General features: G+C 37.5%; 2 protein-coding genes across 2 annotated transcripts in view; both read left to right on the forward strand.

Annotated features, from left to right (window-relative positions):
- Positions 1-7,210, forward strand: part of LOC306864052 (short transient receptor potential channel 4-like) — a 17,350-nt gene extending 10,140 nt beyond the window's left edge. Inside the window, exons 4-11 of the mRNA XM_079407752.1 lie at positions 1,378-1,723; positions 1,824-1,963; positions 2,661-2,989; positions 3,785-3,980; positions 4,168-4,362; positions 4,762-4,803; positions 5,043-5,132; positions 5,910-7,210. Of these exons, the coding sequence (XP_079263878.1) occupies positions 1,378-1,723; positions 1,824-1,963; positions 2,661-2,989; positions 3,785-3,980; positions 4,168-4,362; positions 4,762-4,803; positions 5,043-5,132; positions 5,910-6,272 (1,701 nt within the window). The 3' untranslated portion in view covers positions 6,273-7,210. The remainder of the gene's footprint in view (positions 1-1,377; positions 1,724-1,823; positions 1,964-2,660; positions 2,990-3,784; positions 3,981-4,167; positions 4,363-4,761; positions 4,804-5,042; positions 5,133-5,909) is intronic.
- An 18,652-nt stretch (positions 7,211-25,862) lies between these two features.
- On the forward strand, positions 25,863-52,009 carry LOC306864325 (periostin-like). The gene is made up of 26 exons (XM_079408282.1): positions 25,863-26,079; positions 26,939-27,037; positions 30,897-30,961; positions 31,471-31,628; positions 31,828-31,992; positions 32,548-32,694; positions 32,848-32,989; positions 36,824-37,036; positions 37,193-37,327; positions 38,303-38,451; positions 38,743-38,879; positions 39,017-39,147; positions 39,240-39,370; positions 40,523-40,625; positions 40,834-40,901; positions 41,042-41,087; positions 41,212-41,241; positions 44,607-45,692; positions 46,490-46,555; positions 46,844-46,936; positions 47,967-48,026; positions 48,110-48,169; positions 48,253-48,315; positions 50,947-51,033; positions 51,114-51,155; positions 51,375-52,009. The coding sequence occupies exons 1-26, from the start codon at positions 25,961-25,963 to the stop codon at positions 51,425-51,427; spliced, it is 3,648 nt and encodes a 1,215-aa protein (XP_079264408.1). The 5' UTR covers positions 25,863-25,960; the 3' UTR covers positions 51,428-52,009.
- The last annotated feature ends 20,080 nt before the right edge of the window (positions 52,010-72,089 follow it).

Below are 72,089 nucleotides of genomic sequence, written 5' to 3' on the forward strand. Positions count from 1 at the left end.
ATCTCATGTTAATCTAAGAATCTAAGAACTTATAGTGTAGTATTGCATCACATCTCCGAAGAGACTTCAGTTTAATCAGGTTTATAAAAGAAAAATACAGCTTACAATTCTCTCCGAAAACAGCCGAGCTCCTGGAGGCGAGCCATGGGTGTAGCTGAAGAGTCGCGAGCACTTACGGGCCGATTGGGAACAATCACAAATATTTGGGGCATGATGGGATCTTTATCGCTGGGACTGCTCCGTCTTTTAGTATCAAACAATGTGCAAATCCAGTGTCAGAATGTACCTTGTTATAAAACATTTGTCACCGAAATGACGGGAAAAAACAAACAAACAAACAAACAAACATGTTGGTGAAACTCCGTTGCTGCCCCGGAAAACAAATTGCATCCACTGTTCACATAACACTGAATAAAGTTATATTTTCCTCACATCCAAAAACACATCTTTAGAGACATTACTGCTGACATAACTGACATAACGAGCAAGTACTGCTGCGCTGCCGATGACTTCCGTACCATGAATGAAACGCATTGAGCGGCGCACTCTTGCTCTCACTCGGGTCGCTGAGTGCGCGTGCGCACATAACAAACCATCTCTTAACAGAGTAAACAACTCCGAATGCATGAAATAGCATTGTATCCCAACTTTAAGCGCAGCATATTGCAACGACAAGCGTATGCCAGTAACACAGTACCACACATACTAAACCAACTAAACAACTAAATGAGCTTAAGCAACGTGGATAGCCACAGCAACACACGTTGCCAATAACCTGAGAGCATTAAAAGGATTTTAACTTGTGAAAACGTTCGAGAGAGTGAAACATAGCAGCTGTGGCGAGGATGCTTCTGTTGATATCTTAGGGATGAAGTTCCCATCTGAACTTGTTCTTGAGTCAGTCACATAACTCATGGAGTACATTTCAATAATGTAGCAATGCATGAAGTAATGCTAACTCAGTCACTTCCGAATCAGGCAGCTTATGATCAATGCGGTGAATTCACGTGTTCAATTTAGCGAACTTGAATGAATCGGAGGTGAGTCCACTGGGGAAACGAAGTCCACTCGCTAAATTCCAGATTCCTAGTGATGATGGTGTTTTGCCTGCCGAATTCGCCATTTAATTAGCTATTGAGCAATGTGAAACCTGCTGATAATACTGAGGGACCTTATGCTTAGATAGGTGTCGTATTCCTATAGGTATGGGGATCAGCTAAGAGTCAGCTGATGTGAGCTTGACTAACGTGACCTGCCAGAACGAACACTACGCTTGATGTTTGTCTTAATTTATTTAGTCAGTGAATTTACTCCTGTAACAGACTCTTTTAGTTCATTCAGTGTCAATTTAATCTCTTTTCATTATTCTGTGGTTAGTTTGTAGCACAGCCAAACTGTCAGCAGCTGCTCGCATCTCGCTGGTACGATGAGTTCTCAGGCTGGAGACGCCGCCATTGGGCCAGCAAGTTCATCACCTGTATGTTCATCGGATTCCTCTTCCCTTTCTTTTCGCTGTTCTACCTGATCGCTCCCAAGAGCCAATATGGCCTCTTCATCCGGAAACCCTTCATCAAGTTTATATGCCACACTGCTTCTTATCTGACCTTCCTCTTTCTCCTGCTGTTGGCCTCCCAACACGTGGACCGCAACGACAATCAAGAGTCCACCAAGCAGGGTCCAGAGCCCACCACTGTGGAATGGATGATCCTACCCTGGGTTTTAGGTAATTTGTGTTTAGGGCTGAAAAAGCTTTTCTTTTTTTTTAATTTCTTTTTAATAAGATACGTTGTAGATAAATTTTCTTGAATTTCTTTGTTTTACAGGATTTGTATGGGCTGAAATCAAACAAATGTGGGACGGTGGCTTTCAGGATTACATTCATGATTGGTGGAACCTCATGGACTTTGTCATGAATTCTCTGTATCTGGCCACAATCTCATTGAAGTTCGTCACTTACTTTAAGGTAACAAATAAAAAATTAAGTACTCTTTTATACTTTTTTTATATAGAATTTGGTTTGTCAAAAAAAAAAAAACAAATCAGAAAAACATTACCAAGAGTTTTTTGATAGGCCAAATGGTTCTCAAATAATGCAATCAAACTGTTGGCATAATTTAGATGTGAATATTGTAATACAGTAACATGAAATCCCAAATATTAAAGAAAAAAAAACATTGAAAAGAAATATAGTACATTAATTTTAGAAAAATAAAATTATTATACGATTATGGTCCGTGTTGACTGCAAATAATACAAGTGTACCTACTAAAAGGAACAATACCAAAGGGTTAATAAAAAAAAATAATTATTTACTGAAAAAAGTAATTTCAGCAAAAATGTTTGCATGGCAGGTAGATCTCTCACCTCCTACTGACCAGTTGGAAGTGCTGCTAACTAGTGCTGGGTAGCCCCACCCAGTGTGGAATCTCACTGGATCAAAATTGTATAACTGTATAATACACCATAAATTTTTTTGATTGGCTATGATTTGCATTCAAAATATTTGGAATTTCATTGTGGACAAACAAATTACTTGTCAATGGAAAATGTATTGGTTGTGCCTGGTTAGGAGAAGATATTAGTCTAGTCTTAATTGGAAAGAGGTTGACCAGAGGTTTGAAACGATGATACTGTAATTCTCAACACTTGTCTTTCTGCAGTACTCTGACAACTATGGGCAGCGGGAGACATGGGGGATGTGGCACCCTGCCTTGGTGGGCGAGGCCTTGTTCGCCATTGCTAACATATTTAGCTCCCTACGACTGATTTCACTCTTCACAGCCAACTCGCACCTGGGCCCTCTTCAGATCTCTCTCGGCCGAATGCTGCTGGACATCCTCAAATTCCTCTTTATTTACTGCCTGGTGCTGCTCGCATTTGCAAATGGACTTAATCAACTGTATTTCTATTATGAAACTAATGGCAAAACGATTAACAACATCACATGCAAGGGTATCCGCTGCTCAGAGCAGAACAATGCATTCACCACGTGAGTACATTTACATTTATTCATTTAGCTGACGCTTTTATCCAAAGTGACTTACAATTGCTATACATGTCAGAGGTCGCACGCCTCTGGAGCAACAAGGGGTTAAGCGTCTTGCTCAGGGACACATTGGTGTCTCACAGTGGATTCGAACCCTGGTTTCTCACACCAAAGGCATGTGTCTTATCCACTGCGCCATCGCCACCACCTGAATATGTAATCTCTGATCTATAGATTTGATCTTAAAGGATTACTCCACCCCAAAATGAAAATTGTCATTAATCACAACCCCCATGTCGTTCCAAATCCGTAAAAACTTTGTTAGTCTTCGGAACACAATTTAAGATAATTTAGATGAAAACCGAGAGGCTCGTGACTGTCCCATTGACTGCCAAGTAATTACCACTGTCAAGGAACAGAAAAGTATGAAAAGCATCGTCAGGATAGTCCATCTGCCATCAGTGGTTCAATATGAATTTTATGATGAGACGAGAATACTTTTTGTATGCAAAGAAAATAAAATAACGAGTTTTTTCCAACAACTCTCCTTCTCTCGGTCTCTCCGCGTCAGCATAGCGCCATTTTAGAGATTATCCACTGGACGCAAACTGCGTATGCGCTTCTGTATCAGAAAAAAATGGCGCTACCTCCTTTTATGTTTTTTTCCTCCTTTTACGGGTTTGGAACGACATGGGGGTAAGTGATTGACTAAATGTTCATTTTGGGGTGGAGTAACCCTTTAATTTGACTTGTTTCGCAGTAAAATAGTGATCTGTTGTTTTATTGTTTTTTTTCCAGCATGTTTGAGACATTGCAGTCATTGTTCTGGTCTATATTTGGTCTTGTTGCCCTGTATGTGACCAATGTTGACGCCAAACACGAGTTCACCGAATTTGTTGGAGCCACAATGTTTGGGACCTACAACATCATCTCTCTGGTGGTGCTTCTTAATATGCTCATTGCTATGATGAATAATTCCTACCAACATATTGCTGTAAGTGCTGTAAATTATCAGTTTTTTGGGCACAGTTAAAAAACAATAATAAATGTATCTAGTTTAAGTTTTTTATATCACTTTTTGCCTCATTTGTTCATTTTATGTCCCTTTGGTGTGACAAATGAATTACAATAGTTTACGGTTTCATTGGCATATTCAGCTCTTCTCTTTGGTTGTTCCTCAGGATCATGCTGATATTGAGTGGAAGTTTGCCAGAACAAAACTTTGGATGAGCTACTTTGAGGAGGGCGGCACGTTGCCTCCTCCTTTCAACATCGTTCCAAGTCCAAAATCAGCGTGGTACCTCATCAGATGGATCAAGACCCACTGCTTCAAAGTTACACACAGAAAAAGAACAGAGACGTTTGGATCACTTGGGGTAAAAAGCCATTTGCTCTCCTCTTCTGTTCATAATAAATAAAAAAATTTATTTTAAAAATTAAATGTCATAATTTATTAACCCTCATGTTTCTGAAGTGTTTTTTTTTTTTCAACAATAGAAGATTTTTATAGGAATGTTCACGCTGCTATTTTTCCAGACAGATGGTGATTTATACTGTCAATATACAGAAAGAACCAAACATCAGAGTCCACGTCATGCTAAGTCTTACAATTGCTCTCTATGACGAGTAATCCTCAAAATGTTCAAACGAGGCTAAATGATTCAATGAACAAAATGATCAGAGCTGCTGAGGTTTTCACTACCTTGTAATATAGCCAAGTAGGTATCATAAAAAAAAAAAAAAAATCCAATTGAGCTATTTTCTTTTTTTCTCAGATTCGTGCAGCCGAAAATGTCCGCACAAACCGCCAGTACCAGGTAATGGTGTCTCTTTCAAAGCAACCGATCATTAAATCTGTCTACAAAGTGCATCAGATCATAGATGAAAGGTTGCAGCTCTCCACAATCTCTTATTTACACTGTAAATCAACTCAAGTCTTCCTGAATTTAGACAATCTCCCCTTCAAATACGCTTTAATGCTTCTAAAAGACTCTGTGGGCTGCTTGTTTGGTCTAATCTTTTCCCAGTTCATAATCAAATGAATTACATTTTTTAGGAGGTACTTAGAAACTTGGTTAAACGATATGTGGCAGCAATGATTAGGGATGCCAAAAAAGAAGAGGGATTAACTGAGGAGAACTTTAAGGTAAAGTGTGCTTTTTAATATTATTATAGTACTAATATTTTGAATTAACTTTTTTTTTTTTTACATTCCCGTTTTCACTCGTTTAACATTTAGTAATTTTTGTTATGTGCTTTTGTCAATTTTTTTTTTTTAATTTATAATATTTATTTTTAACTTTAATTTATTTTTATTTCTTTACTATTTTATTACTTTTTTAGTTTTAGTCATTCAACTTAAACTTACTTCACTGGTTGCCAAGCCAAAGCTTATCATTTTCATTTCAACATTTTCTATATAAATGTATATTATTATTTATGTGACCCTGGACTACAAAACTAGTCATAAGTAGCACGGGTATATTCAATAGCCAGTAAAATGGGTCAAAATTATGATTTTTGGCATAAAAGAAAAATCAATAAGGATATTAACTAAAGATCATGTTCCATGAAGATATTTTGTAAATTTCCTACCGTAAATATATCAAAACTAATTTGATTAGAAATATGCATTGCTAAGGACTTCATTTGGACAAATTTAATGGCGATTTTCTCAATATTTAGATTTTTTCATCCTCAGATTCCAGATTTTCAAATAGTTGTATCTCGGCCAAGTATTGTCCTATCCTAACACACCATACATCAACGGAAAGCTTATTTAAAAACCCCCATGACTGTTTTGTGGTCCAGGGTCACATATATAGCTTTATTACAATTAACACACTCTACTTATCAAAGAGAGAGAGGAAAAAAATTAATACATTATAGTTTACTGAGCAATGTGTGATTATTATTATCATAGGAACTTAAACAGGACATCTCAAGCTTCCGTTACGAGGTGATGGGAATGATGAAGGGCACTAAGACTAGTGTGTCAAACTCAAAAGGGAACACAGGAGCTTCAAACCTAGTGTATGCTGATAACCCTCTGAAGAGCAACTCTACTTCAGCTGGAAGTCTACTAAAAGGCAAACTGAGACTGCAGAGCATCGCCACCTCTGTGATCGAGGAGGGCAGACCCAAAGTCAACCCCTGGAATCCTGGCGGCTTAAGCCTAGCGGATGGTTTCATCTCAAAAAAGACTATCAATCAAATGAACTGCAAAGAGCCAAACAACCCAGGAGATATTTACTCTGTGTCAGAAGAAGCTGGTGAATCAGAGTGAAGAACAGGATGTTGACGAACAGGGAGAAAACGAGAACCAAAACAATGAAACAGAAGGACGGAATGAATGAGTCTTTGCAAGAGGATGAAGAAATGTTATATATGTGTTATATGCGTGATGAAGAGATGAAGGAATACGAATATGAAGGAAGCAGATTATAATGGCATTTACACTTTCAGATTCCGCATGCTGCAAAAGAAAGAGAAAGATACTGTTCTCCTGAACTCTCTCGTATCCCATAAGCAGCTGTGGTGAAGGTCCAGTGCAGCGTGCTGCGTCTGTATGATCTGAATATCAAGTGTTGTTCTTGAGGCTCAGGGATGATTGCCACTTTTAGGAGAATATGGGGTCCAACATTGTCATTCACAGTGATTTACACTCAAGTGTGTAAATGCTCCTGTAGTTTATTGCTGCTCTGCTTCTCTTTCTGCTGAATCATATATGAAGGAGCAATAGCCGACCCCTTGTTATTCTAGACTTTTCATTCTGCCTTACTCTTTTAGATCTGTGGTTCCAACGTTAAGAGATGTCATTACTGTCATGCAACCTAATTTCTTTAATAACAGTTACTATGCAAATATTTACAACTTTTTACCTTTTTAGTCACATTTCGCATTGAGCAAGAGGCAAGTTGTATAAAAGGAAGAACTGGTTGAAGGGTGTCTTTTTATAAGCGTGGATTAAAGTCCAAAGTAAACATTACATATCAGAGTCAGTATGGTGCAATGTACTGTGTAGTCATGTCTGTTTCCTCCTCGTTTGTATTCATCCTAAAGAACAAGGAGAACATAGTAGTATACAGTTTGCACAGTACATAGTCCTTTATGCTTCTAAATGTCTTGTTCCATCTATCCTTGTTGTTTCCATAACAGGTTATTGCCTCGTATTACAGATCATGAATAAATACACAAATATAAATAAATATATGCTGTACTATGACTCAGTATTATTGTGAGTGACTCAGTATATATATTTTCATATCCTGAGGGGAAAAAAAGAAAAGAAAATCTTACACTGCATTCAAACAGCACAGTGAGAGAGAGCTTGAGGTTAGAAACATTATATTCAATGTAAATTCTCTAGTAATTAATTTTATTTTGACCCATGGCATGCCATATTTTAACCAGCAACAGGTTATTTATTGATGTAAATGGAGGATCTGTAATGGTTTTACTTATAGGCTCAGACTCCTGCAGTGCTGCACAGTTTGATGCGTTGGGAACGTTAAACTGTGGACAGATTTCACCATCTAATTTGATCCACATTCTCCGTCCTTCACCGGGATACAAAGGCCTCTCTATAATTTATTTGAATTAGCACCCTAGAGAGTCCAGTGTGCAGTCCAAGGGCATTTGAATGAAGTTTAAAAGAGCAGCGAGTCATTTTCACTGCGGCAAGGGGCAATGCACTGACACACTATGCTTTGTGAATGCTAAAATCCAGAACTACTGAGCTGACCTCACAGGGATTTTCAACAGTTAGATCACTGAAAAAGGGATAGAAATATACTGAAAATTTTATTTGTGTGTATTCAAGACTGGCTGCCAGTCAGTGTATTAGTGGGGAGGATGTTTCAGTGGCTGCGTTCGAAATGACATACTTGCTTACTGCCCAGTACACAGTGCATACTGCCTACTATTTTGTTTTTTTTTAAATTAGTGTGTGAAACAGTAAACAATAAGCAACAAATGTTTCAGAGTAGTATGCTTAATCGTCACATGACAAACACGAACATTATTCAGCACAGCTGTCAAGGTTGTTACCTTACAAACAAATGTGCTAACTATTCTTTTTACAAAGGCTTGTTAAAAATGCTTCAAATTAGTAAACAATTCTATATTGCCCAATTTAACTCATTTCATAACTTTACATAGGTTACTGGACAGAACTGAATGAGCTGTCTTTAAATGAACAATAATATTTCTGGTAGTTACACTAAGTGGAAAAAGTGATATAATCTAATTAAGTGCAAATAATGATAAATTCTGTTTACACTAAAATAGCAGCATTTTCTTTAGCAACAGGTGTGTAAATAGTAGTTAGGTGGCAGATATTTATAGTTCAGTACATTATAAAACAGCATGCAATAACAGTGCAAATTATCATAAATTTTATTTGATGAACGCCACTTTATTGGGACAAAAACCTACCTACAGCCAAGCACACTGTATTATTAATGAGGTGTTTGATCTCCACTTTTCAAATATTTACTTAATTTATTGAAAATAAATGAATTTCTGATCTGGTATGTGATGAGAAAAGGAGTTGCACGAGTTTGACAAAAGGCAGGATCGACCTCGGATCGCTCGCATCAGCAGCACACATCTCGTCTTTTACTCACAACACCACTGGTTCTACAGATATACACGTGTCTTTTGCAGTGCTGTTTATCACAGCCAGGCATTGGTGGACGGAGTTTATGTAAATAGCCTCTTGACAACAACTGCTTGACAGTGGAATTTAATTGTTTGCTTAATTGAAATATTAAGTTTATTTATATATATTACTGCAGTATTAATATTATTATGTAATATCTTTGAAACAATGTATAAAGCTCTATAGAGATAAAGGTGACGTCATTTGACTTGATGGGAAACGTGCCATAGAGATTAAAGTACAATTTATGTCCTACTAATGATATTGTTTTTAGATGCAAAGTGATAGTTTGAAGTTTACATGTATATACGTACATATACAAGTTTAACATTTATAATTACTATTCCCTGCCTCCAGTTCACTCACGCGTTTGAAGATGAAAGGTCACATGGAGCGCGTTGCGTTCTGGGAAACATTATCCCACGCAGTGTCTTCAGATGCATACATCAAATTTCAGCAAATGTAGCAGGTAATCCGGGCATTCCATGCATACAGAAAATTCACATACTACTCATAGTATTCACACACCATACTGCAGTATAGTAGGAGTAGTATGATAGTTTGCCATTCGGAACACAGCTTCTGTACTGATTTCAGTGTACTTGAGTTATATTTAGCAGATTCTGGCAAATATAGTAGGTCATCCGGGTATTTCATGCATACAGAAAATTTAGCATGCTGCAGAAATAGTAAGGAGTATGATAGTATGGCATTTCGAACACAGCCAGTGAATCTCAGATTACCAGTAGGTGACAACAAGCGACATATTCAACTGTTTTGTTCAAACACATTGAATCATTCAGGAACAAAACAGCCTTCTGTCTTTATGAATGAGTCACTGAAACAGTCACTCAACCTACACTGTGTATAAAAAAATAAATAAAAGATGAGCCAACTTAAAATTAAGGCAACCAGCTTCAGCAGATTTTTGAGTTCTCTCAACTTATTTTTGTAGGAGATTCTCAACTTTTTGTTGTATAAACTTAAAACAACAACACAGCAAGGGCAACTACGGAGTGGCTCCGTAAGATGCATTACAAGGTCCTGGAGTGGCCTAGCCAGTCTCCAGACCTGAACCCAATAGAAAATCTATGGAGGGAGCTGAAACTCTGTATTGCTCAGCGACAGCCCCAAAACCTGAAAGATCTGGAGAAGACCTGTATGGAGGAGTGGGAAAAAATCCCTGCTGCAGTGTGTGCAAACCTGGTCAAGAACTACAGGAAACATCTGACCTCTGTAGTTGTAAACAAAGGTTTCTATACCAAATATTAAGTTTTTCTATTGTATCAAATACTTATTTCATGCAATAAAATGGAAATTATTCAAAAATCATACAACGTGATTGTCTGGATTTTCTTTTAATATTCTCTCACAGTTGAGGTGTACCTACGATGAAAATTACAGATCTCTCCATTCTTTGTAAGTGGGAAAACTTGAAAAATCGGCAGTGTATCAAATACTTATTTGCCCCACTGTATAAAGTAGTCTTTTGTGGTAGAAGTGATGGTTCTACCATATTTGTAACAAGGAATATACACTATAGATCATGATCTGAGATATCATTGCTCTGCTGCAATATTTGAATGACATCAATTCCATATGACAATATTACATCTAGAGTATGATTTCGACAATGAGTAGGTCCTGACACGTGTTGTTTAACACCAATAGAGTTTAGAATGTCTATAAATGCTGATCCCAACGAATCTTTATCAACATGGACATTAAAATTAAGTGCCAGCACTTTTAAATTTGCCAAGATGTCAGGCGCTCTGGCTTCGCGGCAAACAATGGACTATGGTGGCTGGTGTCTCTATTTTCACATTCCGTACAATAGAATCGCCAATTACTAGAGCACTTTCATCAGGTTTCTCAGTGGGTGTGTCACTGAGTGGGGTCAAGAGTCAAACTAATTATTTTGTAGGTTAGTGTATAGGTGACGAGGATGATTTGTCTATGCATGCCCCCCCCCCCCCCCCCCCTTCTTTAAAAGACTAAAGAAAACAAAATTGAGAATTTCCTTAATTCAGAGGTAGTGGTTGCATCTGACTGGGGTAGGTTGCTTTCCTTCAGGAATGAAGCATATAAATAAATACTACTTTGTGAATATTAAATACAAAGGATTACATTAAATATGTAACTTTTTTCGTAGTAATGCACTGCAAATTTCCTACCGATGGACCCAAGTATAGGAATCAGATTCTACAATGTATGTCACTCCACATACCCTCAAACATGTATACATGACTTTCCACTGACTTCTGTTTTAATAGTGAATGTAAAGGAATGAAACAGAAGTTGTGATAGTGTTTTCTTCCTATTGCTATGTACATGAGTGTAAAGCAGCTTCTTGAACAAGAAAAAAAAAAAAAAAAAAATGAAATCCCCTTTTTTTATGTCCATCAGGAATTGATTGGATCATTGTGGTTTGCTATTGCTGCAGTTTCATGTGAATGACAGGTTGTTCCACCCTCACGCCATAAACACGTCATCAGAGAAGAGGAAAGATGTAAGAGAGAGGGGATGTTATTTAAAAACAATTAAGAAAAATAAAAGTTAAAAAAGTAAAGATTTTGAGGGCACATGAATTTTACAAAAATTACGTGCACAGGTAATTTATATATATATATACACCGCAATATTAAAAAAAAAAAAACTTAATTGTCAATTTTGATTTCAAGGTGGCTTTAAATATTGTTTAATATAGTATTGTATCTCCCTTAGATTCACACAAGCTCTCAAATGGATTCGAACACAATGAATGAAACACTCCTACTGTCTGGAGGGAACAGAGTGGCTACAAACACTGGCAAAGTCCAGCTATATCCCGAACATCCAGACAGATTTGATTGTTGGCCTCAGGTCCTGTGTAAAGAGGGTGTGTGTGGATGAGCCTACTGGGAGTTTGAGTGGAGAGGAAGAGCTGGAGTGGGAGTATCTTTGGCCTATAATAGCATTTGCAGGAAGGGAAATCGTGACGAGAGTAAATTTGGATGTAATGATCATTCTATGAATTTGTATTGTTCTCCTTCCAAATACACATTCTGGGACAGTAACAAAAAGACTGAACTATATGTAAACATTTCTAAATGAAAGACTTTTAAAGAATGGTGTGCTTCAGCATCTGACAAATTGAAACTCATCAACATAGTCCAGACCACATTCACTCAGCCCATCTATCCTGGGTTTATTGTGGATCAGTGAAATTGTGTGATCCAGCAATGAACTGTACATGATTTTGACAGAGATGTGAGATTCAAATCAATGTTATGGTATTATTTTTCTGTCAATAAATCTGCACTATAGTTTAGTTACAAAAAGGAAAGAAAAAGATAAAAGAATAACAGACAAAGAGAAAAATGTAGATTACATTTATATACTGCCATTAAAAAGTTTGGGATCAGTAAATATTGTAATGTTTTTTTAAAGATGTTTCTTTCGCTCATCAAGGCTGCATTTATTTAATAAAAAATACAGGGAAAAAAAACAAATTATATATATATTACAAATTAAATAACTTTCTATGTAAATATATATATAACAATTTATTCAAGTGATGCAAAGATTAATTTTCATCAGCCATTACCCCAGTCTTCAGTGTCACATGATGTCAGAGAGTAACCACAGTCTCCACCAACGACACTCACCAGATCCCAATCCCCTGATTTTTGATCACCGCCACCTGTCAGCACTATATCCCTGCAGTCCTCCGTTCACTCACTGTCTGGTCTCAAACATTCCATGTTGACTAACCTGACCCACTTACCTTTTGTCTACCTACCAGTTGCTCCTGTGTTCCTATCCCTGTTCTCCACCGTCTCCACGCTCCGCTGTTCCCTCTGGATCCCCTGGATAAAGAAACAAGGACATTAACACTCAGATAAGCCCCAAGAGACTTTCCCATTCCCCGCCAGCTTACGGCTCATCTCATTCCCCTCTGCTGCTTTTCAATAAACCTGTTGTTTGTATTGCATTTATCTCTGTGTCCCGTGTCTATCTGCTGACACGTGATCCTTCAGAAATCAATTGCTGATTTATTACCAATGATGGAAACAGTTGTGCTACTTAATATTCTTTGAAACATGTCATTTTTTTCAGGATTTTTGGATGAATAAAAAGTTAAAGAACAGCATTTGTTTTGTAAAATAATATCCACTACCATTTAAAAGTTTGGCGTCAGTAATTTTCTTTATTTTTTGAAAGAAATCAATGCTTTTTTTCAGCATTGATTAAAATTATTAAATTGATTCAAACATATTTATAGTAAAGACATATGTAGCGCATGGCTCGGTTTCTAGCTCTTACAATTTCAGATTTTGGACCAGACTCAGAAGATTTTTGGAACGACTCACAGAAGCAATTATTAGCAAAGATGATAGTAAGAATTAATAAAATGAATGAACCACTCAAAGTATTGGTATGCAGCTAGTTTATGAAAAGGTAAGTGTATTTTTTCTTTGTTTGATGTTTTGCATATGTTGTATTTTCTTTTCGAAATTGGCAGAAATGAAATAAAATAAAAACAAATGGATAACAGTAACACACAGTATTTGAAATGGATGATAAACACAGAAACAGTTCCCACACACAATTCCCAATGTCAGTTTCTGAAATTTGACCTCAGTGTCTGAATTTCAAGTTCTCAATCTCAAATGTCCCAAAAAAATATTAATGTTCATCAAAAATGAACTAATGAGCTCAGTCCATGAAGAAGGAAAAAACTTGAATTCTTGACTTCAGGAAAATCCAGGTAAATTGGAAAAAATATGCAATGTGTGTAGTTTTGTCCTACCCACTCAGAACTTTGTTTCTCACAACACTTTTTACAGGTTTCCAGGGACGAAATGATGGGATGGCTCGCCAGTCCAACCAGGGATAGGAAATCCACAGCAGGACAGAAATCTCGGAATCGGAATGGAACGGAACGGAATCTCAGCAGCAATCCAGGAACTCTCAACAGAGAATTAAATCAAAGGAAAGAAAAAATATACCAAAACAAAAAACCCGGCCTTGAAAAACAAAGCCAAACACAATTATTAGCATCTCATTCAAATAAACCTTTTTAAACAATCAATATGACTCTCTTCAATCATTTAAATACATATACATGCTAATCACCATGTGCTCGATTAACACATTAATCTATATACAGAGCTAGCAAGCTAGCACCGCATGGCACACACTTCCCAACAGAGAAAAAAAACACAATCTCAACAAATAATACATCTCTGCATTATTTAACGTAAGTACATACAATCACATAGTATATTATAAAACATTTTCACATTTTTTTCATATTATTACCCACTTTACCAATGCGTTGTTCACATTACTATTACAAAACAATATTCTCATTAGTCAAACACACTTCTCATAAAGAAAATAGTACTCACCAAGGAGAAATATGGATCAAGGAACAAAAGAAAAACTATTTTCCAAAGGAAAGATTTGAAAATTTCTCCTATCTGTTCAGTTCACAGCGCGCTCAGTTTTCACGAGGCACTTCTCACACGCGAGCTCTCTAAGAACTAATAACTCACAAATCTACTGTGCTTGTTAATAATTTATTGATAAATTATCACTGCTCATTCTTTACTCACTCAATTGATTTAATATCACTCGTGTCGTTCACAATCTCTCTCATCTAGTCTCAGCTTGATACCGATCTTTTTCTGGAAGCTTCTCAACTGAGGGCGGAGCTAACCTTTCACCTCACCAATCAAATTAATTCAGAAACGTTTTTATATTCTTTGAATTATTTATAATAAAATAAATACAATTTATGTCTTATTCTTCACTTACTATTAGTTTCATAACGATATGAATAAACTAATACTAATTAATTAATACTAGTGATCCAAACTAATGTACTGGGTTACACTCTCCCCTCCTGAATGTATGCAGGTCCCTCTGCATGCTCAAGGTTAAAGGGTTTCAATAGGGGAGTAATTTCTAAGGGCCTTCCAAATTGGTAGTAATCGCAGTACTCAGACTTGACAGCAGGGATTGGATAACTAAACTAAGGGGGTTACCCAGTTGCGGGTACTGAAGTCTTTTGGGGGGTTCACATTGTCTCCTTGAACGTCTAAGACCTCCACCAGTTTCAGTTAATTCACCCTGGTTATGTAGAGAGTCACAAGGAGTGGCACTTTCTGTTTGAGGGGAAAGGATACTTCCTTCTCGGTGTACATTTCCAGATGAGTGTTCACCATCAGCATCCAATTTCTCACAATTCCTCATCGGTTCATTTTCATTTCCAGATCTATCAACCGAACTTTCATCAAGAATTTCAACTTCAGGCAGATCTGATGGGTTCCCTTCTACCAATTCCTCTGAAGTAGGATGATCAGCCTTCTGAACATTGGAGAATTCCATATCAGGTAAGTTTCCATTTTCAGCAGGTTCTTTCGGGCTAGGACATTCTTTATCCTTTTCCATCACAGGTTCAGCACCAGGTAAGTGGACGGTCCTTCTACTTCCAGTGGAAGAAACAGGTTTTGGGTTTGACAGAACTCGGGTTTCAATCTCGAAGGACCTTTCAGGAGCATAATGGTCAACTGGATCATAGTCTGACTCTGAACACTCGCTCACACTCTCAAACTCCTCAGGTTCCTCAGCACATCTGGCTCTGGTTCTGGGTTTACGAATCACTTTTCTTTCAACAGACTCATCAGATATCCACAGGAATCCACAGGGCAACAGCAGATCCCTGTGCAGAGTCCTCAGAGGTCCATTCTTTCTTTCTGGAGTCACCGTGTAAACAGGTAAATCTCCTGCCTTCTTGATTACAATGTAAACGTCAGGCTCCCACTTGTCTGCTAACTTGTGTTTTCCTCTCAGGCGTATGTTTTTCACCAATACACGATCACCAACTTCAAGGGTGGAGGCAACAACATGTTTGTCATACCTCTTCTTGTTTCGCTCCGCTACCTTTGAAGCATTTCCCGTTGCAACCTTGTAGCTTTCTTCAAGTCGCTTCTTGAGATCTTGTACATACTTGGAATGGGATCCAGACTTATTATTGACAGGTAACCCAAATGCCAGGTCGACCGGTAGTCGTGGTTGTCTCCCAAACATTAGTTCGTATGGAGAGAATCCAGTCACATCACTCTTAGTGCAATTGTATGCGTGCACAAGTGGCGTGACATAATCTTTCCATCTTGATTTTTCCTTGTTGTTCAGGGTTCCCAACATCTGCAGCAGCGTTCGATTGAAGCGTTCAACTGGATTGCCTCTCGGATGGTATGGAGTGGTTCTGGTCTTGGATATTCCAGCACATTTGCACAGTTCTTTAATGGTGCGAGACTCAAAGTCAGTACCTTGGTCACTATGGAGTTTTTCTGGGAATCCGTAGTGCACCAGAAAATTGTCCCATAGACATTTGGCTACTGTCTGAGCTTTCTGATTCCGTGTCGGTACAGCAACAGCGTACTTGGTGAAATGGTCTGTTATTACCAGTATATCCTTGGTGTTACTTTGGTCAGGCTCTAATGACAGGAAATCCATACAAACTAGCTCTAGCGGTCTGCTAGTTCTAATGTTCACCAATGGAGCGGCTTTCTCTGGTAGGGTCTTTCGTCGAACACAACGTTCGCAGGTTTTGACCTTCTTTTCCACTGCTGAGGCCATTTTAGGCCAGAAGAATCTTGATCGAACAAGGTCGAGAGTCCGTTCGATGCCCATGTGACCCATTTCATCATGGAGCTCCCTTAAGACTGCAGAACGAAGATAAACAGGTAATGCCAGCTGGTATGACGAGTTTCCTTCCTTTTGGCTTCTCCTGAATAGCACACCATTTTTCAGTTCCAGCCGATTCCATTCTTTGAACCATAGAATTAATTCAGGTGGAATGGTCTTGAAACAGGGCTTGTCATTTAACTCCAGCTGTCGGATAACTACTCCAATTTCTGGATCCATTCTCTGTCTTTCCCGCAGGTCCTCCTCAGACAACTGGGGAATCTCCGTGAAATTATAAGTATCCTCTTGTTGGAAGGCTTGTGGTAAAGCTTCCACATCAATAGCAAGGGATTCCACCAAGGTCACTGGAAGATGTGAAGAACCAGGGTTACCACACAACTGACCGAGATGGTGACGTTCACAGATAGCTTCAACGGCTTCTGCAGAAACAACCATTGAAGGGTCTTCTGTCAGATGATGGTGAGTGAACTGTTTAATTCTCTCCATCTCTTTTTGTGTCTCCAGGTCATCTAGAACTTCCTCTTGTGGCCTTCTAGATAGTCCATCCGCATCTTGATTTCTACTCCCAGCTCGGTATTGTATCTTGAAAGTGAATGTTGACAAACTTGACAGCCACCTATAGCTGGTGGCGTCTAGTTTTGCGGAGGACAGGATGTAGGTCAACGGATTACTGTCAGTTATCACAGTGAAATCAGTCCCGTACAAATAATCGTTGAATTTGGTGGTCACGGCCCATTTCAATGCCAGAAATTCTAACTTGTGGGCGGGGTAATTTGCTTCACTCCTGGTAAGTCCTCGGCTTGCAAAGGCGATGACTCTCATCTGTCCGTCTTGCTCTTGGTATAATGCTGCACCAAGCCCGGTGGTACTGGCATCTGTGTGCAACACATATGGGAGTTTGGGGTTAGCAAATCCTAATACTGGAGCAGAAGTGAGTTTCACAATGACAGTATCAAATGCCCTTTGACTTTCTGGCGTCCATCTTTCACCAAACTGTTCCTTCGAACTGAAATACTGTTTTGCTTCGTTTGTCTTTTTCTTGCGAACTTTCTGTAATGGAGGATACCCAGCAGTGAGATCATTAAGAGGCTTCACTATTTTCGAATAATCTTGCACAAACCTTCGGTAATAACCAGAGAATCCGAGAAAAGCTCTGAGCTCCTTAAGCGTTTTCGGCCTTGGCCAGGTTTTGAGGGCTTCCACTTTCGCTGGATCAGTTTCAACTCCACTCTGCGAAACTATATGGCCTAAGTACTTGACAGAGGTTTGGCAGAACTTGCACTTCTCAGGTGAAAGCTTTAGCTTGAACTCACGCAACCTTTTGAGCACTTCTTTCAGACGAGCTTCATGTTCTTCCAGAGTTCTTGAGAAGACTATCAGATCGTCAATGAACACAAGCACTTCCTTCCGATTGAGATCTCCCATACAACGTTCCATCAACCGTTGAAACGTGCTAGGTGCGTTCGTGATTCCTTGTGGCATCCTATTAAATTCCCAGAAACCTAATGGGCATACGAAAGCGGTCTTCTGCTTATCAGACTCTTCCATTTCAATTTGATAGTAGCCCGACTTTAGGTCGAGGACTGAAAACCATCTTGATCCGGTCAAGACTGAAAAGGCTTCTTCCAAGTTAGGAAGGGCGTATGCGTCTTTGATTGTCTGGGAGTTTAATTTCCTGAAATCAATGCACAATCGCACAGAATTGTTCTTCTTTCTCACCACAACTATAGGAGATGAGAATGGAGACTCTGACTCTCTGATAACTCCAGCTTCAAGAAGCTCTTGGAGATGCTGCCTGACTGCATCCACGTCGTGAGGGTGAATTGGTCTGGCTCTGTGCTTGAACGGTGTCTCATCACTAAGCTTTATCCGATGCTTCACTTGGTCAGTGTGTCCGTAGTCCAGATCGTGTAATGCAAAGACATCAGGCATCGAATTCAACAGTGATGTTATTCTCGCTTTCCACTCTGGCGTTAATGGAGACTCTCCAAAGTCAATTGGAATCTTTGACAGAGGTGGCTCTGTCTTCTCACTTCCAGTATCCACTTTAGAAGAATCTTTTTCCATCACTCGCTGGACTGCATGGATTTCAGCTATCACAGCCTTTGATGGAATTACTAGATCAGTTTGGGTGTCATTCTTCACTACTACTGGCAACTGAGCAAAGCGATGCCTTGAAGGTAGGCTGTGCAGACAACTTGCCACCATAAGACCACCGGGTAAGGAAACTGTGGTGGGCGGCTCCACTACGACCCATTTTTCAAAAAGAGGACTTCTCACTTGGACTAGTCCATCCAGAACTACAGTGCACCCTGCCGGTACAACTTCTTGTTGATTCCCTTTCAACTTCACACATCCCACAGTTCCACTGGAAGCGTGCAATTTCCTCTTCTGCAGCACATTTATCACAGCTTGATAGCCATAATAAAGTGACTTGATAACACCCGTGCCCCTTTGAGTGCACTCGGCATACAACACATCAAGCGAGTTGGTACCAATTAGAATCTGTGGTATGTTTGCCAGGTCTGGGACTATCAGAGCTAGCGTCGGGACCTCGGCTTGCACCCCCAGGAAACTTTCGGGAAACTTTAAGTTGAGCTCGACATAACCCAAATAGGGTACGGCTTGTCCGTTGGCTCCTTCTACTTCAAGGAGATGCTCCAAGGATTTCATGGGGTGCTTGCACAGGTATTTATCATAGTAGGACTTGGGAATGGTTGTCACCTGCGATCCAGTGTCTAGAAGGCAGTTCACTTCTCTTTCTTCAATTTGGATTCTGGCGGTGCACCTGGTCCCTACTAATCCAGTAGGTAATTCACAATGTGGAGATTCATGAGCATGCTGGTGCAACAGATATTCATTCTTATTAGGGCATTGTTCTCTTCTTCCCGTCTCTGTCCGCCCCGCAACTGAGACGGATTTCAGTTTAAATGGTTAGTGTTGGAGACGTTCTGCAGATCCCATCTGGCCTGTCGCTCTCTTAACTCACGGCGCTTCTCTTCAACCTTGCGAGGGTTTGGTTCATTTTCACAGTTAACAGCAAGATGTCTATCCTCTCCACAATGGAAGCAATAGCCAGGACGGGGTCTGCTGTGCGATTGCCAGGTGGGTCTTGAATTTCTATCCATCTCAGGTCCCATCGGTGTGGGTCGGTACTTTTCAGGAAAAGTGCTCAAAACCGGAGACTCTTGATATTCCCTCTGCGCTCTTGGGACAAGATGAGCTTGAAGTTCAGCTATCTGCTGCCTCAATTCAGAGAATTCCTCAACAGTAGGACTGATCTTTCCTTTACGAACTGGCTCTGGTTTCATCGCGGAGATCTGGGCTTGGAGTTTTGCAACCTCCTTCTTCAGGGTTTCGACTTCAGACTTTTCAGCTTTACTTTTGGACTTGGTTGACTTCGGCTTTTCACTTGACTGGCCTGACACCTCGTAAGTGGAATCTTCAGATGCATCACTGTAGCACACAACCTGTTGATGGGTCGCTGTTCGTAATTTAATTGGAACAGTAGAATGTCTGGTTATTCCGAGATGCTTCCTCATCCTTTCTTCTTTTAAAGTCTGTTTGTCCTCTGCAGTACGAATGAGAACTACCAGCTCAGCGAATGAAGGGGATGTGACTCTCTTTCCTTCCAGCTGCAACTCAGTGATTAGGCTGTTGTCCCAGCAACCTCTGCAAAATTGCTTGAGAAGGCAACGGTTCCGTTCAGCTTCAGCAACACCACCTCGTCTAATTGCCACACTCAGCATTACATGAAGACGGTGAAGGTAGGTGGAGGATTTTTCCCCTTGATTTTGCAAGGTGCTAATGAACTTCGCAAACAATTCATCTCCATCTTCCACTGAGCCATATACTGACTCCAACAGTTCCAAACACTCTAGTGGCAGGGCATACGGACCGATGTGTTTGACAACATCCGAGGCTGGAGGCAGTAGGCTGTCGAGAATCTTCCCAGTCTTGTGTAGATCAGAGAGAGACTTGTCATTCAGTAGGAAATCCACACTCGCACGCCAGGTGTCGAAGTCTGGTTCATGGCTTGGGCGAGGGATTCTTCCTGAAAAGGATTTCAGTCGGAAAGTAGCATGCGAAGAGGACAAGGATTCACTGGTCTTTACTACATGCTCCATCACTACTCGTTGGATTCCTGGTGGACTCAAAGCACTAACAGGTAGGTTCAAGGAAATGGTCTCTGCAACACTGGCGTCAGAACTCTGTATGTTATGAGGGGACTGTGCCAGGGTGCTCCCCTTGGCTGGGTTTTCAGGTCCTTGGGTTGGAACACTCAATAATGGAAAGATCTCTGGTGAGGGTATTGCAGCTGTTTCTGCTTGTCCCTGTTGCGCATTAACAGATAGTCGACATTCCGGATTCAAATTTGTGGGGGTACTCACTCGCACACAACTGTCATCTGCAGGCTGTTCACTTTCTGGAAACATCAACGCAGATATCTTCTGCAGCTCGCACTGGAGCACTTCCTGCACAGTTCTTCCACTGCCTCTGGCGATGGCCTTCAATTCTTCCAGGTACTCTTCAGTGATGTTTCCACCCGTTTCAGAAGTGTATACACTACTCAGGCTGCGTACCTGGAACACAACATTAGCATCTAGTGTGCTTCTGATAGTCAAAGGCAGTGAGGCTTCTAAATTGTGCATGGCAGACTCGTGTGAGAATTCCACAATAGCACTGTGGTGATACTCTGACTTGGGATCGTCAATGATTACGTTGCGTTTGATGGACCCATATTTTAGCAAGCAGTCTTCTATTTCTAAATCTGGGTCAGAAAGTGTTAAGCCACTTACAATGACTGCTTTCTGGACGTTAATATTCTCACGTTTCACTATTTCCATATCTGCCTGTTTAACTGATTTCCTATAGAGCAAGGGAACGTATTTTTCTTACTTTTCACTTAAGCTCTTTGTCTATTTGTGATTATCAAGTTTTAACTTTTACACTTTGCTGCAATTTTGCTCCTGGCTGGCTCTCGCCAAGTTTTACATGTAGCGCATGGCTCGGTTTCTAGCTCTTACAATTTCAGATTTTGGACCAGACTCAGAAGATTTTTGGAACGACTCACAGAAGCAATTATTAGCAAAGATGATAGTAAGAATTAATAAAATGAATGAACCACTCAAAGTATTGGTATGCAGCTAGTTTATGAAAAGGTAAGTGTATTTTTTCTTTGTTTGATGTTTTGCATATGTTGTATTTTCTTTTCGAAATTGGCAGAAATGAAATAAAATAAAAACAAATGGATAACAGTAACACACAGTATTTGAAATGGATGATAAACACAGAAACAGTTCCCACACACAATTCCCAATGTCAGTTTCTGAAATTTGACCTCAGTGTCTGAATTTCAAGTTCTCAATCTCAAATGTCCCAAAAAAATATTAATGTTCATCAAAAATGAACTAATGAGCTCAGTCCATGAAGAAGGAAAAAACTTGAATTCTTGACTTCAGGAAAATCCAGGTAAATTGGAAAAAATATGCAATGTGTGTAGTTTTGTCCTACCCACTCAGAACTTTGTTTCTCACAACACTTTTTACAGGTTTCCAGGGACGAAATGATGGGATGGCTCGCCAGTCCAACCAGGGATAGGAAATCCACAGCAGGACAGAAATCTCGGAATCGGAATGGAACGGAACGGAATCTCAGCAGCAATCCAGGAACTCTCAACAGAGAATTAAATCAAAGGAAAGAAAAAATATACCAAAACAAAAAACCCGGCCTTGAAAAACAAAGCCAAACACAATTATTAGCATCTCATTCAAATAAACCTTTTTAAACAATCAATATGACTCTCTTCAATCATTTGAATACATATACATGCTAATCACCATGTGCTCGATTAACACATTAATCTATATACAGAGCTAGCAAGCTAGCACCGCATGGCACACACTTCCCAACAGAGAAAAAAAACACAATCTCAACAAATAATACATCTCTGCATTATTTAACGTAAGTACATACAATCACATAGTATATTATAAAACATTTTCACATTTTTTTCATATTATTACCCACTTTACCAATGCGTTGTTCACATTACTATTACAAAACAATATTCTCATTAGTCAAACACACTTCTCATAAAGAAAATAGTACTCACCAAGGAGAAATATGGATCAAGGAACAAAAGAAAAACTATTTTCCAAAGGAAAGATTTGAAAATTTCTCCTATCTGTTCAGTTCACAGCGCGCTCAGTTTTCACGAGGCACTTCTCACACGCGAGCTCTCTAAGAACTAATAACTCACAAATCTACTGTGCTTGTTAATAATTTATTGATAAATTATCACTGCTCATTCTTTACTCACTCAATTGATTTAATATCACTCGTGTCGTTCACAATCTCTCTCATCTAGTCTCAGCTTGATACCGATCTTTTTCTGGAAGCTTCTCAACTGAGGGCGGAGCTAACCTTTCACCTCACCAATCAAATTAATTCAGAAACGTTTTTATATTCTTTGAATTATTTATAATAAAATAAATACAATTTATGTCTTATTCTTCACTTACTATTAGTTTCATAACGATATGAATAAACTAATACTAATTAATTAATACTAGTGATCCAAACTAATGTACTGGGTTACACATATCATTAGAAAAGATTTCTATTTTGAATAAATGCTGTTCTTTTAAACTTTTTATTCATCAAAGAATCATGCAAAAGTGATCACAGTATCAGTTTCCAAAAAAAAGAAAATGCATCTCAACCGTTACCAACATTGAAAATAAATCAGCATATCAGAATGATTTCTGAAGTTTCATGTGACACTGAAGACTAGAGTAATAGCTGATGAAAATCCAGCTTTGCATCACAGAAATATTATATTACATTATTATTTGTGTGTGTGCATGTTTATGTGGTTTATGAGGACACAAATTTGTATAATGACATGGGTATGACAGAGGTATTACAATATGAAGGTGGTTTATGAAGACACTGTCTATGTCCCCGTAATTCAAAAGGCCTAAAAAAAAAAACATACTAAATGGTTTTTTTGAAAATCTAAAAATGCACAAAGTCTCCTGTGAGGGCTAAGTTTAGGTGTAGGATTGGTGTAGGGCAATAGCACACACAGTTTGTTCAGTATAAAAACCATTACGCCTATGGAGAGTCCCCATATACCACAAAAACCAACATGTGTGTGTGTGTGTGTGTGTGTGTGTGTGTGTGTAAACGGAAATGCATGTTAACACCCTGAAATCAATTGGAAGTAGAGACTTATATGCACTTTGAATGATGAACACTATTTGTGTGATGCACATCTGTACACACAGACTGGACTGGGGCAACCTAGTGAAATCAAATGTATCAAGAAAAGCAAAATGCATATTGCGTTAAAGAATAATAAAAAGTTCTGGGAAAGTCATACCATTGTTCACTTTGTGTGTCTTACTGTCTTTCTATAACTTTTAAATTTATCCCAGGTCCCTTCTATGTGACCGATAACATCAATAGTGCATGCACATAATAAACAAATACTCACAGCCATGTTATTTTTCGTTCTTTAGTTTACGAAGTGATTATTTTTCTACAGGTTATATTGAAATTGGAGACCGTATGAGTCACTGAATCATACACTGAACATCATTCGTGCTGCATTTAATCCCGCTTTGGCGTCGTTTGGAACTAACTGTCAAATAGAAACAAGCAACATACATTTATTTGTACACATTTACAACATACATTTACAACATCAAACTTCCTGTTCCTGTAATATTGCATAAATTTAGCTCATGACAGTGATTCTTTTAATTCATGTTACAATTCTGATACAATACTCACACTGCTAAATTACCCTGCTAAAAAAACAATAGAAGCCATCACAGAAATTCCAGTGGTTTCCATTAAAATACCATTATGAACCATTAGCTTTTTCCAGTAAAAAAGAAAATCCTTTTTGTAGTGTGTTTTGGGCATTTTCCCAATAGGATTTAACATCCCACCAATAGAATCCATCACATACCAGTAGACACCTAAAACCAATACAATTCCAATTATAACAATTACATTTTCTATTGTGTTTTGGGCAGGGTTCTATTGTTTTTTTTTTGTTTGTTTTTTTCAGCTAGAAGAGGTAGTTTCTGCGCTGCTGTGTCACCTAGCAGAACTACAAAAATACAAACAAACAACGCCCCAAACAAAGCTCTTAAATGTCTATAAAACGTACTTTCAACAAAAGGTCCAAAGGAATACTTCTGACTTAATGTTTAGCTTACCTTTTGAGACAGGCATCCTCAAATCTGACCCACTCCTATAGAGTTTAGCTCTAACCCTAATCAAACACACCTGAGCATGCAAATCAGAGTCTTCAAGATCATTAGAAAATCACAGGTAGGTGAGTTTGATCAGGGTTGGTGCTAAACTCTGCGGCACATTGGACCTCCAGGGAAAGATTTGAGGAACCGTGGTGTAAACACCCTCCGTACCAGCCTGCTGCCGTAGCCACGCCCCCAACTCTCGCTATTGGCTGCGCAGAGGTATGCAAATATATAGGTTCACAGGCAGGTGGGACATCCAATCATTGCATTCGATCCTAAGCCTTCCACAGAAGAAATATATTTATATATTTAGACCACTTGAATTACTGATTTCTGTCACGATGTGAAGAGACTTCAGGGACTATATTTATGATGTTTCTCATTATTAAAACAACAACAACAAAAAACTCTCCTTACTATTACATGACGTTGCTCTGCAGCAAAAGGGAATTCAATTGTTGTCATTTGTGTACTGCTAGGACTCCACCACTAGAGGTAGATGCACACACAGGGTTAAAACAGACATAAATTAATGATCATAGTTCTTAAACCTTTGTTTTCTGACACTTATTCAAATCCCTTCCCACTATTATTCCCATCATCTGTTCACTTTTTCCCCCACTTACATTTTCATGCCAGACAGCATGAGATAAATGCAGATGAGATTCTTGGGAGCTTTTAAAACAGTCCCATCTGGCTTTGACTTGTCCAAAGGACTGCCTGAGGCCTGAACCATCAGGTCCACCTTAAAACTGTCAGAATCCAGATATGGACAGCAGCCCGTTGATAAAGAAACTGGCAGGAGATTGAACAGTTAGGTATCCTTTCATCTGATTCCACAGTAGCTTTCTACAGATGATGAACATCCTGTTTCTGAGGACAAACCAACAGAGCATCAGAGAAAGTGATGGTGTAATAAAGCTTTGTTCTGTCACTTATAAAGATTTATACTGAGGTGTAGTGATAAAAAAAAAACTGTAATGTTTGCAGAATATGTGCATAAATGCATCTAAATCATCTGGCATAAAATGCGGATATTTTATATGTAATACACCTAAACATTTCCAGATGTCATACCATTGTAAGGGCCTCCGATTCTCTTCTTTCTGTCTCTGTAAATGTAAAAGGGCCTTCTTAGGCGTGCAGGGTTCTCACGGAGGGGGCGGATCCATAGGAAGCAGGTTGATTCTGTCTCTGTATTCATCTCCGTCAGTGTGTCATTGTGTGTGTTTGAGACAGAAAGAGAAGGGGAGGGCTGCTATAAAGGCCGGTTCCCTGTTGCTCGCTCCCATTCCTTCTGTTTTTTCAGTGGGTTTGATCTGCAGGGGATACTCCAATATGATACTCCTGTTTACGGCCACCTTTACCCTCCTGGCGCTGTCCTCCCTGGACCAGGTGGAGACTTCTGCGTACGACAAGATAGTCACACACAGTCGCATCAGGGCTAAGAAAGAAGGGTAAGGGTTGATTGTTTTAAGGGTTCACCTTTGCCGGCTGGGAAAAGGTGGTCAGTTTTGTTAATACTGTTAATGGCAAATGTAAAATTATATATTAAAAGTCTGGGATTTTTTTGTTGAATGCTATTTAAAACTTTAACATTAACAAAGAAAAGTTACGATACATTAAATGATTTTGCACCGTTTCTTGGACACTAATTTGTATAAAAATGAGTGAAATCATCCTGATATTTATTTATTTATTTATTTATTTTGCGGCTTTCACTCTGATTATGTAGATATGTAATATTTTTAATGAAAAATTGTATGAAAGTGCAAAATTAGATTAAAATGTATTAAATAAAAAAAGATAAAATACAAAACTGACATTTTCACAAGTCTCAAACTCCCACTGTATTTCATAATAAGTCATAATTATGTTTGTCTTATACGTAGTATAAATCTGTGCTCATTTAAGTAATATCTACATAAATAAAAGTATTTTATTGAATGAAAACTTTGCATGTATTTGAAGCTGAAGCTATATATACATATATATATATATATATATATATATATATATATTAAATATACACATATCTATTTTAAAATGTTAGAAATTATGAAATAAACATAATTTAATAATGCTGAATATTTGAATCTTTTTTATTTAATAACCATACATTTCTAAAACATAAATGGACTAAAAAGCAATTTTCACTTTGTTCAGTTAGCTATTTAAAGCAATTTGTCAGAACTTCTGTATAATCACCTGCCTAATTGAACACCCTGTGGCCTATAAGTCTGTCATCTATGCAGTTATCAAGCATCCCCAGAGGGTTTTTCATAATGCATATACTCCCTCCACTCTCTTTTCCAGGCCCAATGTGTGCGCTTTACAGCAGGTCATAGGGACCAAGAAGAAGTACTTCAGCACATGCAGGAACTGGTATAACAAATCCATCTGTGGCAAAAAGGCGTAAGTTATACATTGCTTTTCACTCTGACCATCTCTGCTTTAGCGGGGTTTCTGCCCACGGTCTTATTAGAGGTCAGGGGTCACCTGGACACAGCACCTGTAGCTCTGAAGGTGACAGTGGGTCATATTAGTGATGGATTACATTGGTTGGGCTTGTTCAGTGCTGTAGGATGTGTTCAGGGAAAGTGAATGAAGTAAAAGCATTTGAAGCTGTTTTGTACTCTTCCTTCAGATCAGTTTTGTTCTTTGTTTTGTTTTAGTAATGATTCAAGACAGTTGGATTTTTGCCAAAACAAGCTGGTCCAGAGCATAAATACTCCCTAGAGCAATATGATTTATGATACAAAAACATATTACACTTTGGAGCTCTTCTCCCAGCTTGCAGCAGGATGAAACAACAGTTGTCAGCCGAGTGCATCTTACTGTACTTGTTTATGGCAGATAGACCGCAGCTCATGTGCGCTGACTATGACATGTTTATTGTCTCTCCACTGGCTTCTCTCTCTGTTTTCTTCACAAATGCCACACTAATTTACTGCATGTTCACTGAGAGGATGATGTAAGTGTGTTTCTGGGCTCTGTGAGACTGTGATGGAGGCCTCAGGGACTGGTGACTAGTAATTGGCAGGCAACACTTTTCAGGCTCAACTCAGCCTTTCCACCGGCAGAGACCTGCTGTGTGTGAAAGAAAAGAGAAAAACCTTCGACCTCAGGAAATGTCTGTGTTGGGTTGTGCAGCTTTGTTCTGTCATTCTCTATTTTGATCTTAGGTATCTCCATATGTTCAGTTTCCATGTTTTATGAGGACATTCCATAGACGTAATAGTTTTTATACTGGACAAATTGTATTTTCTTTTCCCTTTACCCTAACACTAACCCTAAACCTACCCCTCACACAAAACTTTCTGCATTTTTATATTTTCAAAAATAAATAAATAATAATTCTGAATGATTTATAAGCTGTTTTCCTCATGGGACCAAAAACATTTATACTCCTGTGATGGAAAAGCTGAATTTTTTTGTGATTGTTCAGTGAATTCTTCAGTATCGTTCTAACATGCTGATTGAATTGTGATTGGTTATTGGTTCTCAATAATTAATAATGGATCTTATTATCTGTGTTTAAATTAGTTTTTGCTGCTTATTTTCGTGTAATCCGTGATATATTTGTTTCAAAATTTGAAATAGAACAATTTGTGATATAATACATTTCTGTCACTTTTGATGAATTTAATGCTTCCTAGCTGAATAAAAGTATTCATTTATTTTTATTCATTTTATTTTCTTACATTTTTTTCTTACCCCAATCTTTTGAATGGTAGTATGTCACGGTTTCTACATATTAAGCAGCAAAAAGGTTTTCAAATAGAAAAAAATAGATATGAATTTATAATACATTTTATATAAATCATATATGCAAAACATGTTTGATATTTTATCTAACCAATACATTCATATATTTTAGATGTGGTTTAATTGACCAGTTGTACTATTGTACAATTAACTGTCCTTTTTGTGGCCACTGTATGTTTAGGACAATTGTATGGGTGTTGTCTCAGCGTGTTTGGTTGTGTGTGTGTGTGTGTGTGTGTGTGTGTGTGTGTGTGTGTGTGCGTGTGTGTTTAATCGTGCAGCAGCATGTCCAGGAACATAAAGGATCGATTGTTCTTCATAATTGTAGTCTTCAGACATACATTGATTTTTGGGAAGAGAGAAGCCAAATAAAATATTCTCAGCTCCTATGTTTAAGCTTTAAATTATTTAATTTAAAAGCTTTAACTGTTGCCCCTAGTTTAGCCTTCTCATGAGAGACCTAGAGAATTATAAAGAATTAGTGAGTCTCCTGTAAACTTTAATCAATCTCCTGTGATATTTATGATACAGCTCAATTGTCATCCTTTTTCTCACCTGCAGTGTTGTTTTCTCCTGGATTTCTTACAACATATATGGCTGCAGCCATTCTGGTCACTGTAGGAAACATATGAAAGCAATTTTGAATGTGTCTACTGGGAGGTCAATAATAAAAGCACTAAACTCCCCTGCCTGGCGTCTCCTCCCAGTTCCCCTGACTAAACTCTGGGCAGCTGTAGGTCCGGAGCTGCCCAGCTTGCTGTTTCTCCTCTGGTCGCACTGGGGAAATTTGAGTCAGGCTTTTCTCAGGGGTCCCGCTGGCTTCCTTTTTCCTTCCTTCACCAACACTGGGAACATTGTTCAGTGTCAGGGGATGAACTCCTCCACAGCTGCAATGTCTGTGCTTCCAGACGCTATCATGATGATAAAAAAGAGAAATAGAGCAATTGAATCTGTGCAGTGTGAGGTGCGTGCTTCCAACCATATCGCTGTCTGACAAACAGCAGGCCTACATGGCATGATAATTCTCTAAGCCACAGATCTCTCACTAAAACCAGTGAGGAACGACATTAGTCATGGGAGAATTTTATTCACGCCATCTGCAAACAGCTGTTAGAATTTTTTTTTTGCTATTTTTTAGTGCATTAGAACAGCTTTTAGGCTACTAGCCAACATTCAAATTACTACTCTTAATAAATATCTAAAATGATCTTAAACGAGATTTAAATGTAAATAAAATAAAAATAGTTTATACAAATTAAAATATTTAGTATGTGAAGGAGATTTAGTTTTCTTTACCAGCCTTTTCCCACATAATACATTTTGGAAGTGTTACTGTACTTTACTTTTACATGACATTTCACTTCAACATCTCTAGACATCATTGAGATTAAATGAAGCGCAAATTGAGAAATTTTGAAAGTATCTGGCTTCTATTTTTAATGTAACTGATTTTTATTTATTTTTTTCATGAGGAAAAGCATCCAAATCTTTCTCCTCTAAAGTTTCAGGAGAGAGCTCTCCTGGGCTCAGATTTGCCAAAAGTTAAGATATTTCATTTTAAACTTATACTTGAACAAGAATTTTTAATCATTTTAAATGCCTACGACTTTCTCATTTTTATCAGATTTTACTTTCCTTAAGGGATTTAATGAGAAATATCTAAAGCAAAGTTGATACATGCATGAAATGTAACTGAGACCACCTGAGCCTGAACTTTCCTCTGAGATCAACCTGTACACTTTAATAAACTGCTGGAACACTTCAAAATTTTCCCCACTGTATGCCAGATACACTATAGAGATACCAGTTGAAATTACTGCTAAAAATAAACATCACTCATACTGTCAAAACAGCCCAGAGGCAAGTGACTTCACACGTTTCAGACCGTATACTTTCTCTGTCAGGGCTGGCTCAGGTTTGGGTTGTTGCCCTCTTATGTTGTCAAATTTTCGAGGGTTTGCAGATGAGGTAATACTGTGGAACCTTAGGTTTAGATTTACTGTCAACATTTCAAGGCAAAATTATCTGATTGTAATATATTAGGATATTTTTTGGTCATTGAAAGCGTACAGAGAGGATCTTTTGGAATCTTTTCTAATTCATTAAATTGAGTTTTCGAAGTCTTAATATAATGATGGTGAAATATGTAAATGTTTTTTTAAAGTGTACAGAATTCAATTTTTAAAAACTGAAAAAATGTTGGGGGGAAAACACTAAATCAATAACAAACCCAGATAAAAGTCCAGATGGTCGAGCAAACATGTTTTATATGAAAAAGACACATCTGAATACATTTAAAAATGAACAAGACATGCTTAAATAATTTATGACGTGAGTTTTCAGGACTTAATATGAACAAAATGTCAATTCCTTCCATTTTATATCAATGGAACAAATTTTGTAGGAATATTTTACATTCTATAGCTACCAAAGACAGTTATAATCTCAGCAACATTATTTGAATATGATGTACATCAGTTTTAATATTTTGAATCTTTCTATGCAGGATGGTCTTATATGAGTGCTGTCCGGGTTATATGAAGTTAGAAGGGAAGCATGGGTGCCCTGCAGGTCAGTATTCATTCATTTCACCAATAGAAATATATTTTCTTAAGATGTTTCTAGTCTGAGTGGTTGTTAGAGAATTGCTATATGATTATTGCAGTGTTCTGCATAGTAACTATGGATGTTTTCTAGAATATTTTTTTCCAAGCAGCACAATTTTTGAGGTGTAATCATATCTGAAGCGCACATGACAAAGGTTACATATGGTTATTTTTACTGTTAAATTGTTAAGCACCAACAGTTATCACACGTTAGGCTTCAGTTTAAAGTCATGCTTAGATTAAATGTCAAGTTATTCATTGGCTATGAGCTCAGTGAAGGAGAACATTAGCTTTTATTCTCTAAACAAAATCCAGACCCAGCTGGCTGTACTTATACATGAGGTTAATGAGCCACAGCTAGTCTTGAACGAGGATTCGAGGTTCACATCATGTGAAAGAATACTCTATACAGTACTCTATCCTGTGCATGAGACTCTTTTGTTTATTTCCTTTAAATTTTGCTCCACCACCCAGTGGCTCCTATTGACACTGTGTTCGGCACCCTGGATCTGGTGAACGCCAAGATCACCCAACGATACTCCGATCAATCCAAACTGAGGGAAGAACTCGAGGGAGCGGGATCTTACACAATGTTTGCACCCAGTGACGATGCCTGGGAAGAGTTAGATCCTGTGAGTCAAATCCCCTGATTTTACTTCATTTGAGCCGCAGTATTTGAATGCTGTAAATCAGTGGTCAAATGTGCGTGTTATTAATAAGTGAAGCATTGACTGGAACTTATTAAAAAGAAATAAATTGAGGAATATGCCGTCATGCTGTCTTTTTTTTTTTCAAAGTGCTGACATTTTAGTGTTGTTTCTCTATTTCCAGGCATGGAAAGCTGCCTTGGTGAGCAGTGGAAACACTGAGCTTTACAATGCACTCCATTATCACATGGTCAACAAGCGTCTTCTCACCAAGGACCTGAAGAATGATATGACCATAGAGTCCATGTATAACAAACAAGGCCTCTATATCAATCACTACTCAAATGGAGTATGTTTCTTTTCTCTATGCATTCATTGTGTGTATGAAACCGTGTTAGTATTTATATATTGTTGTAGTATTTATAAATGTTTTGATTTAGTTTATTTTAAGATATATTTTCAGTTTTAATTTTAGTTCATGTTTTAGTCGTTTTGTTTCGTAGTTTTTTTATTTATGTTTAGGCAAATTTATTTTTATTTCAGTTTTTGTTGTAGTAATTATATTAGTTCAGCTTTACCTTTTTTATTTTATTTTAGATTTATTAAATTCACAAAAACTATTTTTATATTAACATTTTTATAAATATTTTTAGTTTTAGTTAACAATTACAACATTGTTTGCACCTATAAAATTCTGCCATTTTTTACTCACCCTCATGTCTTTCCAAACCTGTAAGACTTTCTTTCATCTGTGGAGCGCAAAAGATATTTTGAAGAACGTTTTAACTATTTTTATGCAAACAGGTCAATAGAGTCCAAAACAACATTAAAAACTCTAAATTAATTTTTGGATGAACAATCCTCAACTACAAAGTCACTAAACTGTTTTTCAACAATTTTGCAGGTTGTCACTGTGAACTGTGCCAGGATCATTCACGGCAACCAGGTGGCGACTAATGGAGTTGTGCACGTCATTGATCGGGTCATCAGCTTCGTAAGCCAAACGATCAAGGATGTGATCGAATCCAACGATGATCTGGCTTCACTGAACGTATGTGTTATCATACCTGTGTTTTTGTAAAAAAATATGATGAAAACTCTTTGGAATCTCTCTGAACTTTTGAAAAAAAAACATTCCTCAGCAGGGGCATATGATTTCAGAGAGTGATCTTGGCAAACATTTTGTTTGTGATGTCTTTTATAGACAGTTGCTTTTAGATCGGGTCTCCAGGGTCAATTGGCAGAGCCAGGACACTACACACTTTTTGCTCCAACCAACGAGGCCTTTGACAAACTAGACAGTGATGTCCTTGAGAGACTTATGAGTGACACAACTGTACTTCAAGGTAAACAGAGCACAACCACAGAACATCATTTAGACAGTATAAAGGAAAGGATTCATGTTGAGGTGGATGGAGTCTTGATGCACTACAAAGATAGTAACAATACTGTTACTGTGGATTCATGACAGTAAACTTCAGTGCAAAATTTGGGGGTTTAAAAGATAGTTTTATTCAGCAAGGTGCATTAAACTGTTCAAAAGTGATATTAAATGCTTTTATAATGTTTCAGATTTCTATTTCAAATTTATTTTAAATGAAACCGAGAAACCTGAAAAAGTGTTTCCACAAAATATTTATTGATAACAGTCTTAAATGTTTCTTGAGCAGCAAATCAGCATATTAAAAGGATTTCTAAAGGATTATATGACACCGAAGAATGGAGTAATGATTCAGCTTTGCACTCACAGGAATAAAGCAAATTAAAAAATATATTCAAATAGAAAGCAGTAATTTAATATTGTAATAATATTTCACAATATTACTGTTTTACTGTATTTTCGATCTGATAAATGCAGCCTTGGTGTGGTTAGCATAAAAGACTTCATTCAAAAACATTCAACACCAGCCCCAAACTTTTGAACAGCAGTGTATGTGCACACAAAACATGAACATAATGAATAATCACCTTCAAAGTTTTGAAAGACTAGCAGCCTCGTTTTTTAAGTGAACTGCACAAATGCAGTCCAATCCAAGCAGTGGCACATTCTCAGACGGCAGGCAAACAGCGGATCTGGCTGCAACCACACAAACTCTGTTTTCCCCATGAAAACTAAAGAGGGTCTCATTACAAATCTAATCTGTGTGACCTTTTAGATGACTGAGATTATCATGATAGAAAAAGCATTAAAAGAAAATAATGTAGAAACCTTTATTCCAAAGCAAAGACAAGCTTTGAAGTAAACGTACAGTTCTTCTGAGGCCAATTATCTTAAGACCTCACTTATGTAAATGCTGTGTGAAAAAACTCAAATCATTAGAGCAGATCAAGCATCAGGGTTCTGGTTTAAAGGCCTACGGCACACCGACTGATTTTCTTGAGTATTTTGTCTACTTAAATTAGAGTTTTTTTCAGCATTCCTCATTTTAGGCTAGAAGGGAAAGACCACACAGATGTACAAAAGTCAGCATTACATCACTTCTGGCTCTTACAGGATCTTTGCCCCTGTCCAAATGGCTCGCTTGTCCCACTTTGCTCGCATGTGTACATGATGTTCACAGGACCCAATCAGTGGTTCTCAACCTTTTTTTATGCCAAGGCCCAACTGTCCAAGACATTAATCAAAAGCCCTCCATTTAGGCCAAGGTATTTTTGGTACTTCTGCTGTAATGACAAAACGTATTACCAAACTTTTTTGTTTACAGAAACTAGGAATATCTGCAATATCTTGCAATTTATTAAAGTGGACCTATTATGCCCCTTTTTACAAGATGTCAAATAAATCTCTGATGTCCCCAGAGCGTATATGTGAAGTGTTAGCTCAATATACCCCACAGATACATTTTTAAAGCTTGTTAAAATTGCCACTTTTAGGGTGTGAGCCAAAACGTGCTGTTTTGAGTGTGTTGCTTTAAATGCGAGTAAGCTGTTGCTCCTGGAGAAGAGGGCGGAGCTTCAAGAGCTCCAGCTCCGTATTAGCAGTGCTAGCCTTTGCAAATAAACATTCCACTATTAATACAAGCCTGTTATCTTTACAGAAAACTGCTCGGTTTCAAAGTCAGTCATCTGATTATACACTAAATTTGCGTTTATGAGTTACACAGACGGGGAGCACTGCGGGATAAAAATAACAACATAGCTGGTCTCATGATATCACTAACTTTATAAATCCCACTTCTGATTATGAGCTTGACAACTTCAAACGATCGACTCACATTGCTTTCATATGCAACTTTTAACTACCACATTTCTATTCACGATCATTCTGATAGCACTTGAAGGCAGCATCAGTGAAAACACACAGAGACAATGATAGCTTTAGCAATAAGCCTTAGAAGCTCTTTCAGAAAGGCAAACAAAAAAAGGCATTTGGAAAACAAACGCATGATACTTACTTTGTCTGGAGCTGACGTTCGTGCACAAAGCGTTGGTATTAATTCATATAGGGGACGTTACCGATTTTAAGATATTTCCTTCAAAAATTAAATTTAACCACAGTGTCCTCTGCTCAGATGGGGGGATATTATGGCGACTCGTATGTTCATTAGTGCATCCCAAAACACAACACTTGTAAAGCCTCTTTAGTGCTGACATTGTTTATAACTCCAGTAATGGCAGACTGCAGCTTCTCACTCAGGGCTGTTTATGCTAATAGAGCAGAGAGCGTCACAAATGGGCAAGACTTTTTCCCCTCGGTGACATGAACAGAGGGAGCATCTGAAACAGTTAGTTTGGAGAGACTGTTCATGATTTACTGGTTTTATAAAAACATGAGTGGGTGGATTTTTAACATTATAGGCTGGTTGTTTTCACACACTGCGGCCACACAACTGTGCTCAAACACCTAATAAAAGGGATTTTTGCATAATAGATCCCCTTTAATAATGAAATTAATTCCAGAAGTTATAAGAACTGTTTCAAGAAGGGTTCGTGCTCTTCATGTTTGAGATTGCATAAGTTTAAATTTTTTTATAATTGTTTTACTCACAAACAGCACTTCCAATAAAATATTTTACAGCTTGACAAATTTATATAGTCAGTATAGAATTTTTATTGGAAATGTATTCATTTCCATCACTTTTTCAACCTGGGGCCTCATAATATGCACAATTAAGCAACATTTCAACTGCTTTTTAATTATTATGTCAATTAAATGAATTCATTTGTATTAATTATTTACTGAAAATAATAATTATAATAATAATATTATATACGCTTGAATTTAAGATGAAGTGGAAATTTAAAAAGAGAGATGCATTTAAGAACTTTTTTGTCTCTACAGACGTTTAGGAATATTTCAGAAACTGTTGTACGTTCACATTTAGGATCATTAAATTCACATCTATATTAATAAGGGAGAAATACAATCTCAATTCAAGAGACAGTTCACCCAAAAAAGATAATTCTGTCATTAATTACTCACTCTCATGTTGTTCCAAACCCGTAAGACCTTCGTTCATCTTCAGAACACAAATTAAGATATTTTTGGTGAAATCCGAGAGCTCTCTGACCCTGCATAGTAAGCTATGCAACTGACATGTTGAAGGCCCAGAAAGGTAGTAAGGACATTGTTAAAATAGTCCATGTGACATCAGTGGTTCAACCGTAATGTTATCAAGCTATGAAAATATGTTTTGTTCGAAAAGAAAACAAAAATAACAACTTTATTCAACAATTTCATCTCTTCCATGTCAGTCTTCAACACAAGTTCACAAGAGTGCCACAAGAGTGCCACAATGCATGCCACAGCTGTCTGTTACCTAATAGCCCATGTGGGAAAGTTTAGAAGTGTAGATGAATAGGACCTGTCTTAAGAAGGTTGTTTTGATTTGGATTTTGGTTTGGCAAAGCACTTAAAGTTGTCAGACTGCACATACATGTGCAGCTTAAACAGATGCAGGAAATTGGCTAAATAAGCTCAGCTGTTGGGAAAGTGATATCACAGTTGACGTAAGAGTCTCAGCTCTCCACCACATTGCCTCCGCACAGGAAGAACTGGACGTCTGTCCCATTGGACAACATGAGCTTCTGTGTTTTTAATTCTCTCTAGTGGTCTATATCTTGATGCTTATTGGACTGTGACGATAAAGACATCTCAACAGTTCAGGTCAGTGCACTGTTTATCTTTCAATCTGTCACTTAACCTTTCTCCATTTCTCTTCATCTGTTTATTTTTCAAGCCCTTTTGAAGTACCACCTCCTGAGCTCAGTGCAGTGCTCTGAGGCCATTATGGCGGGCTCCGTCTATGGGACTCTTGAGGGCAGTAATATTGAGATTGGATGTGATGGTGAGAGCCTTACTGTCAATGGTATCAAGATGGTGCTGAAGAAGGACATTGTCACCAGCAATGGGGTCATTCATCTGATCGACCAGGTGCTCATGCCTGACTCAGGTGAGACTCTGTACCTGCCCACTGGGTTCGGCCTGACTTTATTTTTTTATATCCCCATGTCTTACATTTGTATATATTAAAATATACAAATTTATTGTCACTGATATAACATCTAAATCATTTAATATTGTGATCAGTGTGTATCTTGTCTTGCAGCCAAGCAGGTGATGGAGCTTATAGGCAAATCTCAGAGTGTCTTCAGTGACATGGTGTCTGAGCTTGGCCTGTCTGCCGCCATGCAGCCTGAAACTGAGTACACTATTCTTGCCCCACTGAATGGAGCCTTCTCTGGTGAGTTGACCTCATGATTCTATGGGCAAAATACAGGATGTTTCTGCAGAGATAACTGTGAGCGCTCACCAGGAGTCTGTTTTGCATTTTTTGTTTTTCTTTTGGAGGAGACCTGAATAAACTAATGAGAAATATTTAAAATGTTACTATGTACTTTTTTTGGGTTTGTTTGTTTTTTGTGTTTTACAAAAAATATGTGAAGAGTTCATTTGCAAAAACATTTTTAATAATTCTCAGAAATCGTGTTTTTTCCTTGTGCATTCTAATCTCAATCAAACTGCAGTTGGGTTATTTTGACTGGGTTAAAAAATAACTAAAAAAACAGCTAACTAACAAAATAAAACACAATAAAAACATGATAACATAATAAAAAAACATGATTAAAAAAAACCCGGTGTTATCTGTTTTTGCAAATAAACTTCATATGCACTGTATTTTTTATGTGTATATAATAAATTAATATATAAATAAATATCATCATAATTGTATAATTACAATAATTAATCATTAATTAATTTAAAAATATTTTATTAATTTGATGTTATTTTTAATAATATATGTTTATATATTATTATATTTATTATATTATATTTATATATAATTTCTAAAAATGTAAACAAAATTATAATGTAATAGCCTATATATATAGACATATATAGAGAGAGAGACAAACATGTATTCACTCAGGCAGGCATGCAGATAGATAGATAGATAGATAGATAGATAGATAGATAGATAGATAGATAGATAGATAGATAGATAGATAGATAGATAGATAGATAGATAGATAGATAGATAGATAGATAGATAGAAAAAAAATCATTTTTAAAGCATTTTAGCATAAGGCTGCAAGAGATGAAAAATACAATTTGTATTTACAGTTTGTAATTAATATAGGTACATTTCTAAATGCCCACAATCCAGTTAAAATGTCACAATAACTTGTCTAATAAGTGTCCTTAACCTGTCATACAGATGAGGTAATGTCCATGGATCAGCGTCTCCTGAAGATTATTCTGGAAAACCACATTGTGAAACTCAAGGTCTCTCTGAATGACCTCTACAGCGGCCAGCTTCTCGAAACCCTGGGAGGAAAACTGCTCCGAGTCTTTATTTATCGCACGGTGAAAAAGAAAGACTTATTTTCTAAGAAATAGTGAAAGATTGAGGACCTGCAAACAATTATTGTGTAAACTCCATGAGTGAAAACAAGCACTTTTTAAATGTTTACTGTGCAGGCAGTTAAATTTTATACTCTTGTTTATTTTCTTCAGTTAATAGAACTTAAAGCTGTCCTTGTCTAACTATATTAGACAAGGACAGCTTGTCTAATATAGTTAGATATTTTTCAATATTCTGCAAAGTGTCCAAGGCACAACTATCATTTCATTCTCCTTTTTATGTGTATGTTTTAGGCTGTGTGTATTGAGAACGCATGTATGGTCAGAGGCAGCAGAGAGGGCAGTAACGGAGTCCTTCATCTCATGCGATCACTGATCCAGCCATCCGAGACAACCATCTATGATTTGCTCTTGAAAGACGGACGCTTCAAGTGAGATTTTCATCATGACTTGATACAATTTCTATTATTAAGTGTTTATTGAAATATTACATAAAAATTCAGAAATATTAATTTATTTTTATTTATTACAAGCATAAATAATTCAAAGACTGGCTGAATTATTCCAGAATCTTTCTGTCTCTGATGGAGAGTGCTGGACTGAAAGATCTACTGAAGCAGGAGGGTTCGTACACACTCTTTGCTCCTGTAGATGCCGCCTTTGGTACCCTGACAAAGGAAGATATCACTCTTCTGAAAAGTAAACATTTTGTTCTCTATTTTTTTAGATGATGTCTAACTTTTGCTAGGTCTGTTTCCTCACAGTGACATTATGTCTATTCTGATATCCAGGCGACATCAACGCCCTCAGGGCGATCCTGCTCTACCACATTAGCAATGGTGTCTTTATTAATGGGGGCTTGGAGGGTGGAGTGACTAATCTTCTCAAGACCATTCAGGGCAACAACCTTCAAGTTCTCTCTGTAAGTACACTGGGATTGTTATTTTAAGATAGGATCTTTTATCGGTCAGGTTTTTAGGCACTAACCACAAACCAACCTAATCTGATTAAACACTGTAATTAGTGAAAATTTAGAAATTTCCTCAAATGTCAGCTTTATCCCAACAGTCATTATGATAAAGATGTCCCATAATTAGCTTTTCCAGTTATACGATTAATGTATAAAGGCCTTTGCACACTCCATAATAAAAATTTAGACTCTGAAATAATTACTTTTAAATCTGAGCCAATGCTAATATTTTGGTAGCACAAGAGAGGAAGGACCTGACATGCTGTTATCGCCAGACAATGCAATTAGACGCTGCACAAATTTCCTGTGTCTGTTCTCAAAACATTCCATGAACCAAGTCCAGACCATTCACGTAAATCCTATCAGGAAACGTACCAGCAGGTTAACACTGAGTATGAAGCTTGATTATAAAAAACATACATCATCTCATCCTAATTAAGGCTAAGAACATTTCTCTTTTTGTCTTTGTGTAGCTGAAGGTCTATAACATAGAGCATTTGTGTGTGTGTGTGTGTGTGTGTGTGTGTGTGTGTGTGTGTGTGTGTGTGTGTAACTGGAGCATTGCTACAGAGGTAAGGTCTTAACTTCCACACAGTTTACTGCCATCAATCAAACACAGCTCAAATCTCAGAAACGCCTCTACCCGAAACTCCTTCTAAAAGCAAGAACAATAGGTCTCCTAATGTTCAGACACTTCCTTCGCTGAAAACAGCTATCAGCACTGTAAATGTAAATGTACTTTATACACAGACATCTCACAAACAGAAGCAAAACAAGGAAATTACCTCTTAATAAGATGTCCTCCTAATAACTTATATTTGTCTGTATGTTTCAAACAGTCATCCCACTTAGGCTTTAATAAAACTTTGAGAACAACATTGTTTATTTTAAATTTATTTGTATTTATTATTTTTCTGTATTATTTTATGTCTTTATATATATATATATATATATATATATATATATATATATATGCATGTGTGTGTGTGTGTGTGTGTGTGTGTGTATGTAACAATATTATTAAAAGATAAGATCATTTGTTTAATTACTGGTAATTTACATACAAAAAAAGTCATTTAATGATTAACACCATCTTATTCTCAGGTTAACAACTCCATCCATGTAAATTCAGTGGTGGTTCCAGATTTTGATCTTATGGCATCCAATGGAGTGGTTCACGTAGTGAAGAGCATATTATATCCTCAAGGTGAATTATTAACAGCAATGAGCATGCATGTGTGAATATATGTTCAAAATGTCATATTTTGAAGGGACGTTTACCATCCAAATCAATTGCATAAATGGTCTTTATCTTCAATGTATCTGTTTTTTTCCACTCTTATGTAACTGTATAGTTCCTGAGCCATAAGATACAGTCCCTAGAGCTTAATAAATAATTTAACTGCATTTCACAGATCTGCCAGTTGGCCGTGAAGACATATTGATTCTGCTGAGGAGACTCATCAAATACATGCAGCTGAAGGTACAGCAGAACACACATCATCATATCTGAACACTGACTCGCATAATATAACAGATCCATCACCGTCCAGTACATCAACGAACAAACACACATACCAGTTTTATTAGTTTGTTCTATTTTTTGCTTCGGTTTGCGTGTAGTTTGTATCTGGATACACCTACCGTGAGATTCCACTTACATTCATCAGTAAGTTTCATTTTCATCCCTCATTTCTCTTTTTATGTTCCATATAACATAATAACATTATCAATGGCATATGGATTACATTGGGCATGCTATTTATTAATAAATATTGTGTTTTGCCTTGCAGAGAGGACTATAACCACACATATTGAGAAAGGTAGTACATTATTGCATTACTTTTTATTTATATTTTATTTTATTTTAGACCTCTAAATTCTACTTTTTTCCTCACTTACCGCTTTTCTACATCTATTAGCATTTATTCAGTTTATTTGCAACACTGAGCTCCTCAGGCAAGTCCTTCTCTGCCAGCTGATTATCCCCATCAGCACTTTTAGGTTGCCTATTTGTAAAATTGTGTATTTACTCATTATCCAATACAATAAGCCTGGACTTTTCCTCAGCTGCATTTCAAGAAAACCGATTCTTCATAGAGCCCCAGAGGAGAGCGAGCACATGTTATTCTTTTGGCTGGAATCAGCACTGGCATCTCCTCTGGCAGTCGCTGGACAGATACAGCCGATAAAGAGCCATTAGAAACAGAGAGGGAGAGGATTTTGCCTCAGACCGTGGCAGGAGACGTGTTGGGTAGGAGCGAATGTCAAAGTTCAGAATGGTAAAATTGAAATGGAATTTATGTAAATTGAAGTTATTGGAAACTTGGCTTAAAATTTATATTTGAGGACATAAAAACTGATTAAAGCTTAGGTAATAGCAGTGTTTTTGAGAGTTACGACTTAAAGCAGAGCTTTGGATCTCACACTACAGGTAGCAGGCATTCACTTACTGCATTTCATCAAATTAAACTCCCTCAATTTTGTAGAGCTAATATGTGTAATTGTCAGAGCCCAACACTGGTTCATCCAATACTTTAAATGTATAGTATAGAATATCAATATACTGACAATAGCTAAAATTGTAAATCCTTTTATGTAACTTTAAAATCATAGGTCTTGATATATCGTATCTAGAATTGCCAGAAGCTTTGCGAGGGTATGATGTAAAAGACCCAATCCCATAGCGGGATTCTTATTTATTAGTAAATGATAGACAGACTTTTTCCATGAAAGATCTTTTTAATGACAAAGTTAGTTCTAAATGAAATACAGATGAGACTAATGAAAGTCAAATCATTTGGAGTCTTTGTACGGCTGAATTTAATAAGTCGATGTTACAGTCTAACATTTGCATGTGTCATTTATTTACTGATCTGTGTGTCACGATGGTTCCAAACTGTCTTTAAAACCACTCCGAGTAGAATCAATATCATGTCAAAGTAAATGGGTCAGCAGTTCATTAAATGTTGATTGTGTCAAACGTGTATATTATGCTGTATTAAAGATTCAAAGGTCTGGGGACTTCTTTTAAAAAAAGAATTGAATGCATGTTCAGCAGGTACCGATTAAAATGACTTAAAAAAACAGTTAGTATTTCAGATAAATGCTGCTCTTTTTAACTTTCTATCTATATCAAAGAAAATCACAGTTTCCACAAAAACATTAAGCAGCATAACTGTTTTAGCATTATCAGGACCTATGAACTTAAAAATGATTTAATTGCGATTGCTTACTTCTTCGATCCCTAATTTGGTTTATTGTCTGTAATGTAGTTTTATTTTGTACAGTTATTTCTTATATGCAGTCTTTTCACACTGTTTGAATTCTATTATAAAACACAAAGTATCATTTAAGCTGAACCTGCAATCAAAAATCTCACGATCCTGATCCACAGCCAGTTCTTCCATGTGCAGCTCCATGTCTTAGCTCATCTTTGGCAGAATATACAAATTTATGTTTTATAAATCCAGCAGTAGCACGAAACGTGACCCCCGTTGTGGTGTCTAGAAAGAAAGGCCGGTCTGGTGTTCATTAACAGCCCTGACAGCGCCAATGATTATTAATGATTGGCTTAGACTTCCATTCTCATCTTTGATCATTTACTTGTGATTCATATCAGTAAAAGCAGCAAGGAGAAATGGCACAATGGATTCAAAACCATTGGAAACAAAAGTAACTTTAATGAAGTTCCTAAATGTAAGTTAGGGAGGAGCGAGCCCATCTAATCTTTCAATCAACAGCCAGAGTATATAAGTAGCTGCTTACCTTTCTCCAGTCTCAGCTGTTCCAACATCCCTCCACCTCCAAAATCTCCACCTTCATCTTAGGTACCTTGCCCTTTGTAATCATCCTATATCAAGTCCCTGGGGTGGTATATCAGAGATCGAGTTGAAGCTGCTTCATCGAGCCCCTCATCAGTGGACAGCAAGCCAAATAAGTTTACACTCAATTTCCTAAAGATTATATGGGCAAACAAACTCGTTAAATCAGCATAATAGTACCTTAAATGCAGTTGCGTACCGTGGGGTTTCAGTCAGGGCCTTCAGTAAGCAACTGTAAACTACATGCACACATCTTACACATCTTTGTTACAGCTAACGCAGCCATATGCATATAATGCACATATGCCGCACACAGGCTCTCAACAACAATGACGCTGATCAACAATTTCAACAGTAGGCTAGATTAAGGTGGGTTAAATGCAGAGTAAATTTCCCTACATGGTCAGTAAAAGTAATCCGCCAATACACGGGTCACTATGCACATTCACGTCACTCTAAAATGACGATGCGCCCAAATCAGCAAAACTGTACAAACGCTGGACATCCACACACCACACCACAGTATTATCAACACACTACGTACACCTCCATAACAATCTGCATGATACAATACTCATCAAATAATAAAGCAATCACCTGTCACTTGTAAGTAAAGTCCATAGGTCTGTCATTCCGTGTCCCTGTACTCGTATTAAAAAGTAAACACAGTCAACAAAATAACATGTGCTCGGTGCTAGCTGTTAGCCACTCGTAGCACTCAAAGTAGCAATCTTTGAAATGGCGCATAAAAACTTTGCTGGCCTTTGTTAGCGAATTCGGTTTGGGTGTAGGTCTTCCTTTCTCAGTTATTCTCTTTTGTCTGCAAAAGAACGCCTTGAAAAAGGTGTGTTTAGTAGATCGGCAACAAGATCTGGTGTAGGCGCCGATGACTGCAGCTGTCATTTTCTTTTCATTGAATTTTACTTTTGTACCTTGGAAATCCCTGACTAAAGAGACGGTCTAACACTGGAGGTAGCACTGGGCAGTAGCTAGACCCAGAGGGTGGGCTGTCATTGAACGTCAAAATTTGATTGGCTGATAATTCTGTCACTAATGCTCGTAACAAATCAGATGTGACGTCTTTCAACAAAAGGGTAGCACTATCTGTATTGCCTCAACTAAACTAATCATAGGCAATTATAATTCAATTGTGGACATTACACAAATGAAAATTATAACTAAATAATCAATAAAAACTTTCACACAATTTTATTTTTTATAGGGCCAGCAGAGAAGGCCCAGCACTGCTTAAATTACAGCGATACTTTATGCAAAGAAATAAAAATTTCATAAGTACTGAGAAGATTTTTGGAAATGTCATGGTCTTGACATGCCACCTGATGGGATCTCTACTTTTCCCTCAGGTCCCAAGGTCAAGGTGGTGATTCAAGAACCAAGCGTCACCAAAGTAACACGAGTAATCAAAGGAGAACCAATCGTAACAAAAATTACACAAGTGATTGAAGAAGATCCGAGCATCACCAAAGTTAGACGAGTGATTGGTGGAGAACCAAGCATCACTGAAGTTACACAAGTGATTGAAGAAGATCCCAACGTCACCAAAGTAACACAAGTGATTGAAGAAGATCCAAGCATCACCAAAGTTAGACGAGTGATTGAAGAAGATCCGAGCATCACCAAAGTTAGACGAGTGATTGGCGGAGAACCAAGCATCACTGAGGTTACACAAGTGATTGAAGAAGATCCCAACGTCACCAAAGTAACACGAGTGATTGAAGAAGATCCGAGCATCACCAAAGTTAGACGAGTGATTGAAGAAGATCCGAGCATCACCAAAGTTAGACGAGTGATTGGCGGAGAACCAAGCATCACTGAAGTTACACAAGTGATTGAAGAAGATCCCAACGTCACCAAAGTAACACGAGTGATTGAAGAAGATCCAAGCATCACCAAAGTTAGACGAGTGATTGAAAAAGATCCGAGCATCACCAAAGTTAGACGAGTGATTGGCGGAGAACCAAGCATCACTGAAGTTACACAAGTGATTGAAGAAGATCCCAACGTCACCAAAGTAACACGAGTGATTGAAGAAGATCCAAGCATCACCAAAGTTAGACGAGTGATTGAAAAAGATCCGAGCATCACCAAAGTTAGACGAGTGATTGGCGGAGAACCAAGCATCACTGAAGTTACACAAGTGATTGAAGAAGATCCCAACGTCACCAAAGTAACACGAGTGATTGAAGAAGATCCGAGCATCACCAAAGTTAGACGAGTGATTGAAGAAGATCCGAGCATCACCAAAGTTAGACGAGTGATTGAAGAAGATCCGAGCATCACCAAAGTTAGACGAGTGATTGAAGAAGATCCAAACATCACCAAAGTTAGACGAGTGATTGAAGGAGATCCAAAGGTCACCAAAATTACACGAGTGACTAACGGAGATCCAAGCGTCATCGTAATTAAAGGAGTGGTCGGAGGAGAATCAGGTATCATCAAAATTAGACAAGTTGATGAAGGAAAGCCGTCCATTACAAAGGTCCCAAGGCTCATTTAAAGTATCTCCAAACTTCATTAGTTTAAAGGAAAAGTTCACTCAGATATGAAAATCATTGCAACAGATTTGGAGAAATTTTGCATTAGATCTCTTGCTCAACAATGAATCTTCTACATGTACATGGGTGACTCAAAACAGTTTCACAAAAAAAATACACAAGTAATCCACATTACTCCAGTCCATTGATTCACAGCTTGTAAAAAGCTGCATATTTGTAACAAATTCATCATTAAGTCTCTATACATAATATTGCTTTCTTGTCTGAATCAGGAGATAAATATGCACAGAAATATCCACCATTTGCAAGTGATAACAGTCCAAGACTGTTGACTGTTGAACCAGTTAAACTGGTTGATTTTGACATGAGAGGACAACAGAGGATGGACTTTTTCACTGGAGGAGTATTACCTGTATATAGCGTTATTATGGATCATGGACTGTTTTTTAGACAGAAGTGATGGAAGTTAAAACTTCTTAATGATGGATTAGTTTTTTTTTAAATCACGCACCTTTCACTTCACAATACATTAAATGATGGACTGGAGTCATGTGGATTACTTGTGCATTATTGTGATGTTTATATCAGCTGTCTGAACTCTCATTCTGACGGCACCCATTCACTGCAGACGAAGGATTGTTTTTTTTAACTGTTGGATTAACTATTCCTAATGTTAATTTTAAAATAGCAAACCTTTTGTTCATTTTTTGTTTTTTGCCTTTTTTGCTCAGCTCACAGTGCCTCATCTGATGGTGAAATTGACGCTGAGGGAGAAATCAAGAGAATCAGGGGCGAAGGTCATTAATTTTATTATTTAGTTGTGTAGTTATATGTTGTATAGTACATCATTACGTACATTCTTTTTTAGAGTTAAATCTTTTTTCAAACATTTGAAAACTTATTCTTGTGCAGTAAAAACTGGATTAGAAAGAGACACTCAGCATTTTCAAGTCTGTTCTCAAAAGAAAATAGACAAGTTACCAATACTTTAACAGTTTAGTTTGTTTCAGAATGGCTGTAAACAAAGTAGTTTTTTATATTCTTTCTGATAAAACATTAAAACATTGTGTGTCCATGTGTTGTAGATGTAACCAAGGTGCAGACGTTTCAGAGTGGTGACGTACGCATCCTCCGGGAGGAAGATATCCAACAAATCACTGATGCGATCACTCAGGGAGGTTAGTCCAAGAGACTTTTGTATGAGTTATAGTTGACATATTGATAATAAATGGCTATATTTAAGCCTCAGTGTTGCTGAAATGATAAAAGTTGCTCTTTCTCTGACATTAACTGCATTGTAGACTCTTTTTAGTTTTATTTTAATCTAATTTATATATTAGTAAAGTATTTTTTAAATTTTTAATTAATTTTTATTTAGTTTAAGTTTTCAGTGATTTTGTTATTTTAGTTTAGCTTTTCTAATTTAAGTTTCATCTAATTCATTTGTAATTTATTTTATTTAAGCTTTATTTCAGTTAATAAAAACATTTTCAATTGGATACAATTTGTTTATATATATATATAATTGTATATAAAGGGTGATCAAACTCATTGACACTGAATCGGTGAGCCATTTAAACTTGAACCAAGAGACTGTTCTTAAATCTTCCCCTTTAGCACATTTTTTTCAGATATGTCTTTCTCTACTGCCAAAAACTTTTACCCATAATCCTTGGCATATGCAATAATCATGTTCTTTCCCGTATTGTTTTTTTATTTTTTTATTCTACTGACTCAAACATTAATGTGATTTATGATTTTGAAGGGCTTTGGGATCTGTAAGACTCTTTTGTAGCTTCCTAAAGAGCTTGACATTTGTATTGAGAGCAGCTGTGAACCTAGTGATTCGTCCTCGTTTAGTATTGTTTAATGTTTGTTTGTCTGTCTAATTTTATGCCCATGGATTACAATCTCTAGTTACGTAACAGAATAAAGATCCGTTGGTTTTCCCATGGCTCATACAAATGGCTCTACTCCAGATGTTCTTGATTTAACTCCATACTCTATGGTTTTGATTCATTCTTGGCAAGATCGCACTTATGATTCAGCTAAATGAAAGAATCTGTTTTAGAACCTCTAAGCAGTACAGCTAAAGTAAGATTAAAGCTTTCATTATTGACTATTACTCACTGATTTGGCTCATGTTTAGTTTGACTTTCACCCAGAGGTTTGTTCATCCATTGTTCTCATGTATCCTTGTTCTCAAAGGTGGACCAGGGATCACTACTATAACTAAAGTAATCAAGCCAGGCGAACAGGTTGTTGAAAGTAAGGCCTAATAAATCAAATGATGATATGATGCGAGTTAAGTTTTGCTCAGATGTGTCACTGACTTCTGTTTTTGCTTGAAGATGAACCAGGGCTCACCACGTTTACTAGAGTAATTAAGAAAGACCCTCAGATCATTAAAGGTAAGACACAATACATCAAACAGTGGTAAGATGCAGTTTAAATTTTCAAACCAAATCAAATATTCATCTTTTTGTATTCAAAGGTGCACCAAATGGGGAAACCACTGTTACCAGAGTAGTTCAACCAGAACTGCAGATAATTGAAGGTAAGAAATTATTTTACACTGATATTTAGATTTTAGTTTAATTTTAGTGTTTAATGTTTATGTCTTGCTTTATGAAATTTATGCTCAAAATGATTGTTTTTTTGTTTTTTTTGAGCGTGTGTTCTATTCTAAAACAATGCTGGGCTAAAAACAACCAAACCTGGGTTATTTGGCAACCCAGCGCTGGGTAATGTCAGGGTTTGGGGTGAAGGGATGAGGCGAGAACGCAATGGTGCAGGAGATGGGCTTTTATTAACAAAATAAAATAAAAACAGCAGGAGATTATAAAGGGATAAGGAGGGTAATGAGGTATAAACAGGTGGGGAAAATTAACCAATAATCAGGAAACAAGATGGGTGGGGTCAAGACAATTGGCATGAGAGCACGTGGCACACAGAAAACTAAGACAAAAGCCATGTGCTCACACAAAACAAAAACACAAGCACATGGCCAGTAAAACAAAAATTCACCAGCCATGTGCAAAACAGGACACGAACACGCAGCTAATGAGAATGCTCATAAGCCACGTGTTCACACAAGACATGTCAACATGAAAGCACGCAGCCAATGAAAAGCACAAGCTGCATGCCACACGGCACAAGCCATAACATGAATGCATGCAGCAGATAAAAACATGAACAGCGTGCAACACAAAACACAACACACGTGGACAAAAGAGTGCGTGGGAAACGAACACCACGCTCCAACACGAAACAAGGCACTCACACTCGAAGCCGCACGCTCACATAAAAACAGAACATGACGGGAGTGTCAGGGCTCTGTCACAAAACCATGAATAACACTAGACCGAAGTGACAGAACCCTGACAGGTAAATACTGGAAAGAACACATGCAGGGTTATTTTGACCCAGCTGATTGGGTTAATGTTTTTACCCAACATGCTGGGTTGTTTTATTTAAGTCAACTATTGTTTAAACATTATATGCCTTAAAATGGGCTGGAAATAAACACACACACACACACACACACACACAGAATTACTAGAGGCAACAGCAATAAACAAAAGATGAACATTTAAGCAAGAACACATGGACAAAAGACAAATTTAATTTATTTGGGTGAATACAGCATAGTTTGCAATAATAGCCTACATACATTTAAACTAGTTCAACATGCATTTTTGAAATAAAAAAATTAACATTTAAAAGTAACATTTTAATTTACGGAGTGTCTATTTACACTAAGTGCAAATAGCCCAACTTGTTGGCAAAGGCTATTTACACTAACTCCGCCCACTAACGTGTGATTGGATTAGCCAACACTAAAAATAGACGCTAATTCAGCATCAGTTTCAGTGGCTTAGATGGTATAATGCATGCTTTTTGATGCGATTGACCCAAGTTCGAGTCCGCCTTTTGCCAAACTTTTTTCTCCCTTTTCAAATCTCATATCGCGTCAGAAAGGCATTTATTTTCAAATAAAAATGAAAGAAATAATCAAAAAGTTGAAAATAAAAGTATCAGGTAGGGTTAGGGTAGGTGTAGGGAGGGCTTTATTGTCCCAATAAGGTGGCATCCATTTAATAATTTGAATTAAAATGATAATTTATACTCAATACATTATTATTGCGTACTGTTTTATAATGTACTACAATACTGAGGTACAGATAATTGCCACTATTTGCAATAAGTAGTATAAAGAGCAGAAAATCTAGCTATTTTAACATAGTGTAAATGGAATCTATAACGATTTGCACTGTGTAAATAGCATATCGTTAAAAAATACTGCTATTTTCACTTGGTGTAAATAGAATCCATTGCTATTTGCACTTAGTGCAAATAGTCACTGCCTTTAATTCAACCGTTCTCTGTAATCACTTTATTTTATGTTACCGAGATAGTGCTAATTATTCTTTTAGGACCAGTGTGTTGCCAAAATCTGAGCCGGTGAAGGGTTGCTGATCGAGGGAGGAACTGTTAACTTCGGACCGTGGCCTCATGTTTCACTCGTAGCTGAAAGATGCCGTGACTGACTCCAAAACTTACCGATAAACAAACAGTACTGACATTAGAGAACATGTTTTAACATGAAATGAAATTAAAGTCAATATTATAACGAATAAAATTCATTTATGTTATGCAAGGCAAAGGCGTTTCCTTCATGCGAAACGTTCTCTGCTGACGCAGCTGACTGACATCTTGTCCTTGTGTTGCGTAAAATAATATAATTTACAGGACAGTAAAGACTTTATAAATGAAATAAAATGTATACAAACCTTTATTTCACTGAAGACATGCCCCAAATCGATGGGGGCGCTGAGAGCCGCTCTCTTCTGTAGGATGCAAAAAGCCCTGACTGTAACTCAGCAGCAGGGTTGCTTCTTCAGAGAGAGACTCAACCCAGAGGTCAGGTAGAAAAAATAGCTCAGCTTTAAAAAAGACCCAGCAACTTAGTTACAGAAAAACTACCCAGCACCTGGGTAAAAAAAATGTTTATTAAAAATAACCCAATAAAATGACCCAACAAGCTGAACCCAGCATTTAGTGCAGTAGCCTAACTGGCTTCAGTTACATTAATTATAATTATAAAAATCTTAATATCTGATTTAATATTATATATAATATGCATACATGATGAATTATTATTATTCATTTATTTTTATTCTTTTAGGACCAGATTTTTCAAAGATTGTATCTTTCAAGGATAGTCCAGTCCTCCTTGAAACAGAATCAGAGCGAATCACCAGAATCATCAAGGGTTAGTGCTTTTACAACTGTGTGAATAATATGAAGACAGATCTAATGCCCAAAGTTTAATTGAATTATTTTTCTTTTTAGAGGGCCGTTCTAAAAAACGAGCTGCCATCAGACAACCACAAGGTATGTGTTTCAGCTCATTAACATCTGTTGTGTTCATTAAGTCTTTTTTTTGTGCTATATTTATATCCATTAAGACACTTACAGTACACATTTTAGCATCTTTTTTGTTCTAATACCCAATTTTACCATAATCGATACCTTCATAATACAAAGAGGAGAATGAACCATAAACGTCTACAACAGCTTTGCTTACATGTGTGTTTGTGGACTATCACGCAGGATCAAGGCGGAGAGTGAGAGTGGTCAGGCATCGTTACAGACCCAGACAGTGAGATGAATGAGGCTCTCTCTACCTGAAGATCCAGCTAAAGTGAAAGACATTGTTGTAGAACAGTGTGTTTGTCCTGCAAATACACTGTTACTTCAAACCGCATTGAATGTTTACACATTAAAAACCAATGCAGTAATATCTTGGATCTGTGTGGCACACACCCCACTTCAACTCAGATAAGGGGTACTTGAAATGGTGGTGGTTATAAAGAGAGACATTGGTCATTTTTGTTTGTTTGTTTTTTAAGCTGTTTATATTGTTTCTTTGAATATACTGTATGAGCCTGTCATTGAGCTTGTCGTGCACATGATATTTTGTGGTGCTTGCATTCAGAGACATGAATGCATTTTATCTGTAAGGATCAGCAAAGCTTTGGCTGTTGAGTTTACTTTAAATTATGCCGCTTATAACTTTCCATCTGTTTCTAATTTTCTGTTCATTTTTTATGAATTTGTTCACATCTACATTTTTTTATTTCTTCTTTTTTTAAATAAGACTTTTTAATCCGAAATTCAAATCATCACATTGAAATAAGCCTCAACGGAGTTAAAAAAATAAAATAAAATATTTTCTGTTTATAGCAACTCTACTTGTGATTTTACTGTTTATCTCCAAAAAACTGTGACCTGTCTGTTCTTTTTTTAATCTGTGGTGCAGCTATTTCAGTTGATGAATCGTATAAATACTGAACAACAGTATGAAATGTCCTGGGACATTGCACTTTGACTTTTAGGCTCATCATTAGCAATCACTCTCATCATATACTTCATGAATATGATGGCAGTGACTGCTAATGATGAGCTTAATGATAATAGGCATCACCAGCCATTTGTATCCAAGTACAGTCACTTTTGAAGTGACTGATTCTCAGTCTCCACACACTCTGCTGTCAATTTGCTATTCATCTTGACTTCTAGACATCTTGACTTGAATCCCATTATGTTCTTGTTTCCAGATGAATAGCATGTCAGAAGTGACATGAAATTTAACTCTAGCAGTGTAGAGTTAAAGAAACACATATGTTGACATATGGGATTATGTAGCAGCATGCATGCCTTTACATAAAGATAAGTCTTTATGTCTGAAAAAATAAAGCTTTGCTCCTTAATATAGACAATCTGAAGCCCCAGACTTCACTGGGAGGATAAACTTGTCAAGGATGGCAAGTTGTTTTAGATAGTATATACACACTACAGTAACCCCCCCGCCGCTGTCCATTATCTGCGCTGGTCTAATGTGGAAGCTGCTAAATCATACCAAATATTGATGCAAATGATCCACTAAAAATAAAAAAATAATAATTTCTGTTTCTATAAAAAAATAATAATAATAATGTTGATGGCAGTAAAATAAAAGCCTTGAATGTATTTTATTTCTAGTTTCTCAGTTTCTTATTTTCATTTTCATAGTTTATGTACTAAAACAAATAAAACTGAAATAAAACAAGTAATACAGCCTATAGAAATAAAAAATGCCTACCTTATAAAATATAAAATAAAAACTAATTTAAAATATTCATAAAACATACTTATCTCAATGATACTAAAATAACACTCATTGGCAATTAATCCTTACCTGTTCTCATACGTTTTCGTTTCTTTCAGTTCTTAGTGCAAGTGTCATACTATTGAATCCCAGTTCATCCTTAGCAAGCCAACAACAGCTGGCCTGCTCTTACAGTATAAGGACAATCACACATCTGCTAGAGAACGTCTTGTGTATTGTGGCTGAACTTGCAGGTTCACATATGTGTTCTATTATTCTCCGTGTGTGCTCTTGCATGGGGACATTTCTCCACAGCGAACATAATTTCTCATGTTTGGAGAGATGACCGAGGGAAAACTTGCTTGAGTATCTACACAATACAAGAGTTACTGTGCAGAATCCAAACTGATTTGGAAAATCTTATAAAACAGTCCATTACGAATGGAACTGCAAAAAGAACGACTGTCAAAACCATTCCCCATGCCTGCCATTGGTCAAAAAACATGTAGCCCCACCCCATACTCACACCATTGGTTAGTGTTGCTGTGCCAGACCGGTCAAAATATTTTTTAAAATTATTATAAAATAGAATATTACTATCAAAAGTTACTTTTTATAGTTTTTTAATTACTTTTTTATATTTATTATTTACTTTAATGTAACTAAAACGTAAAATAATAACAATATATATTATTGCACTATAAAAACAAAGACATTTACACTATTACTTCTGTTTACTACAAATTCTTTTAATTGAGTGTAATTTCTATTAATATTCTGAAAGAAACACAAAGACCACATAATATTAACTGACTTAACTTGGAAGTAACGGCAATAAAGGCAATCATAAAACTGAGAGGCCCCTCCTTCTGTGTAACAAGATGCTGTCCCTGATATCAGAGTGTTGGCATGGCTTTGACTCCAGTCATATATCTGACATTAAGTCGTCATGGCTGTAAGCAAGTAGTTAGCCAGTGATTTTTATTGGGAGTGAAGTGAGTGATGTGCCTGCAGGGTTCAGAAGCTTCAGTATTGAGAGATGGGCTCCAAGAGAGAAAGTCAAAAGTACATCTGCTGTGCCATTGCCTAGAGAACTGGGAAAATAAACACTGGTTTTATGGCTTTGCTGTTTGAATATAGGAATTTAAGTAATTAAACAGCAGACATGATCATTAAAAAATATTATTTTATTTGGGTTTCTCACAGTCAGTTAAATCTTTAAAATTTTGTCATATTTTAAAGCTCACTTCTGTTGTACTGACAATCTATCTATCTATCTATCTATCTATCTATCTATCTATCTATCTATCTATCTATCTATCTATCTATCTATCTATCTATCGCTATTCATCCATCTATCCATCCATCCAAAATAATCCTCAATGGTTTGCAAAAATAATGTTTTCAAAAAAGTTCGCCAGAGCAATCCCCCATCTTGGAGCAACAAATAATCCCACCCCCAAATCACACTACTGGTTTTATGTTTAAATTTTAACTTTAACTTTTATCATTAGCTGCCATTGGCATTATTACCATATAAAAGCATAAACGGCTTTTACCATAAACGGAACTGTCAGGGAACTGTCGTGTGTGTGTCATGTGTTCCTGCCTCTTGTGCCCTTATTTGGTTTGTTTCCTGTCCTTGTTAAATGTAATCAGTTTAATTCTTGTCCAGCCATGTTCGTCTCATTATCTATGATTTGCGTGTGTATTTATAGTTCTGTCTGTTCAGTTTCGTGTCGTCTGGTCTACTCGTTAACCCCGGTGTGTGATGTCCGGGTCTGCCTTGCCTTGTCCTGCCATGCCCTGTCCTGATGTCTTGATGTTCAGTAAAGTCTGTTATTTGAGTTTCTATCCTCGTCTGCGTGTTCCTGGTTCCTCCCTCGTGTGTGCACCGTGACAGAAGACCAGACCCAAACAGTAAGCGGCGCCCCTTCACCTCGTTTTGTTTTTCGTTTTCACAAGTCTTGTTTTGTTCCTGTTTTGTTTGTCCCTCGCGGCATGGAAGTCGCCACTCGACATCCCGCCTTAGCCCACTGCAAGTCGGCGTGGGAGTTCGGCAGGATATCCGCGAGTGCCGCGAGTCCGCTGGCCGCGAGCCCTGAAGTCAAGCCCGCGGGATCGCCGCTGAGTCAAGCCCGCCGATCGCGGGAGATATCCGCCGCTGCCCGCGGCTATCCCAACCTCGCCGCTCACACCGAGCCCGCCGTTCGCGGGAGTTCACGCCGCCGTCCGCGGCACACCGAGCCCGCCGTTCGCGGGAGTTCACGCCGCCGTCCGCGGCACACCGAGCCCGCCGTTCGCGGGAGTTCACGCCGCCGTCCGCGGCACACCGAGCCCGCCGTTCGCGGGAGTTCACGCCGCCACCTGCGGTTCACCCAAGTCCGCCGTCCGTGGGGAAAGCCAACCCACCGTCGGCGGCTTCACCGTGCCCGCCGTTCGCGGGAGTTCACGCCGCCGTCCGCGGCACACCGAGCCCGCCGTTCGCGGGAGTTCACGCCGCCACCTGCGGTTCACCCAAGTCCGCCGTCCGTGGGGAAAGCCAACCCGCCGTCCGCGGCTCCCCCTGTTCACGCCGCCGTCCGCGGCTCCCCTGTGCACGCCGCCGGTCCGCCTCTGACTCAATGCCCGCCGGTCCGCCGCTGACTCAAGCCCACCGGATTGCCGCTGACTCAAGCCCACCGGATTGCCGCTGACTCAAGCCTGCCGGTCGCCGATACCCTCTCCGTGGATCAAGTCCACATGTCTCGGCCAGGAGAGCCGTGTTTGTTTGTTTGTTGTGCCCACGGGAACATTTAAAAAAAAAACCATGTCATGTCTTGTCCATGGAGACTCGTCTGGGGCAGGCGGCTTCTTGGGTTGTGGCCATGGAGGCCAGTCGCAGCCGCTTGCCCCCCCTGTCGCAGAAGTGGAGGAGGTTGCTGAGGGACCCTGTGAGGGCCCCTGACTCCTCGTCATGCCCAGAGGAAGCCTCAGCTTCCTAGCCAGCCCAGGAGGGCTTCTGGTTCCTGTGGGATGTCCTGTCCTGTTTGTCTGACCCTGGAGGGGTTCTGTCGTGTCTTGTCGTGTTTTGTCTGTCTAGCCCCGGAGGGCTCCTGATACCCCCTGGATTCCCCATGGAAATTTTGGGGGGGGGGGGGTAGTAGAGCTCTGGGTGGAGTGGGTGGGCCGAAGAAGGATGCCATGGCCACAGTTACCACCTGCCATGGCCTCCTGAGCTCCCTGCTCTGCCATGGGTACTGTCTGTCTGTTCCGCTCTGGAGGTCCCCGTCCTGTGGTCCGTGTCTGTCCTGAGAGGCCTCCAGAGCGCCCACCCCCCCTCCCCGATGGAACTGTTAAGGCTCGGGACGAGCCTTTCGGGAGGGGGGAGTTATGTCAGGGAACTGTCGTGTGTGTGTCATGTGTTCCTGCCTCTTGTGCCCTTATTTGGTTTGTTTCCTGTCCTTGTTAAATGTAATCAGTTTAATTCTTGTCCAGCCATGTTCGTCTCATTATCTATGATTTGCGTGTGTATTTATAGTTCTGTCTGTTCAGTTTCGTGTCGTCTGGTCTACTCGTTAACCCCGGTGTGTGATGTCCGTGTCTGCCTTGCCTTGTCCTGCCATGCCCTGTCCTGATGTCTTGATGTTCAGTAAAGTCTGTTATTTGAGTTTCTATCCTCGTCTGCGTGTTCCTGGTTCCTCCCTCGTGTGTGCACCGTGACAGGAACAATACCAGTGAATATTCTGAGTGAGTTTTGGACTTGTATCAGCTGTGACAGATCCACTGGAAGAACAGGCTGTGTGTGTCAAGTTAAAGAAAGGAGGAAAGGCTCTCAAGTGGTGCACAAAAGACCCTGCCAAAACATCCCTGCACGTGGGGATGATTGCTGTGATTAGGAGATTTTACGAGAGCAAACGAGTCATAAAACATACTGAAGCGGCTGTGGTCTGTTTCATCATGAGGCTTCAGACCTTTCAAACACAAGCAAATAACTGTTCTTCTGCTTCTTGCTGTCACTGAATGTTATTATGCCCTTGACATTTTTTCTTACTTGGAAAAAATGCACAATACAGCCGTCAGTTAGCACAAAGTGTATAGGAGAATATGAGTGTTTCTGTCAGCATTTTTATGTCACGGTATATAAACATATTTTACCTTATTTTTAGATAGATAGATAGATGACTGAAAGTGCATATAGATAAAGAAACACACTATATTTTTCATATATATGTTGATACATATACATTGTCAAAATATCTCAAAATATCATGAAAGAAAACTCTTTCATGAGAGTTTAACAAAAGTGTTCCCAAACACTAAACACATCTTACAAAGGTGGTGATTTCATATGAACCACCAGTGGGTCATAACCACAAACACCTATAAATAAGACTGTACAAATTTATATAAGAGGGCATTTTCAAAAGTTTTTGAGGATCCATGTAATCTGTGTGAACATTTTCCTCTGTATGTGAAACTTTTCAGAAATGCGAAGGATTTAGTACAGTGTTGTTGTATAAACGTACCCTAAATTTGGCAACCAATTTACCAAAATATATAACAGATACAAATTGCCATAAAAGTATGTTGAAACAGCCCTACTGTCTTCTCATACCAAAACATGTAATAATGCCTTGTTTCTCTCTAGCAGGGCACAGCAGAAAGTTCATCATGTTGTAGTAGAATGTGGAGCGAATCAATGGCTGTAAGGTTAATAACACAAATCTGTAAGACTATACTGGCACTGCAGAGTCTTACACAAAGCTGTTAAAATGACTGATGGAGTGCAGCTTGCTGGCAACGTGGCGGCCTTGCTGTTTATACGCAACACTGGTGGCCAAAAGGCCCAAATTCTGAGGCAAAGTGCTCTCTTGTGACTTTCATGTCAAGAAGTGTTCTTGTTGATTTGACAGCTAACATTCTTGATGGACACTGGCTTACAGCCATACTTCACTGGAAGCTCTGTGCAAGTTCTTAGAGAACAAATTTAACAAGAAAAAAGTTGTGAAGAGGGACTGATGTAACAAACAACATCCCTGCAACACATGGTGGAGCAGGTTCCCCGTGTAGGTGTTTATTGGAGAAACATTTGAATCAATTCATATAATGCATTTTATTTCCCATTATAAAACACGTTTATACATTTTAAAGGAGTATGTGTTTAAAAATTATGATGAACTCTTGTAATTTCAGTCCTGTGCATCTCCCTCTCTGGTTGGACTATTATAGTTGTAATCCAATATTTTAAAAGTTTTATAAGTTGTGCCCCTAGACAAATCGGCAAATAGTTCTCACACATTAACCTCTACCGCTTTGATGATACACATGAGAGCCAATGAGGTTTGCGTGGAATTTCTTATGCTCCACCTTCTTTCGCCTTATATGGTATTGAACAAGTTCACAAGCACCACGTGTGTAAACAAATAGATGTTCTTGCTTGCACACCAGATTCAAACTTTTTGTTTTATTTTTAGTTATTAACAACTGAAATTTCACACGATGCTGTTGGCTTCTGGAGACTTGGAATAATGGGGACAAGACATGTGGACTACTGTTATAGTAGTTTTATGTGCTTTTTGGACACAAATTTTATTGTAATTTTGTTGTGATTTTAGCCTATATGACTTCTGTGACTGAGAACTTCTTGTTCATTAGTAATTGTACCGCGTTTCTCTTGTGGGTTTGTGTTTTATTTGGAATTTTATATTAAGCTCTTTAAGAGGCAAAACAGAAATATTCCAACAGAGCGGACATGAAGTTCAGCTTCACGCCTCTTAGCTCATTATTCAGCCTGGTCTCATGTTTATACATAGGTATTAATATAATTTTATAGGTCATATCTGGAATTCACCATACTGAGAGAATAAATGAACTGATTTGAACTTCATTTCTATCACATATTCAGACACCACAGCTATAACATTTTTGTTTGACATTCACACTGAGCTCTGTGTAATTCCAAATGAATCGGCCAACATTTTGTTTGATGAACTAAAACAATGTTTGTATCTGCAGGCTGCAGTTATTTAATGCACTTGAGTAAATGAACAATTGGCATTTTTCGTTTTTGAAATGTATGAAGTGCAAACCAATTCTATTTTTTGCAAGCTAAATATGTCTGTGGTGGATAACGAGCAGGAGATGTGAATTAATTTGTCATCCATCATAACTTGCTCTTAGGAAAATCTGAAGAAACATGATATGTGAGAGATGAGACTATTTAAATTGTTTCATTTTACTAATAAGAACAGGAGTGACCTTGAGTTTAGAACAGGCCTGCAGCTGTGCTTTTATACTTTTCTTCTGAAACAAAGAGAGCAAAAGAACATATTGAAAGAATCAGATTTTATATGAGTCCCAATGTCATCTCTCTATAAACCAAAAGGTGTTTCATGCCATGTTTACTCAAAAATCATTTAAATAGATTGTTTCAAAATTGTACAAAACAAGATATTTAAATTGGATTTTTTAAGTGCTTTATTGTCCATACAATTAAAGTCAGTAAGGTCCAAAATTATTTTGAACCCCATTGACTTTCATTGTTTGACAAAAGCATTCTTCATCTTCTTTTGTGTTCCACAGAAGACAAAGTCATACAGGTTTAAAATTATATTTGGGTGAGTAAATGATGACAGAATTTCTCATTTCTGAGCAAACTTTCCCTTTAAAATGACACAACAATAGAGTGCCATAATGATCTCATTCCTTTTCATGATATTTGGAGAGAAGAATCATTTGTTAGATTGCCTTTTACCTCAAATCACTTCAGCGCAGTTCTTCTGATCTCAGGATCCCAAAACTAAATTCAAAAATGGAGCCATAAAGAAACAAGGCCTTAAAATGTAACGTCTAGGGTTGTGATTATTACCTGCTCATGTTCTGAAAGGCTGTACTAATCCCAACAAAGTCCATTTTTATGATTTCAACTGCAGTTTCAGCCTGGCATGTTAAAAGATTCTTTGTATAAACATGCCTGACGTGTTTTAAAACTGTACATCCATGCACCTACAAACACGCAAGCATGCGTGACCTTGTCGAAAAAAGACCAGATGACATGCATGTACCTTAAGGGTGCTTTTTCAGGACATATGATAAACTGTCAAGAACGTCACACCCAACGAATAAATGTTTTATGTGAGGCAAAAAGAAAAAGGACATGCTTTGATTTGCAAAACTAGTCACAGGCAGCTGTGTTTACGATGCTCGCATCCTTCATAAGGTTATAGAATCAAACATAACAAATAAAAGAACATACATAAACATGTACAGACGTATTTATTGCCTGTTAACCAGAGAATGCTTTGGCTTCAGTGTTATTGTGTGTTTAATAGCGAGGATAATGGATGACATACAATAGTAATCCCTGTTTTAAAATGTATCCATGTTGTCCATTATGTAGTACTTTTTGGGATGAAACAGAATCAGAGTTGCACTCAGTTCACAGGAAGTGACAGTGTCTCTAAACAATCACAACACAAACCGTGATGTAAATCACATATGGATTCGTAATGTAACCTTGGCACAGTCCATATTTTGGTGACCATTTGGCAGCAAACCATGTGTATTTAAGTGTAATTCACTGAAACTTCTGGTCATAATTACCTTAAACAAAGGGCCAAAAATCACTCTTAGGACTGAGGATTTGTGTATGGCACAAAACATGAACGTTTCCTCCACAAATGAAACAGCAGGAGACAGTGCTATTAGCTAACAAGCTAATGCTGCCAAAAATGTCAATTTCAATAAATGCACATGAATATGCAAGCCCTGGAAGTCTGACTAGATTTTTACATCTAAAGGGTTTGCCAAACCTCTGGGTATAGTACAGTTTTAAAGTGAATTGGAGAACATTGGTGAATTGTTCAGATCTGCGCCAGTGTTCATGCATATAAAATAGTACCTTTATTTGTTATTTGACTTGCCTGCTACTGTATAAATGGCTCAAAAGTAAGTATTTGAGAGTTAAATTCATACAGTTGGGTTTAAAATCTTCTATTTTGCATGTTTTTAATTTTATTAACAACATAAAGTGAGTTAAACATTTTGGAATTTGCTTTAATGGCAGCAGAACTCAAGCTTGAAGACTTTTTTATATCATTAAACTCTTCCTTGTGTTCGCATGCTTTGTCTGTTATGGAGCACCATAGTCATCCTGCAAGGGTCAGCTATCCCCTACTGTGGAACCGGCTTTTTCCTGTTAAGGAAAAATGTGTTCCCCTGCCAACTGCTGACACAAAGACTATCTTAAATGATGCCTTTTATAAATCGACAATTCTGCCAATTTTGTCAAGATCAACAACTTTTCCAAAAGGCAAAATTTAGTGTATACATCATTGATAAGTGAATCCCACAAGGATTCAGAAGCTCAGATTTGCCCATATATGTTTCTCATGTCCTAAGTCTTTTTGAGGCAGTATTCACATGCTGCACATTTGTCTATGAAGAGCATTTCAGATAAATGAGTAACAAAGTAAACAATAGGTTTTACTGTTGTTTTTAAGTGTATGTCATCGAGTTCTGTTATCACAGATCTAACTTCTCTAGAAATACTTCACAGCCACCAAGATCTGAAGATACACAGATGGGGTGATGTTAACATTTGTTCTGTTATGCTTGGACCATATTTTGCTGTCAACCTCCAAAACAATGTAAAAGTGTTTCAGATGTGGTGTGGAAACACTGTTACTTTGGCCTGAGTGCCTCTTCAGTTGGCATAAGTACACCTAATGGAATCGTTCCTTCCTTTTTTTTGATTTTGACTTGTTAATGGGAACTTTATGGTGGCACCGCTGGGTCCCGTTTATCCAAACTCGCAGACAGAGATTATTCTCAGCCCCACCTCAGTTCACAGTGAGTCACCATTTGACAGCTGTCCCAAACTGACTCAGGCCAGTTCATCAAACAAGTGTTTACCTTGCCCACAGCGTTGTGTAACGCCCCTTGAGATATTGCAGGACTTATTTACTTGAGAAGAAATAGAGAGTTTAGGAGAGAGTTTGTGATGTTTGAAAACCCTGCATACCTGAAAAAGAACCAATTAAGCTCACATGCATAATGATTTCTTGATTTATCCAGTAGATACGAGGTTCAAAGTGTGCATTCTTTAAAATTCTAAAGTGTCAAGATTAATGACTCAATATATGCATCTTGTCCCCTAAGGGACTGTTTCAAAAGGATATAAAAAAACCTGGACTTCCTGAACTGTTTCAGTGTGATTAAAGTTCATTGGCTAATTAGACTGATGGGACACTGTATGTGTTTTGGAGCTCAGGGGTTTGGAGCGTGTTTTATGCAGCTCTTTTAACTGAAGCCATTGTGGTTACCGTATCTCTTGGATGGGATTGATTAATCTGGATGGGACTCAAGTTGGATCCTCATTTCTGGCATAGTTGCTTTCTCATGAAAGATCAGCATCTAAATGGAAATGAGTGATAGATGGGTTATATATGTTTATGTATGTGGGTTGTGACAGTTAACTGGGACAAAACTGTCTCAGAAGTGAGCTAAATCTGACAAACCTCCCTTTGGGGAAATCTGAAATTGGAAAATGTATTCATAAATAAAACAAATCAAAGTTTTTATTTTTTTAAAATCCAGTTTCATGAGAATGTTTAATTTGTACAATATGATGAAATTTGGATTATGGATTGTACAAAAACATATGACCCGAAAAAAGTATAACTTTTTGTACGTTCTAAGATATAGGACATCTTATGCCATTTTGTACAAATTATTACAAGGTTTCATGAGAATATGTTGTTTTGTTTTAATAACTATTTAAAAAAAAAAAAGCTAAATGTTGTGGTGTGAGTATTTAGATAGCTAAGTAAACCAAGAATTAGACTAATATGTTACAATACTGTTCAATAATTTATCATTTTCTTCCCACACTGACGGTGATGGTTAGATGTCAAACTTATTTTTTTCTACTGGTTTACATAACATTATTTTTTATCAAAACATGAACTTACTAATGGAAATGTTTCTTCAGAAGGAAACAGAACGTGCTTGCCTTTGTTTTAAAAGCGTGCTGTAACAATGACACCTTTATTCCACTGGAAAAGCTCTAATTTCAAAACACCACATTACTGGCAAATACAATGTAAGTGTCTGGATAAGGTGTAAGAGGGTTTCACATACATATTTAACTTTTGGTACTCTCCATTTTCTAATTTCCGTGGTTATAATGGATCATCACGATGCAATTTGTCATGTAGTGACAGCTCTTATTGAAGTGGCTTTAGAGAGTCATTAGTCTGATGTTCTTGAGTTGATGTACAACATGAATGGGAATACTAACAGACCTGCTTGTTCGCCACCATCTGTTGTGCACCTCAGGAGAACCACTCCAGTTGGCTCATCTTTTCAGACTAGTTCTAAGAATAAACACATCTCCTCACTGTTTCATCGCTGTTTAGCACTTCACTGACCTTCTGGTGTTGTACGTCTTCTCTTCTTCAATCCTGAGGACAGCCAGTTAGGCATTGCCAAGTGTAACATCCCCTAACTGTAATATGTCTAGTCAGGGTGTAAAATAAGATAATGCCTGTTTCTAAACTGTCTTTCTCTAGACGTTGATGTATCCTGAGGATGACAACTCAAATCAACACTGTTGATGTTCCAGGCAGCCTGAATCTTGAGTGATGATTAATGTAAGACTCATGTAGGAAAAATATGAGAAGAGGTTATTAAGGTTAAAACAGCAACATGTCTTCGTGAATCATATTGGAGATGCCATCGGCTCCATGAATCTGAGGGGTCAGAAAACAAACAATTTTATTCCGAACACTTTAAATGCATTATACAAACAATAACATCCTTTTGGCTAGTGGAGTCTTGCATATAAAGTTCTTTTATATCACATTTATTTGTCAGCAGGGCTTTGTTTGTTATTTGTTTGTTGATCAGTTGCCATAACTCTCTTTAATTTGCTGGAGAAGAACATCTGTACTGCACCAGAACATTTATTTCAGTTACCGCAGCGTTTTGGAAGATCATATGAAAATGTGAATCACACTTGTATTTCTTGGTATTTTTGTGTTTGCATGAAGGAAATGAACGCCTGCATTATGTCACTGTATGAGATATAAACTTTTTCTTTCTAATTTATCACACTACTTGTGTAAACGTGGCATAAGTCATTATACCCATGCAGTTTTATTTTTTTATCTATCTAATTCCGGAAATGTTGGGACGTTTTTTAAAATTTGAATCAAATGAAAACTAAAGGACTTTCAAATCACATGAGCCAATCTTTTATTCACAATAGAACATAGATAACATAACAAATATTTAAACAGAGAACTTTTACACTTTTATCCACTAAATGAGCTCATTTCAAATTTGATGCCAGCTACAGGTCTCAAAAAAGTTGGCATGGGGGCAACAAAGGACTGAAAAAGCAAGACATTTTGAAAACATTCAGCTGGGAGAACATCTAGCAACTAGGGATGTAACGATTCACTCAACTCAATCGATTCGATTCGATTCACGATTTTTCTTTTTCTTTTTTTTTACAAAATGAGATTTAAGACAAATTATGAATTAAATGTGTCCTTTTATTATTGCTTGGACAAAATGCAGCACGTTTCTTTGTGAAATTGAAATATAAAACTATAATAATATACTAATATAGCACTTGCATATTATTGCTCTTATGTTGGTTTTGATTGCTCCTATTCTCCTCATTTGTAAGTCGCTTTGGATAAAAGCCTCTGCTAAATAACAAAATGTAAATATAGGCTAATGTAAATGTAAATAACAAAACTAAACTGAAATTTTAAAACAAGCTCTAAATCAAATAAATAAGTAACAAATAAAAGAAATATCTTCATATAAACAAAATATGGCTTTGTCTGTGTTCTTTCCCCTTAAAATTAGAGACGAACCACTGCATTTTAATCATGATCCAAACAAGGATGCTGCATACATGCAACATGAACAGTTTTTAATCTAAATTAGATTGTATAATTTTTAGATTTGAAGTAAAAACAGAATGGTCTGACTTCAGTTTTGTGAAACTACTGATTTGAAAGACGGCCATCGGGACAAGATCACAGAAACCAGATGAGTCCTTTGCACAATCTGACTCTGCTGCAGCCTAGATTTAAACTGCTGATTTGAGAATGACACTATTTCGACACACTGTTTCACCGTCTAAATACTGTAAAGCTGATGTAAAGCCACCCAGCTTTATATCAAGCTGATGTTAAGCTGCTTTGACACAATTTGCATTGTTAAACGCACTCTACAAATAATAGTGACTTGACTTTTAGTATACATTTTATTTCTATCTATCTATCTATCTATCTATCTATCTATCTATCTATCTATCTATCTATCTATCTATCTATCTATCTATCTATCTATCTATCTATCTATCTATCTATCTATCTACAACTGAAACATGGTGGTATGGCCTCAGAGAAATTTGCCAAAAAACAAAAAAAATAAAAAATACATCATATAAATCACACAAAAGGAAGATGTCCAGGTAATAAATTCTTATGCATGATGGATACATCTTCAAAGCAGGCCTCATTTCAGCTCAAACTTGTTGAGGCGTTTCATGTTGGACAGTGACATGAAGCCCAAGGTGATGTCTAAGCTTGTTTGAGTCTCATTACATGTGCTTCCTTAGTGACTCAAAGTTTCCATTTCCCAAAGGGTGTGAGAGCTGGTTAAAAATGTTCATAGCTTTGAGAGGAAACATGATACTCGTTTAGGAAGGGGGCAAAGGCTAAAACGTTTTACAGTAGGAAATGTTTTTAAGGAAATTCAAGCATAGAAAGTGGGCAGCACACCTGAATTTGCGATAGCAAATTGGCAAGGTAGCTTAGTGATCATTTGTTATTCTTGTCAAGTATTGTACTCTTTGACATTAGTCTTAAAGCGGACAGTGTCTCTCTCATAACTCAAAAACTGCTAAGCAAAATAAAAAAAATAGCTCCGGGTGATCTCCTTTGTACATTTCTGAACGGTCTCCAGCACATAATCAAATAATCCAACAAATAATCACACATACAGCTGTTCTTTGCCATGCCTTCATCAGTCAAAGAAATACAACACACCCTTCACAAAAAAAAATCTTTGTCAGGAAGCCTGAAATGTGGTCTGTATTGGGTTTGTCTTTGTGTGGCGTTTGTACTTTTGTTTTGAAGACTTTTATGTCGGTCTGTGTCTTTTATTTTGATATGGTTTTTGATATGATTAATATTATAAAGGTCTCATTTCCTGTCTTTAGCTTCCTGTGTTCCTGGTTCATTGTTTCCAATAATGTTTTGTCCTTGGGTGTGTCTCAGTCCACTCCTTAGTCAGTTTCTAAAGATATCAAAACATTCATACTTCTTTACTATATAGTAAGTAAAAATGTGACAAGATTAATATGTCTGAATACACGGTTTCATTACTTTTGACAAGATTCTGAAGCACCCATATAAACATTACTTTACTATCCCATAAGGCCACAGGAGTGGATTGGTAAATGGTGGGTAAATTGTCAGTGTCGAAATGGTGGATGTAGTTTATATTCAACTTATACACACATTCATACTAAATATACTTTTATAATGGTCACAAAAAGCTTATTCAAAGAAGTACTGTATCCAATAAAAGAGTGTACAATTTCAAATGGAATCATGCTTCAAAATAGCTGCCAATAGAAATAACTAATACACTACAAAAAGTCAGTAAGGATGCATTTAGTTTGTTAAAATAACTTTTTATTTAAAGATATTTTATAAAAGTAGTTTATTCCTGTGATAGCAAAGCTGAATTTCCAGCATCATTACTTCAGTCTTCAGTGTTATATGATGCTTCAGAAATCTTTTTTCTGCTTATTTCTTAATAAAGAATAATTAATCTGCTTAATATTTTTATGAAAACACATTTTCCAGGATTTGTTTTTGAAAGTTTGAATAAACAGCACCTGTGTGATCATGTCTCAATGTTTAGTGGAGCAAGGTCCTTTATACAAATTCATCATGCTACACTGATTCATGACATAAGGAACAAATTAATTGAAGAAGATATTATAATGCCATCAGGAGCCTCTGTGCAGCTTGATGAGATCAAAACCTGGATTTTAACAACTATGGAAGCAGAATAATGATTGTTGTGTGTGTGGTCAAGGGAATCTTTATAGATCTGATATAATACATCTCACAACAGAGCGTGTGGAAAGCTGACACGGTGCCTGATGAATGTTGCTTCCTCTTTGTGTAAAGGTTGTTTATGGAAGCAGAATAATGACAATAGTTTTTGAAACATAAAGCATGCTGAATTCAATAAATCGAAAAAAAAAAGATGCATTGCAATTAACAGTGCTTGCATTTTAATGCCTTGTGTTTCCAGGGCTTGCATTTGTAGGTCCTGAAATTTTACATAGTTGTTTATATAAGCTGTGAATATTTCAATTCAAAATATTTCACACACATTTTCATAATTAAGAATTCAATAATTCATATTCACCTTCCAGAATTCACTTCCAAAATATTAAATCTGTTTAAAAATACGATGTATAATATTCAACAGGCGAATTTCGGTCATTTTATTTCACTTTCCAAATTCGCTGCTACAAATTCAGTGGTTAAAATTCAGCAGAAAATTCAGCAGAAAATTCAGCGTTGCACATCTGGGAACCGCAGGAATAGCAGTAGAGCACCGATGCATGATCTCCAGCTGATGTCAGCCGCTCACCAGCAGGTGGCGCAAGCGGCTGTTGATGAAGGCCGTATGTGGATCAAGTCATTCATTTACAAAAACTGATTTGCAGAAATGGAGCAAGTGCTAAGCAGAAGTTTTGATTATCGGGGCCAGTATAAACATGTGGAAACGCTGATTGTGTGTATGTTTAATTCAACATCTTTGCTGTTTCCCGTAGCCTACATGTAAACAGCTTTCTCTACCACAAAGGAGATTATAATGCTCTTTTACCCAACGCTGTACAGAATACAGAAATAACATTACAGATATGTGATTGTTGTCATATATTATATTTCAATAAAAATCTAAAATACATGTTCTGATGTACTGTCGATATAGCTCGCATAATCATCAGTAAAGTGTATTCTGACATCTGAGGTCTTATATCACTTTATTATTACGCGTCGGTGGGGAATCCTGGAGTGTGATGTATGAGGGGAACCCCAGTATTACAGCACAGCGTCACACAAGCCATGATACAAAGTTACAGAAACTAAGCTACCGAAAGCAATATATGTCTTCCTCAGATGTAATGTTATTTCTGTACTTCAGCGTTGGGTAAAAGAGCATTATAATCTCCTTTGTGGTAGAGAAAGCTGTTTACATGTAGGCTACGGGAAACAGCAAAGATGTTGAATTAAACATACACACAATCAGCGTTTCCAGATGTTTATACTGGCCCCGATAATCAAAACTTCTGCTTAGCGCTTGCTCCATTTCTGCAAATCAGTTTTTGTAAATGAATGACTTGATCCACATACGGCCTTCATCAACAGCCGCTTGCGCCACCTGCTGGTGAGCAGCTGACATCAGCTGGAGATCATGCATCGGTGCTCTACTGCTATTCCTGCGGTTCCCAGATGTGCAACGCTGAATTTTCTGCTGAATTTTAACCACTGAATTTGTGACAGCGAATTTGGAAAGTGAAATAAAATGACCGAAATTCACCTGTTGAATATTATACATTGTATTATTAAACAGATTTAATATTTTGGAAGTGAATTCTGGAAGGTGAATATGAATTATTGAATTATTAATTATGAAAATGTGTGTGAAATATTTTGAATTGAAATATTCACAGCTTAAATAAACAACTATGTTAAATTTCAGGACCTAAAAATGCAAGCCCTGGAAACACAAGGCATTAAAATGCAAGCACTGTTAATTGCAATGCATCTTTTTTTTTCGATTTGTGGAATTCAGCATGCTTTATGTTTCAAAAACTATTGTCATTATTCTGCTTCCATAAACAACCTTTACACAAAGAGGAAGCAACATTCACCAGGCACCGTGTCAGCTTTCCACACGCTCTGTTGTGAGATGTATTATATCAGATCTATAAACATTCCCTTGAACACACAATAGACCTGTGAGCACCTTCTTCCATTCTGTAATTCCCCTTTTTGAGCCATCAGTGCACAGTGAGGATGCCACTGCCAAACCTGTAATGGCTGAGATTTGACATTAAAATAATATATATTTTTTTAAAACCACATGCATTTTCTAATGCAGCTGTTGGAGGGAGCAAAGGTTTGTAGCTCAATTTACATAGGAAAGCTTTTACATTAGTAAGACTTACAGTAAGACAGTAAGTTAATCATTCTGCCACAGTTTGTTCCAAATAGACCCCATTTATTCCATGGAAAATAAATAGGATCAGGTAATAATACTAGGACTGTTTTAAGAAAAGTGATTCAGGTAATCTACTCTACACCACAAATGAAAAAAGCCTATGAGCTTGAGCATCATTAGGGAGTGAAACGTGTGGTTTCATACAAACAGAAGACAGTTACAGGATTCTAAGTAGCTTTGTTTTTTTCCATGTCTTTAACACTCTTAATTTCGGCAATGCTGAACACATCTCTTTAGCTGTCACATCTGTAAAGTCTTGTGCAGAAAACTAATTATTTTCTATTGCTTCATGACTTGAACACGTGTGCATTCATTATGGCATTATAAGTGCCAGGGGTGGATGAAAAGGGAAAAGTCCCTTCAGTATGAGAGTTTGCTTGTTTATAAATATCAAAAATATAAATATAAAATCGCTAAATCCCAGATTATTCTAAAAATAAATATTTAATATAATGTCTATTTAATACGATGTAATTTTAATGATTGAATTATATAATTACTAATAAAAAACAAATATTTTTATTTAAAACATTTAAATTGATATATGTGTACGTGCGTGTGTGCATGTGCGTGATATTATAATTATATGTGTGTATATATATATATATATATAATATATAAATGTATTTTTCTATAGTTGTCTATCATTTGAAATGAAATTCTGCTTTAAAAAGAAGAAAAATACTAAATAAAAACATTTTCAGTAATGGTCCCAGGCTTTTGAACCCCTCTCAGATATTACTTGATGATCTCATTCTATTTAAATTCAGCTTGAAATGCTGAATCCATTCAAATATAAATGTTTTTACAGTCTTGTCAAAAAATCTTAGTGTTCGTTTTAAGAACTACAGGCAAAGAAAACAGATTCTAGTCTAAACGCATGAAACCATGACTTAATCAGTGGGTGTCTGGCCAGGTTCTAGGCAGGAGATGTGGGCTGCGTGGATGGATGGATGGGGCTTGACTCCAAGGCTGGGCTTTCACAGCATTAAATAACATCTGTCAGTCAAATTACTTCCACTTCCAGAATCATCCATTATTAGAGGCTCTCACCGAGGGTGTTAGGCCTGTTGTTTCCTGCTTTAGATTCACTGAAGCCCACAATACTAATACGGAAATACAAAAAGCATCAAAAGTTTTTAGCTGTCAAAAGCAAGGAATCGCTGAATGAAATTAGTCAGAATTTTTGATGGATAGACTTGCTGCAGTAGTGAAATGTAACTGACAAATGCAAAATAACAGACGTTTTAATTGTTGACAGTTATCATTTTTAAGACTTGTAAAACATTTAATCCCCACTTCCTTAATGGGAAATTAAGTCAGTCTAGTCTTGAGACTGTAAAAACCTACACATACAGTATCCAGTTCCAGTACATGTCAGAAATGATGTATTTATTTTTTTAGAAAATCTTGTACAGGTATAAATAATCTCATAATTCATCTCAACTTGTTTTTCAACACATACAGAAACGTCAATTTGTGTGTGTGCATCACTTGCAGCATGTGGCAAAAAAAGCAACACATGTAATACTGGCCTATTGTTGCACATTATTGGTTTACACTCTCCCATTTTGAGTCAGATCTCTCGTTTGTATTACAATAAAGCCGTAAACATTTTGATCAAGAAATGTCTTTCATGACAAATGATTTCCTCTCGTCAGATGCAGAGCTGTGTGAGTGAAACCTCAGTTCAAACAGTACTGTGAACAAAGATGATTGCTGCAAGACTCATTTAAATTCTTCCTACTGGCTGGCCGTTTTCTCAAATACAAGTCTGAAGGTTCTCCAGAGCACACATGTAAAGGTAAACAGACTGTTGCTCTGAACATTTCTTGGTATGCTCATTACAATCCCCCTTGGTGTTTTGTTCTGTTCAGCCATTGTTTGTTTGCATTTCCTGGTTGTACAGGTCTGTGTTTTGTCAAAATGAGCTTTTACTGGAAATTGATCACAGCAAACATGATCAGTATTGACTGTTTGTGTTGAACTGATCCTTAAAAGGTCACACAAACTGAAATGGTAATGTGTAGATCTTCCAGTGAGATGAAAAAGTGTGATAATCATCAGCTCATAATAACATTATCATGCATTTTCATTGAGGCAATATCAAATCACTACATCCTCAAGTCCAACAAGTAATTATCCTCAATCATTCTGGAGCCTTGTTTGAATAAATAATGGTAAATCTGTTTAAAGTGCCTGCGGTTTAGGGTTAAATGATTTACACAAATTTATTGCAGCACTTCTGTAATAGATTGTGGTTTCAGGGTTCAGCAGCCTCTGACCCACAGATAATAACACAGTTATTTGTGGTCAGTAAAGCAGTAGTTCTTATGTGCAAAAAAACAGATATGTTGGAATTCTGGTTGTGTTCATGGTCTGTTAACATCTTGAGTCATTGGATTTAAAACCCCTTAAAATTTTTATAAAACCACATCACACAACCACAAGGTAATCTGCAAACATTTCCAACAATACAGTATGGATTGCTGGTAGAGACCAGTGATCCATACTGTTGGGAATTTTAGTAAATGTTTATATGCCTTAATTTTATAATTTTTAATGCATTTTTTGACAGTTATGGCATGTAATTTCTTTAAAAAGTGAATAGGCCGCAGCTGGATGCAATCAAAGGCCCAACTGCTCTGAAGGTTCATTCTAATCATGCGTAAAAGGAGTAATATCTTCACACCGTTATGCCTATTAGAGTCTCTTTGAATAAAGCAAGCATGTTAGCACATGTGGCACATGAAATGACCCTCTGCCGTGACCTCCATGAGCTCAGGTTGCTCCAAAGCATCAGAGAGAATGCTAACAATGACACATCTCTCATCCTCTTCATCTCTTCTGTCAACATGAGT

The sequence above is a fragment of the Barbus barbus genome, assembly GCF_936440315.1.
Source record: "Barbus barbus genome assembly, chromosome: 45".
In the NCBI taxonomy this organism is placed as follows: domain Eukaryota; kingdom Metazoa; phylum Chordata; class Actinopteri; order Cypriniformes; family Cyprinidae; genus Barbus; species Barbus barbus.

Excerpts from the sequence above, each read along its gene's own strand:
- LOC306864325 (XM_079408282.1), top strand. The coding sequence starts at position 25,961 with ATGATACTCCTGTTTACGGCCACCTTTACCCTCCTGGCGCTGTCCTCC. Across the intron at positions 30,962-31,470 it reads GAAGCATGGGTGCCCTGCAG|TGGCTCCTATTGACACTGTG; the intron begins GTCAGTATTCAT and ends TCCACCACCCAG. Across the intron at positions 31,993-32,547 it reads TCAATCACTACTCAAATGGA|GTTGTCACTGTGAACTGTGC; the intron begins GTATGTTTCTTT and ends ACAATTTTGCAG.